We start from the raw sequence: 72,089 nt of genomic DNA on the forward strand, positions 1-72,089 counted from the left end.
GATTGATCTGGAGAATGCAACATCTCCTAAGCCCAATGAACTCCCCATTTCTGATCTTACCCATTCTCTTTAATTTCTGTCATTTACATTTATGAGCAATTCCCCCATTCCCATTTAAGATTCTGCAATTTACTTTCTGCTATTTACTTTTCCGCCATTTAATTTTCTGCAATTCTCAACTCAATTTCTGATTCGCTCAACTAGAACATTCCTCTAATTAAAGTTGCTTGATCAATCAATCCTTGTGGGATTCGACCTCACTCTATTGTGAGTTTTTACTTGACGACAAATTCGGTACACTTGTCGAAGGATATTTGTTATGAGACAAGTTTTCCGTGCATCATCTTGGTTACTCCGGTTCCCCTCTGGGGCCGAGACCAATGAACTCCATTATCACTTATGTATTTTCAATGGTAGAGTTTCTACACACCATAGATTAAGGTGTAGAGCTCTGCTGTTCCTCATGAATTAATGCAAAGTACTATTGTTTTTCTATTCAATTCAAGCTTATTCCCATTCTAAGATGTTCATTCGCACCCAATAACATGATGAATGTGATGATTATGTGACGCTCATCATCATTCTCACTTACGAATGCGTGCCTGACAAACACTTCCGTTCTACATGCAAACAAGCTAGAATGAATATCTCTTAGATATCTAATACAGAGGACCAAGTCCAAGATATTAGAGTCTTCGTGGTATAAGTTAGAACCCATGGATGGCCATTCCTGAGATCCGGAAAGTCTAAACCTTGTCTGTGGTATTCCGAGTAGGATCTGGGAAGGGATGGCTGTGACAAGCTTCAAACTCGCGAGTGCTAGGTGTAGTGACAGACGCAAAAGGATAGTAAATCTTATTCCAGTATGATCGAGAACCGACAGATGATTAGTCATGCAGTGACAGCGTATTGGATCATTTTCACAGAGAGGACGGGATGTATCCATTGACAACGGTGATGCCCAACATACAGCTTGCCATGGAAGGGAGTAGGAATGATTGGATGAAGACAGCAGGAAAGCAGAGGTTCAGGAGGAACGAAAGCATCTCTATACGCTTATATGAAATTCTCACCAATGAATTACATAAGTATCTCTATCCTAGTTTATATTTTATTTATGTTTTTATTATCAATTCACCATAACCATTTGAATCCGCTTGACTGAGATTTACAAAATGACCATAGCTTGCTTCAAGCCAACAATCTCCGTGAGATCGACCCTTACTCACGTAAGGTTTATTACTTGGACGACCCAGTGCACTTGCTGGTTAGTTGTGCGAAGTTGTGACAAAGTGTGATTCACGTTTGAGAGCACCAAGTCTTTGGCGCCATTGTTGATGATCGCAATTTCGTGCACCAACGCGCACACATGAAAAGGTGACACATACGCGTGACATGACGCGTATGCCTGACAAGAAAATGCCAGACGACGCGCACGGGTGACCCACGCGCACGTGTGACGAGCGGCACGTGACCTCATTAAAGTGAAAACACTGGGGGCAATTTCTGAGCCTCCCAGGCCCAAATCCAACTCATTTCTGAGGCTATTTGATGCAGAATTCAAGAGGGGTCAGGGGGGAGCAATTAGGTAGTGTAGGAATCATGCTTTAGGTAGTTTCTAGAGAGAGAAGCTCCATCTTCTCTCTAGAATTAGGGTAGATTTAGGGTAGATTTCTTCTAGGTTTAGTCTTTAATTCTTGTTTTCATCTTGTTTTATTTATAATTTCTTGTTCTTACATCTTTGTTCTTCTTAGTTTTCTTGTTAATTTTCCTTTTATGCCTCTTTTTATGTTCATGCACTTTTGTTAATTTTCATTTTCTTTAATGCAATTTTGAGGTATTTTATGTTTAATGTGCTTTCCCTAGTTATTATTTTTAATTTCTTGCATTGGGTAGTTGTAGAATTTACTATTCTTGCACTTTTATGATGTTTTCCTTTTATGCCTTCCAAGTGTTTGACAAAATGCTTAGTTTGACGTTAGAGTAGATTTTTGAGCATTCTTGGCTTGGAAAGAGAAATTAGGTAATCTTGAGTCATTAATACCCAACTTATGTTGGTGATCTTGAGTTGTTAGTTAATATTGTTACCATTGACTCTATTCTCTTGCTAATTCAATTAGTGAGTTAATTAGGACTTATGGATTGAGATTAACTAGTCTTATTCGACTTTCTCTCAAGTGAAGATAACATTATACCTTCTTCCTATGTTGGATATGAGTAAATAGGATTAGATCTTGTTAATCATTGTATGATAATTAAGGACTGATGTGTGGAAAATGATCCAACACAAAACTCACCGGCAAGTGTACTGGGTCGCATCAAGTAATAATAACTCACATGAGTGAGGTCGATCCCACAGGAATTGAATGATTGAGCAATTTTGGTTTAGTGGTTGATTTAGTCAAGCGAACAAGAGTTGATTTGAGTGATTTGTAATTGACAGAAGCTAAATTGCATGAATTGTAAAGGGAGAGGGGCAATTAACTCTAAATTAAAGGGCAAAGAAAGTAAAGAAGCTGAATCTTAAAGTGCAAGTAATATAAATTGCAAAAACTTAGATTGCAAGAAATGTAAATGACTGAAACTTAAAGTGTAAGAAATGTAAATTTCCTGAATTATAAAAGGAATTGGGAAATTGGGATTGCAGAAATTAAATAAGAGAAAGTAAAATGGCATTAAACAGAGAAGTGGAGTATGAATTAAAATTGCAACAGATCAACTCAGAAGAGAACAACTGCTTGAAAATTTGAACAACAAGCAAAATGTAACATCAATTGCAATGGTTCAAAAGAAATCACAGATCTCAGGGTTAGAAGAGACTAGAGAACAAGTCTAGATCTCAATCCTTTCTTGATCCAATTAAGAACACAATTGCAAAAAAAATGAAAAATGGAGATCAGTAAAGAAACTTGAATTATGCAAGAAAAGGAAACAAAGAGATCTCAAAGGTGAGGTTGAGACAGAATTTTCTCAACTCTTCACTATCAAGACTCAAGCAAGCTTTGCAGAAAAGAAAACAAGAAACCCAGCGAGGAAGAGAACTCAATTCTCCTCCCAATTCTCCAAGATCCAAAATCAAAGTTACAGAATGAAAATTTCTAAAAAAGATAAAAACATTCAAAGTAAAAGTTCCGGTCCTTTCTAAATCAAATTAACTTCTATTTATACACTTTCTTCTATTGATCATTAAGCCTTGAAATTGGGGCTTGGCCTTGATGGAATTGGATTGAAGATAGCCTCAGTTGATTGCTCTTGGACTTGAGAAGAAATCCGTTTGTAATTTGGACTTTGGAGCATTCACGTTTGAGTCAACGTTTAACGTTTGCGTGTTAGCATTATGCAGAACGGTGCTTTTCTGTCACTCACGTTTGAGTTCACGTTTGAGGTCAAACGTGAGCTCAAACATGGTTTTCTCCAGGGAAATTTTTAGCCAACGTTTGACCTCAAGTTTGAGGCAAACGTTGGCACAAACGTTTAGTCCTCCTGGTGCATTTTTTTGAGCCAACGTTTGACCTCAAGTTTGAGGCAAACGTTGGCGCAAACGTTGGCTCCTCCTGGGTTAATTTTTTGAGCCAACATTTGACCTCAAGTTTGAGGCAAACGCTGGCACAAACGTTGCTTCCTCCAGGGTTAAGTTTTGAGCTATTGTTTGACCTCAAGTTTGAGGCAAACATTGGCGCAAACGTTGCTTCCTCCAGGGTTCTTCTTAAGCCAACGTTTGACCTCAAGTTTGAGGCAAACGTTGGCACAAACGTGAGCTCTTCCTAGGGTGGTTTTGCTGCCTTCATTTCCATTGCTGCCATCCCCTTTCTTCAACCTTCCTCCAAGTCTTTTGGTCACCTGTCATCAATCAACAAATGCATCAAAGCTATGCTAAAATCATGAGACTTCTTCTCATCCTTGACATATAAGCAATTATAGCACAAAACCTCATGAAAATGCATCAAATTACTCATGGTTGATTGAATCCAAATACACATGAATTTCCACCCAAATGGCTTACTTGTAACCCAAGAAAGTGTATAAAACCTATTAAAAACAAAGGAAAAAGGCTAGTAAAACTAGGCTAAGATGCCTTGGCATCACAACACCAAACTTAAATCTTGCTTGTCCCCAAGCAAGCATCAAACATAAGAGAGAATGACATAAAACAGAGAAGTGTGCATATCCTTATTGAGCATATAGTTGAATTCAGTTCATGGGATTTTTATGCAGACAATGGTGGTTCATTTATTGTTTGCTGTTACATAAGAGATGTTTCCTCAAAGATTCACTAAGTTTGCTGCTATAAGGCTTTACTTTTGCTTGTTCCCTTGCTAACTTTTCCTTCTTTGTTTGGCTCAGAGAGCTTATTGTTTATTGAAGGCTTGGTGGCTGATAAACCACTATTTCATGGTTTATCTTGTGCTCAATTGAGTGGTTTTTACCAACTCTTTACCCACTTATTCATACTATTTGCATGGTTTTATATTTCCTTCCTGATTATGTGTTTTGATTGAAAACATGCTTCTTTGATCTTATATTTGCTTATTATTAATCCTCTCTTATTACCATTAGATGCCTTGATATGTATGTTAAGGCAGGGAAGAACTTGCATCAGTATCTCAATTTGAATTCAAACGTGGGTTTGATTCACACTCCATGTTCTGAGAAATATTTACCATCCGAAAAGAGGAAAAAACGGAGTCCTTGTCTAAAAAAATGCCTTGAGAAAGGGCAGATGTATAGAACCTTTCAACAAGATAGTACTTTTTTAACTCTCTCCAAATGGAATCTATTCCAAACATATATACCATGGTTCCTTACTTCGACAGGGTACAAATATCTAAATTTAATATTTTTAGATACTTTTTCAGACCTATTGCTGATACTAAGTTCTTGAACAAAAATCCATTTTTTGGTTTATTTCATCTATTCCATGAACGGAACAGGGGGGATACACGTTACACCACGATTTTGATTCAGAAGAGAGATCTCAAGAAATGGCAGATCTATTCACTCTATCAATAACCGAGCCAGATCTGGTGTATCATAAGGGATTTGCCTTTTCTATTGATTCCTCCGGATTGGATCAAAAACAATTCTTGAGGGGGGTATTCAACTCCAGGGATGAGTCGAAAAATAAATCTTTATTGTTTCTACCTCCTCTATTTTATGAAGAGAATGAATCTTTTTATCGAAGGCTCATAAAAAAATGGGTCCGGACCTCTTGCGGGAACGGCTATAACTTTAGATACAAAGGTCCAAACAACGCGGTTCCAGTTGCGTTGGAAAGCTAACGTCTGGGGCTTCGATTTGATATATAATATGCTATAGTTCCCCTGAAGCTAAGTGACGTGACCGCGTGATCCATGCGGCCGCGTCGCAGTGACGGAAATCCAGCGTGGCAAAATTCGAAACCAGCGAATTCTGGACTGTTTTTGACCCGGTTTGCAGCCCAGAAAACACAGATTAGAGGCTATAAAGTGGGGGAATGTATCCATACATATCACGCTTCCAGAATTCACAATTTTAGGAGTAGATGTAGTTTTTAGAGAGAGAGGTTCTCTCCTCTCTCTTAAGATTTAGAATTAGGATTCTTTTCACTTCATGATTATTTTATCTTTTGCCATCACAGGTTCAATGTTCTTTTATTTCTTTTCTCAATTTTATTTATGATTCTCTATGTTTAGATTGAGTTTCTATTTAATATATTTTGAGGTATTTCAGACTTATGATTGCTCCTTTTTATTATATAAATAATTTGAATTTTTCTCTTTTGGCTTTGGTTGAGTCATTGGTAACTCTTGAGTTATCAAACTCATTGTTGATTGAAAATTGAAATTCTTCAAGAATTACTTCGAGATCCAATAACTCTAACTTTTCCCAAGGAAAGACTGGGACTTGAGGATTCGAATTAATTTGTCCACTTAACTTACCTTCATAGTTAGAGGTTAATAAGGTGGGGGAAGAATCCAATTCTCATCACAATTGATAAGGATAACTAGGATAGGACTTCCAGTTCTTCATACTTTGCGAAGAGTTTATTTTATTATTATTATTTTATTTTATTTGTCATATAACATATTCCCACCTTACTTCCTAAACCCCAATTTACAAACTCATAACCAATAATAAGAACATACCTCCCTGCAATTCCTTGAGAAGACGACCCGAGGTTTAAATACTCGGTTATCAATTTTAAAGGGGTTTGTTACTTGTGACAATCAAAACTTTTGTAAGAAAGGTTGATTGCTTGGTTTAGTAACTATACTTACAACGAGAGTTTCTATAACCTCTAAACCATCAATCTTCTGCTCTTTCAGTGGCAAATGTTGCAGCAGCCTTTGGCTTTATTTTGCTCAACATTTCTTCACCACAAACACATGGCTCACCCTTTTCTTCCTAGGATCGTTGATGCCCAACATCTCTTTGGATAACTAAGTATTTTGTAGCTAGGTTGCTCTTTATTGTGGACTTTCAGCTTGCAATCCCAAATCAGTTGATATAAGTGGCCAAGTTTTGAAATACTCCTCAGAACTTACTTGTCCAAGCATATCCTAGTACAAAAACACCACAGGCATGTGTCCTAGGGTCCAAGCTATTGGTGCCTAGCCTTATTGTTTGTTTTCTTTGCCACTCTTGGCTCTTTCTCTTTCTTTTTCTTTCTGTTATATTTCGTTTTCAAGGGATTTCTAATGATACAAGCCTTTATAACAGCAAACTAGTTCCTTCTCGAAAGAACATATCATTATGCAGCATTTATTTTATGAGCCAAACATTAAATCAACAAATACCACCACTAACTTTCATTCTTACTTATGCAACATTGGATATTTACTTCCTAATTCAAACATTTCTCTTTTACTCAGGCACATGGGAAACAAAACAAAGTTCAAGGTAATGAAGGATGACAACTATTATGCAGATTAGTATTCTTGACAAACAATTTCACTTGCAACCAAATGAATACTTTAGTAAGACATATAGGAATTTCCAAATTAAAGTACTTCAAAGCAGCAAGGATTAAGTATCAATACAACCTATTGAGAATGTCTTCTCAGCTCTTTTTCTATCATCATTATCTCTCCTTGTTGCATTTCCTTTGGACAATGATGCAGGCTCCCTCCACCGATTGAATGTTTTCCTGCATAAGTCTCAAGAGTTGCTTGCTTCTCAAGCCCTTAAGGCAACTGGTTAGTATGCAGAGCTTATTTATGGGCTTTTGAACTTACTTTGGTGTGTGAACACCAAACTTAGTCCCTTTGCCAATGCTTCTTATGCAACAAACTAACCATATGTAAGACCCTTCTGTCTTGCTAAAGGTAATAATAACTAAAAAAACTAAAAAGTAAACAATTGGTTAATTGGTTTATCTGATTGCTCGGAGCTAGCAGCCATGTATGCAGAAAGTGAGAATGTGCTGTTAAATGAGATTTTGGTGGAACACCAAACTTAGAATCCTTCATTCTCCCTTAATTTATTTTGGTGTGTAACACCAAACTTAGCTCCTTGCAATATAGATAAGTCTAATTAACCCTTTTATTGAAATAGCTATGAAAAGTGAACTACCTCAGGTTGGGTTGCCTCCCAACAAGTACTTCTTTATTGTTACTAGCTTGACATTGACCCCCATTAGGGTGGTTGATGACTGTAATGTCTCAGCTTGTCCCCCCTCACCGTGAGCTTCCTTTTTGTTCCTTGATGCTCAATTTCAGCATGTTCAAGTGAGAGTATTTTGCAAACGGTGTAGTAGTCATTGGCTTGTTGTTTTGTTCCCAACTGTTGATAGATCAACTGTACTTTATCACCCTTGGAGAACCCCTCAGTTGGGGTCCTCTTGTTCTTCCACCCCTTCTGAGTCTTTTTCTTGCTTTTCTTTCTTCTTTTTGTTGATCTTTCTTCTTTGACAGAGGACTTTGTTTTGGGATTTTCCTTCTTAGTGGTCAACACTTCAATTTCTTCTTAAGTTCCTTCATCACTCTGCATCATCTCATTCTCTTTTCTTCTTGCTATGTTGTCTATTTCTTTCTTTGGAAAGTGATTACTGGTTGTCTTGTTGCTTCCTTCCTTCCATTGCAAGTCTTCCTTGTCAGTTTCCATGCAATTCTTCCTTTCATCAATGAGCTGTGCTTCTGAAAATACATTCAGAGTGATGCTTTCATCATGCATTCGGAGGGTTAGTTCTCCTTGCTCCAAATTTATAATGTCCCTATCTGTAGCCAAGAATGGTCTTCCAAGTATGATGGAATCACCTTCATCCTCATCTGAGTCTAAGACCACAAAGTCTGCAGGAAATATGAATTTGTCCACCTTAACTAGAAGGTTTTCAATCACACCCCTGGGACAGATCACTGACTTGTCCACTAATTCTAGAGACATTTGTATTGGCTTTACTTCCTTTATGCACAGCTTTCTCACCAGAGAGGAGGGCATCAGATTGATACTAGCCCCTAAGTCACACATTGCCTTGTTGATGATCATACTACCGATGGTACAAGGTAGAAGGAAACTTTCAGGATCTTCAAGTTTGGGTGGAAGTCCTTTTTGAATTAATGCCCTGCATTCTTTAGTGAGCAATATAGTTTCTTTCTCGTGCCAACTTCTCTTCTTATTGATGAGATCTTTCAGGAATTTTGCATATAGAGGCATTTGCTCTAATGCCTCAGCCAAAGGAATGTTTATCTCCAGCCTCTTAAAAACCTCAAGAAATTTGTGGAAGTGTTGATCCTTGGTTTCTTTGTTGAATCTTTGGGGATATGGCAGTGGAGGTGTAAAGCTTTTCTCTGATTACTGCTGTCCTTGGGTTTTGTTCCTCCTTTTCTCCCCTTGAATTGTGTAGATGGCTGTCCTTCTCTTTGAGCTTCTCTGGGACATTTTTGCTTATTGTCATGTCCCTTTTACTAGCTTCCTCTTTCTCTGTTGATTCTTTGTTACTTTCCTTAGGCTTCTTGGTTGCTTCTTTGTTGTCCACCAATGTCTTCCCACTCCTTAGCTGTATAGCTTTGCACTCCTCTTTTGGATTAGGAATGGTGTCGCTTGGTAGTGAGCTTGATGGTCTCTCAATAGCAATTTGCTTGGAAAGCTGTCCAATCTGTCTCTCCATATTCTTCATGGAAGTTTCCTGGTTCTTTGTTGTCATCTCTTGATGCTTCATCATTTTCTCCATTAACATCTCCAAATTGGTGATCCTCTGAGAGTCTTGTGAGATTGGTTGGTTGTGGGGTGTTGAGGGTTGATTGTAAGTGTTTTGATTGGTGGCTTGGTTATTGGATGGATGATGGTTAGAGTTGGGGTAAGTGTTTTGGAGTTTTCTGTATGTATTTTGGTTGTTATTCTGCTGGTTGTTGTTGTTTGTGTTTTTCCAACTGTTTTGGGTTGAATTCCATTGCCATGGCTGTTGACTCTGAGTGTGATTGTCTCCCCATTTGAGGTTGGGGTGGTTCTTCCAGTAGGGGTTGTAAGTGTCACCATAAACCTCATTGTGTCCAGAGCCTTGATTGTGCATGTAATTCACTTGTTCTTGCTGTTGATCTTCACAAGCTTCTTCACCTTGCCCCCATGTGGTTGATGGCTGACTTGTATTTACTGCTACAACTTAGAGGCTATCAATCCTCTTGGCCATTTGCTCAAATTGTTGCTGAATGTCTTGCTGCATCATTTTGTTTTGAGCTAGGATTGAGTCCACTCCTTCCAACTCCATCACTCCTTTCCTTTGTGATGGTTGGCTCTGCCTCTGGTGAGCAAAGAAATATTAGTTGTTAGCCACCATATCAATGAGATTTTGGGCCTCCTCTGCAGTTTTCATGAGTTGCAAAGAGCCTCCAGCTGAATGATCCAGAGCCTCCTGAGATTTCAATGTCAAGCCTTCATAAAAATTCTGCAATATGTCCCATTCATTGAACATTTCAGGCGGGCACTTCCTGATTAGAGCTTTGTATCTCTCCCATGCCACATAGATGGGTTCAGTATCCATCTGTGTGAATGTTTGTACTTCAGTCTTCAATCTAATAATCCTCTGAGGCGGGTAAAATTTGGCAAGGAACTTGCTCACTAGATCTTCCCAATTGTTGATGCTATCTCTCGGGAATGACTCCAACCATTGAGTAGCTTTGTCTCTGAGGGAAAATAGAAATAATAGCAACTTGTAAATGTCAAGATGTATACCATTGGTTTTGATAGTATCACAAATCCTCAGAAAGGTGGATAAGTGTTGGTTTGGATCTTCAAGTAGTCCTCCTCCATAGGAGCAGTTATTTTGAACTAAGGTGATGAGCTGTGGCTTCAGTTCAAAGTTGTTTGCATTAACATTTAGGGTAAGAATGCTACTCCCACAATGTCTAGGATTTGCAAATGTATAGGAAGCCAAAACTCTTCTCTGTGGTGGATTGTTGTTGTTGTTGGCTGCTCCTACTGGTGGATTTGTTGGGTTTGTTGAGTGTTCCTCCATGTCTTAGAATTCTTCTTCTAAGTCCTCTTCTCCAACAATGCCTTTCCCTCTTTCTGCTCTTCTTAACCTCCTGAGGGTTCTTTCGTCTTGTTCACAAAAAGTGGGTATAGCTCCCCTTGTTCCTGACATACAACTAAAACAAAAAAATCACACAAAACCAGAGAAACAGTAACACTTCAATCCATTGCTAGAGTGAAGTTTTGGTTAGCTTAGGTAAAAATTCAAACAGTTAATGTGTTAGTCAAAAATAACGAAAAAAATGCTTAATCTAGATCACCACCTTACTTAATCATTGTCAATCAAATTAATCCCCGGCAACGGTGCCAAAAACTTGATGTGTGGAAAATGATCCAACAGAAAACTCACCGGCAAGTGTACCAGGTCGCATCAAGTAATAATAACTCACGTAAGTGAGGCCGATCCCACAGGGATTGAAGGATTGAGCAATTTTGGTTTAGTGGTTGATTTAGTCAAGCGAACAAGAGTTGATTTGAGTGATTTGTAATTGACAGAAGCTAAATTGCACGAATTGTAAAGGGAGAGGGGCAATTGACTGTAAATTAAAGGGCAAAGAAAGTAAAGAAGCTGAATCTTAAAGTGCAAGTAATATAAATTGCAGAAACTTAGATTGCAAGAAATTTAAATGACTGAAACTTAAAGTGCAAGAAATGTAAATTTCTTGAATTATAAAAGGAATTGGGAAATTGGGATTGCAAAAATTAAACAAGAGAAAGTAAAATGGCATTAAACAGAGAAGTGGAGTATGAATTAAAATTGCAACAGATCAAATCAGAAGAGAACAACTGCTTGAAAATTTGAACAGCAAGCAAAATGTAACATCAATTGCAATGGTTCAAAAGAAATCACAGATCTCAAGGTTAGAAGAGACTAGAGAACAAGTCTAGATCTCAATCCTTCCTTGATCCAATTAAGAACACAATTGCAAAAAAAAATGAAAAATGGAGATCAGTAAAGAAACTTGAATTATGCAAGAAAAGGAAACAAAGAGATCTCAAGGGTGAGGTTGAGACAGAATTTCCTCAACTCTTCACTATCAAGACTCAAGCAAGCTTTGCAGAAAAGAAAATAGGAAACCCAGAGAGGAAGAGAACTCAATTCTCCTCCCAATTCTCTAAGATCCAAAATCAAAGTTACAGAATGAAAATTTCTAAAAGAGGTAAAAACGTTCAAAGAAAAAGTTCCGGTCCTTTCTAAATCAAACTAACTTCTATTTATACACTTTTTCTATTGATCATTAAGCCTTGAATTTGGGGCTTGGCCTTGATGGAATTGGATTGAAGATAGCCTCAGTTGATTGCTCTTGGACTTGAGAAGAAATCCGTTTGTAATTTGGACTTTGGAGCATTCACGTTTGAGTCAACGTTTGAGGTAAACGTTGACTCAAACGTTTGCGTGTTAGCATTATGCAGAACGGTGCTTTTCTATCACTCACGTTTGAGGTCAAACGTGAGCTCAAACATGGTTCTCTCCAGGGAAATTTTTAGCCAACGTTTGACCTCAAGTTTGAGTTAAACGTTGGCGCAAACATTTAGTCCTCCTGGTGCATTTTTTTGAGCCAATGTTTGACCTCAAGTTTGAGGCAAACGTTGGCGCAAACGTTAAGTCCTCCAGGGTTAAGTTTTGAGCCAACGTTTGACCTCAAGTTTGAGGCAAACGTTGGCACAAACGTTGGCTCCTCTTGGGTTAATTTTTTGAGCCAACGTTTGACCTCAAGTTTGAGGCAAACGTTGGCGCAAACGTTGCTTCCTCCAGGGTTAAGTTTTGAGCCAACGTTTGACCTCAAGTTTGAGGCAAACGTTGGCACAAACGTGAGCTCTTCCCAGGATGGTTTTGCTGCCTTCATTTCCATTGCTGCCATTCCCTTTCTTCAACCTTCCTCCAAGCCTTTTGGTCACCTGTCATCAATCAACAAATGCATCAAAGCTATGCTAAAATCATGAGACTTCTTCTCATCCTTGACATATAAGCAATTATAGCACAAAACCTCATGAAAATGCATCAAATTACTCATGGTTGATTGAATTTAAATACACATGAATTTCCACCCAAATGGCTTACTTGTAACCCAAGAAAGTGTATAAAACCTATTAAAAACAAAGGAAAAAGGCTAGTAAAACTAGGCTAAGATGCCTTGGCATCAATGACTAGGATAAAAAGCCTTGATTCTTTATCCTTGCCATGAATGTCTCTCTTTATTACTTGCTTTCTTTAGTTGTTTTCTTTATTTTCTTGCCATTTAATATCTTGTCCCCTTTTATCAACCCAACCCCCTTGAACTTTATAACCAATAATTAGGCATTCAATTGCAATTCCTAGGGAGAACGACCCGGGACTAATACTCTCAGTTATTTTTTATTAGGTTGGACTTGTGACAACCAAAATTAAACTTTGATTGAGCATTACTTGTCGGTTTAGAACTATACTTGCAACTAGGTTATTTCTCTTTTACCGAGAAGAAATTCTTAACCGACGATAATCCTCTTTCAAGTTTTTGGCGCCGTTGCCGGGGAATTACAATGTGTGCTTATTATTGGTTATTGTATATATGTTGATAGTGTGAATAGGTTTGCTCTTGTTTCTTTATCATTTAATATTTTTGTTTTTGTTTTTCCTTTTCACTATGAATTCTCATTCCTTTGGCTTTGAGTTTGGTTCAAACTATGTTGTAGGAAATAGAAATGAAAGCTTTAATGGAAGTATGCATCAAGGATGGAACAATCAAAGGTGGGAGGAGCCTCAAGCATATGGACAACCTTCATGGCAACAACCTCCTCCGGTTTCTTATAGCTATAATCCAACTCCTAATGCATACCAACCTAATGGATATGGTGACCCTCATTGTGGTTGTCAACCACAATCACCATATGCCTATGAACCACCTCCTCAACATAGTTTTGAACCACCATACTCACAAGCTCTTTACCACCAAACACCTCCATATGACCCTAACCCATATCCACCATACCAAAAACCATATGGGCCATACTTAGAGCCACCACTATTCCAACACCAATATTCTTAAGAACCATCAATTCCATATACATCACCTCCATACCCTTACCAAGATGAACCACTTTCCAATTATGAACCCTTTCCCCTAAACAATGAACCATCTCTTACACCACCTTCTTCAATGGATGAAGCTCTCCAAACCTTCTTGCAAGAATAACAAAGAGATATTAGCTCTTATATCCAAAGGCAAGAAGAGAAGCAAAAGGAGCTAAAGAAGCTAGAAGTCATGGTTGCTACTATGGCAGAAGCCATTAACCACATGGCCTCCCACCTAAGCTCATGCATCCCAAGTACTCCCATCGATGAATGTGGAGAATCAACCAAAGAGCATACTGAGGGAGTGAATTTGAAGCTTCAAGGTGAATAAGAGGAGCTAAAGCAAGGAGTGTAACAAGAGGAGGAAGTAGAGATAATCGGACCAAAGGAAGTGGTTGAAGATTTAGGAGATGTTGAGTGAAAAGAGGAATCTCAAGTTGAAGAGCCCTCTTCCATGGAGTTTGAAAATGATGTTAAGGAGGATAGTGCACAACCTGCAAGGCATAATATGATTGAAGAATTGGAAGAAGTGGGGCAAGCACCAAGTCCCCCTATCTATGATGATTCCGCATTAACATATGATCCTTTTGAGCTTGATGAATCTTTCCCCATTGGACTTAGAATTAATGTTGAGGTAGATTTCACTCAACCTCCTATTTATGACTTGAGTGATGGGGAAGAACTAGAGGACATTGGTGAAGAAGAAGCATACGAACTTGAGGAAGCTTGGCAAGAGGTAAAGCATTAAGCATCTTGCCAAGTGGTGGAAGCCCCCTAGAAGAGGATGGACGGGGGTAGAATGTGCTTTATCAAGGTCATTGGAAACTCCTCCACCTAAGTCGCCATCTAATCCTTCATTCGAGTGGGTAAAACTCACCACTCTTAGCTTTATTATCCCACTTGAATTTGGTTTGCTTGAAATGGATGGCCAACTTAGGGTGCTTTATGGAATGAAGCGTAAGAGAAGGATGTTTAGTGGTTGGCATTGTAAATCTAGGCTCATTATGGTTGGAAGCTCAAACTTGAGGAGCAAGGGTTGGACTAGTGCTCAATTGGATGGGTTTAGGAGAATAGTTTGGTGCCTTAGTGAGAATTCTGCTTGCTTACCATCCAGAGGGAATCACCATGATCAACTTGAAGATGGGTGTGAAAACAAGGTTTGGGATCCCGAATTACAATGTGAGGATCAACTTTGGAAGCTCCAAGCTTGTGAAGAACTCTATAAAGACTTGGTGCAATTAATTGAGAATCTTGAAGCACAATGCAAGGCCAAGCATTGGTGGAAGTTCCAAGATGAATTCAAGCACAAGCCACCTTGACGAGAGCTCCCCATAAGTCCAACTAAAGGACAATAAACAAAAGTGCTAGGTGAGAGACACGCCACCATGGTAATATCTTTTCATTTTTCTCTTTTGTAAATATTGGTAAGTTAGTTTAATTTCATGTTTAATTTGGTTTGTTGAGTTTATTTAGTAGTCTAGTGTGTTAAATAAGGTTTGATGGTGTTTTGGTAGCTATTTGAGTGTTTGGAATGCTTAGTTTGGTGCTAGAACTTGAAAAATTTTAAAAAATAGAGCACCGGCCACGCGCGTGCGTCACCCCACATGTACGAGTGACACCAGCATTTCAGCCTCTCACGCGTACACCTCGCCAACGCGTACGCGTGACACCCCTAATGCTGCACCTCCCATACAAATTCCAGAGAGTTGCGCACGTTTTGGGCTGGAATTGTGCCTCTAGCACAAAATCCACCCATGCGTACGTGTCGCCTCTCTTTGATATGACCATCACTCACGCGTACGCGTTACACCCCCTTTCACCTCAACACGCTTACGCGTCACTCCACGCGTATGCGTGGGAACTATGTTCCATCCACCTCTATTTCTTCTCTTCTTTCCATTTCCTTCCTTCTTTTCTCTTCTCTTCTTTTTTTTTTTCCTTCTTCAACCATCATCCAACACTATCAATCACCATCTCTTTTAGTTAGTTTAATTTTTGTTTAATTCTTGTTTTCATGATAAGTATTGGACTATTAAACTTATTTGCTGTCAATTGCTGCTGATTACTGATAGGATGTTATCTTAACATCAATTTTTGTTAATATTCATTGTTGGATTCTTTATGGAGGTTATATTTTGTTACTTGGTTTTTAGTTTTTCATGTTTAACATTTGTGAATACCAAGTATATTACATTGCCTTCAACGCATTTTAAATATTTTAAATTACATGTTTTGGCCAGCATGTCATTTGATTACATTATCTAGGATGAGGCAATTATGTATTATCAATGCATTTTTTATTAGGTGATGCTTGTTATGATTGACCCTTATTTACATCACCTATTTCATGCATTGAGTTTTTGGAATTGTAGAATTAGATCGAAAGCTTACCTAGTAACATATTTTTGAGCTTGGTAAAGCTTTGTGGACCATGCTTGCCATATGATTGAGTTTAATTTCTATCTTCTTTTTCCTAAGTTCCATAGAACCTATGTGTTCCACCTCTATGTCACTTAGGTGTTGCAAATAAAATTCAAAATGTGTCATTGATTGATGTGTAAGTTTCATATTCCATTTTGGTTCACTAAGTTTCCGTATATATTAATCAATGTCCATTCATTATCCAATTTACAATCGCTTAATTCTTGCTTCAATGCTTTCATGCTTCTTCACTATTTGTTTGATTGTCTTGACCTACAAGTTTTCTTTGGAGTATCTCAAGCAAACTAGAATGGGTGAAGTGCTTGCTTCTTTTGTGTAATTGTGACATAGCTCTCTAGGCTAAGGTGTGTGTTCTAAATGGAGCCCAATTTAGAATTCTCACACATTATTCTCCTTAATGTCACAAATTGAGTCACTCACTTCATTCTAGTGATTTACCTCATTCCAACGATTTATGCTTCTGTGCTTGTGCATTTACTTGTCTTATTATATCATGTTTCCTATTGCTCAGGATGATTGATCATAAGCAAAAATAGAAGCGAGAAAAAGAATGCCCAACAGCCGATTAATCCACCAGCTGAAGGTGGCAATCTAGAAAGTCGCCATGCCCCCTTGCTCATCTCTGAATGCACTGAGGACGGTGCAAACTTTTAAGTATGGGGAGGTCGTCCGACCGATCGGCGTTTTTGGGTAACAAATTTCTAATCCCAACACTTTTGCATTTCATTTTTTTAGGTCTTCTAGGATTTTTAGTTACATTTTCTTATTTTGCATATATATAATAAGCTTAGTCAAAATAATAAAATTTTCCAAGAAATTTATCTATAGGGCACCTCAATTGATTTGATTAATTTTTTTTTTAGAACTTGCTTGAATTATATACATTGTGGGACATGATTTTTGAGCTAAGAATATACAACCTTGTGAGTTTTGAGCTTAATTGTGTGGTTACATTATATAACCACTTATTTCCATTCTTGTGTGCATTATTCTCTTTCTATGATTGCAATCTTTGATTTGTTTGATTCTTTATGTCCATTATTTTGTATATGAATTCACTTATATGATTGAGGCCATTGTTTCAAATTGCTCACTTACCCAAATAGCCTACCTTTTATCTTCGATTGTCAGCCAACTTTGAGCCTATGCTAAACCCATTTGTTCTTAATTTTAGCACATTACAAGCCTTAAAGTGCAAAACAATAAATGTCCTTAATTTGGATCTTTGATTAGCTTAGGCTAGTGACAGTGTTTATCATTCAAGTTTGGGAAGTTTGGCCACATTTTGATAAACCCCAATTTTGTGGTTTATCTTATGTTGAATTTAGGGGATTTTATCAACTTTTCTCACATTTATTCAATGAAATAGTATGGTTTTGTGAATTTATCCTAATTTGTGCTTAAGAGTAAAAACATGCTTTTTAGGCCTTTAAATTGCTAATTTTAATTCACTTTAATTCTATTCAATGCCTTGATATGTTTTTTAAGTGATTTCAGGATTAGAAGGCAAAGATTGGGTTGAAGGAATGAAGAAAAAGCATGCGAAAATGGAGAATTCATAAAAAAATGAGGATTTGCTGAACTCAAGGCCACGCGTACGCGTCACCCATGCGTACGCGTGAGAAGGAGATCTGCCAGCGATGTGCACGCGTCACCCACGCGTACGTGTGAAGAAGAATTTTGCCAGTGATGCGTACGCGTGACCCATGAATACGCGTGACAAGCGGCATGTGACTTCACTATAGGCAATACGCTGGGGGCAATTTCTGAGCTCAAGGAGGCCCAAATCCAACTCATTTCTGATGCTTTTGAACCTAAGGATTGCAAGGGAATGGGGGAAGGAGTCATAGAGATTTTCATCATGTTTTAGGGTAGAATTCTAGAGAGAGAGGCTCTCTCCTCTCTCTAGATTTTAGGGTTCTTATTTTAATTCCTTTTAGATTTATGTTTTAATGTTGTTTCATTTTAGTTTTCCTTTACTTTTATTTGTTCTAGTACTTTAGTTTATCTACTTCTCTTGTTAATTTCTTATTTTGCTCTCTTTTATGTTTATGAACCCTTGTTGGATTTTAATTTTCTTTTGATGCAATTTTATGTTTCCATGCCTTTTTATGTTTATCTTCACTGCTATTGTTGATTTCTTGTTTTGTTAGTTATAGCTTTCATTAATTCTTGCATTTTGTGATGTTTACTTTTATTGCACTCTAGGTGTTTGTTAAAATTTTTTCTCTAGTTATTGAGTAGTTTTCTATATTCTTGGCCTAGGCTAAGGGAAATGGGTGACCTTGAGTCATTTGATCTCATTGAATTGGTGATTTGAGAACTCTTAGTGGTCAAATTGATACCCATTAATGCTAGCCTACTACTAAGTCAATTAGTAGCTAGGTTGGGACTTATGGGTTGATGTTGATCAAGCCTATTTGACGTACTTCGAGTGTTGAAGTAGACTTTTAACTTACTTCATGCATAGAAGTAGACTTGATGGGTTGGTCCCTCATAATTGTCAATACATGGTTTGTAGACAAGGATGGTGATCTCAATCCCCATGCTTTAGCCAAGAGTTCTTTGCTTTTCCTTTATTAGTTACTTGTCATTTACTTTCTTGCTATTTACTTTTCTTGTTAATTACCAAATCAAACCACCATTGTTCCTTCATAGCCAATAATTGATCAATTCATTGCAATTCCTTGTGAGACGACCCGAGGTTTGAATACTTCAATTTGTTTTTATTGGGGTTTGTACTTGTGACAAACAAATTAAACTTTGATTGAGTATTATTTGTTGGTTGGGAACTATACTATCAACGGAATTATTTGTGTGAAATTTCTAACCGACGATAATGCTCTTTCACGTTTGTTTACAGAGACATGACACAGAGACAGAGACATAGACAATGTGTTTGGCAGAGGACACATGGACAGAGACAATGTGTCCAGAGACACTGAATTAGTGTATTTTGTGTCCATTCTGACAGGAAGGACACAGAGACACTAACAAGGGACATAAATTATTTTTTATTTTTTTCATTATTCTTGTTAATTTTTCATAATTATATTTTTTATTATTATATTTTTCATCTCAAATTTTTTGAATGAAAAAATATGAGAATAAATTGGATTTTCATAATTTGTTCTAGTTTATCACCAAACAGAATACAAGAACACAAAATTTTGTGTCTCTGTCCATCATTATCTTGTCCTGTCCTATTCTCAGTGTCTTGTCCTATCTTGTTCTAGAAAACAAGCACAACCTTTGGGAACATTGGTTAAAGATAAAAGTATATTTTTTTATTTTTTGTTGGAAATTTTGGGAATTGGATACATGCTCATGCATTAAATGTTTAAACCATGTGCATTGATACATTTGTATATAATTCATCAAAAGAAAAATAAAAGAAAAAATGTGAAAAAAATAAAATAATAAAAAGAAAAAAAAAGAAAAAGGAACCAATAAAAAGGGGACAAAATGCCCCAAAGTGAAGTTCAATAATAATCAATGTATATGGGTTGTGATAAAAAAAGAGAATGCATGAGTGTGTGAAAAAGTGAAGAATGGGTAGTTAGGTTATCTTTGAAATTGTATAGGTTATAGGTTAGGTGAGAGCTTAGGTTAATCCAAGATTCAAATTTCAAACTCACTTGACTATATGCATCCTTACCTTGACCTAGCCCCATTACAACCCATGGATAAGTCCTCATGATATTTGTATCCATGCATTGAATAATTGTTGATTGCTAGATGAAAAACAAATCTTAGAAAGTATGATTATGGGATAATTGAGTGGATCAACCCTATACACTTGAGCGACTAGAGCAGATACACATCCGGTGAGGGTTTGATTGCTCAATTACATGTTTTCACCCATGATCATCTCTTTTCTTGCAAGTTTGTAAAATCATTTCAATAACTCAAATAAATTGTGGATTTGATCTCATTGAGATACCTTTAGCCCTTTGGTTCATACAAGCTTTCTTGGGAATTGATGAGCGGATAATTTATACGCTTTTTGGCATTGTTTTTAGGTAGTTTTTAATATGTTTTAGTCACTTTTTATTATATTTTTATTAGTTTTTAAATAAAAATCACATTTCTGGACTTTACTATGAGTTTGTGTGATTTTCTGTGATTTCAGGTATTTTCTGGCTGAAATTGAGGGAGCTGAGCAAAAATCTGATTCAGGCTGAAAAAGGACTGCAGATGCTGTTGGATTCTGACCTCCCTGCACTCGAAATAGATTTTCTGGAGCTACAGGAGTCCAAATGATGCGCTCTCAATTGCGTTGGAAAGTAGACATCTAGGGCTTTCCAGAAATATATAATAGTCTATACTTTGCTCAAGAATAAACGACGTAAGCTGGCGTTCAACGCTAGTTCCATGTTGTATTCTGGCGTTAAACGCCAGAAACAGGTTACAAGTTGGAGTTAAACGCCAGAAACAGGTTACAACCTGGCGTTTAACTTTGGAAACAGCCTAGGCACGTGTAAAGCTCAAGTCTCAGCCCCAGCACATACCAAGTGGGCCCTAGAAGTGGATTTCTGCACTATCTATCTTAGTTTACTCATTTTCTGTAAACCTAGGTTACTAGTTTAGTATTTAAACAACTTTTAGAGATTTATTTTGGATCTCATGACATTTTTAGATCTGAACTTTGTACTCCTTGACGGCATGAGTCTCTAAACTCCATTGTTGGGGGTGAGTAGCTCTGCTGTGTCTCGATGAATTAATGCAATTATTTCTTTTTTCTATTCAAACACGCTTGTTTCTATCTAAGATGTTCATTCGTACTTCAATATGATGAATGTGATGATCCGTGACACTCATCACCATTCTCAATCTATGAACGTGTGCCTGACAACCACCTCTGTTCTACCTTCGATTGAATAAGTATCTCCTGGATTCCTTAATCAGAATCTTCGTGGTATAAGCTAGAATCCATTGGCAGCATTCTTGAGAATCCGGAAAGTCTAAACCTTGTCTGTGGTATTCCGAGTAGGATTCAGGGATTGAATGACTGTGACGAGCTTCAAACTCACAAGGGTTGGGCGTAGTGACAGACGCAAAAGGATCAATGGATCCTATTCCAGCATGAGTGAGAATCGACAGATGATTAGCCGTGCGGTGACAGCACACCTGGACCATTTTCACTAAGAGGACGGATGGTAGCCATTGACAACGGTGATCCACCAACACACAGCTTGCCATAGGAGGAACCTTGCGTGCGTGAAGAAGAAGACATGGGGAAAGTAGAGATTCAGAAAACAAAGCATCTCCAAAACTCCAACATATTCTCCATTACTGCATAACAAGTATTTATTTCATGTTACTTTATTTTTCGCAATTCAAACTAATAATCATAATTAATCTCCTTACTAAGATTTACAAGGTAACCATAGATTGCTTCAAGCCAACAATCTCCGTGGGATCGACCCTTACTCACTGGTGCACGAAATTGCGATCATCAACAATGGCGCTAAAGACTTGGTGCTCTCAAACGTGAATCACACTTTGTCACAACTTCGCACAACTAACTAGCAAGTGCACTGGGTCGTCCAAGTAATAAACCTTACGTGAGTAAGGGTCGATCCCACGGAGATTGTCCGCTTGAAGCAAGCTATGGTCACTTTGTAAATCTCAGTCAGGCGGATTCAATTGGTTATAGAGAATTGATAATTAAAACATAATTAAAATATAAACTAGGATAGAGATACTTATGTAATTCATTAGTGAGAATTTCTGATAAGCGTATAAAGATGCTTTCGCTCCTCCTGAACCTCTGCTTTCCTGCTGTCTTCATCCAATCATTCCTACTCCTTTCCATGGCAAGCTTTATGTAGGGCATCACCATTGTCAATGGCTACATCCCATCCTCTCTGTGAAAATGGTCCAATGCACTGTCACTGCATGGCTAATCATCTGTCGGTTCTCGATCATACTGGAATAGGATTTACTATCCTTTTGCGTCTGTCACTACGGCCAGCACTCGCGAGTTTGAAGCTCGTCATAGCCATCCCTTCCCAGATCCTACTCGGAATACCACAGACAAGGTTTAGACTTTTCGAATCTCAAGAATGGCCGTCCATGGGTTCTAACTTATACCACAAAGATTCTAATATCTCGGACTCGGTCCTCTGTATTAGATATCTAAGAGATACTCATTCTAGCTTGTTTGCATGTAGAACGGAAGTGTTTTTTAGGCACGCGTTCATGGGTGAGAATGATGATGAGCGTCACATAATCATCACATTCATCATGTTCTTGGGTGCGAATGGATATCTTAGAGAAGGAATAAGCTTGAATTGAATAGAAAAATAGTAGTACTTTGTATTAATTCATGAGGAACAGCAGAGCTCTACACCTTAATCTATGGAGTGTAGAAACTCTACTGTTGAAAATACATAAGTGATAAGGTCCAGGCATGGCCGAATGGCCAGCCCCCTAAACGTGATCAAAGGATCAAAAGATAATCCAAAGATGTAAATACAATAGTAAAAAGTCTTATTTATACTAAACTAGTTACTAGGGTTTACAGAAATGAGTAAATGATGCAGTGTGTGCTTGGGCTGAGCATTGAGCTTTACACGTGTAGAGGCTTCTCTTGGAATTGAACGCCAGTTTGTAACCTGTTTCTGGCGTTTAACTCCACTTTGCAACCTGTTTCTGGCGTTTAACTCCAGAATGCAGCATGGAACTGGCGTTGAACGCCAGTTTGCATCGTCTAAACTCGGGCAAAGTATGGAATATTATATATTGCTAGAAAGCCCTTGATGTCTACTTTCTAACATAATTGAGATCGTGCCATTTGAAGTTTTGTAGCTCCAACCTCTGAATTCTGGAGTCCTTCTTCAACCTCTGAATCTGATTTTTGCTCAGGTCCCTCAATTTCAGCCAGAAAATACCTGAAATCACAGAAAAACACACAAACTCATAGTAAAGTCCAGAAATGTTAATTTTAATTAAAAACTAATAAAAATATACTAAAAACTAACTAAATCATACTAAAAACTATGTAAAAACAATGCCAAAAAGCGTATAAATTATCCGCTCATCACAACACCAAACTTAAATTGTTGCTTGTCCCCAAGCAACTGAAAATCAAATAGGATAAAAAGAAGAGAATATACTATAAATTCCAAAATATCAATGAAACTTAGCTCCAATCAGATGAACGGGACTTGTAGCTTTTTGCCTCTTGAATAGTTTTGGCATCTCACTTTATCTATTGAAGTTCAGAATGATTGGCATCTATAGGAACTTAGAATTCAGATAGTGTTACTGATTCTCCTAGTTCAGTATGTTGATTCTTGAACACAGCTACTTTATGAGTCTTGGCCGTGACCCTAAGCACTTTGTTTTTCAGTATTACCACCGGATACATAATGCCACAGACACATAACTGGGTGAACCTTTTCAGATTGTGACTCAGCTTTGCTAAAGTCCCCAATTAGAGGTGTCCAAGGTTCTTAAGCACACTCTTTTTTTTTGCTTTGGACCTTGACTTTAACCGCTCAGTCTCAAGTTTTCACTTGACACCTTCACGCCACAAGCACATGGTTAGGGACAGCTTGGTTTGCCTTTTGGTTTAAAGAGCTTTTGGCTTTTTCTGCTTGCTTTTTCTTTTTCTTTTTCTCTCCTTTTTTTTGCATTTTTTTCTGCAAGCTTTTGTATTCACTGCTTTTTCTTGCTTCAAAAATCATTTTTATGATTTTTCAGATTATCAACTAACATTTTTCCTTTTCATCATTCTTTCAAGAGTCAACATATTTAACATTCATAAACAACAACTTCAAAAGACATATGCACTATTCAAACATACATTCAAAAAACAAAAAGTATTGCCACCACATCAAAATAATTAAACTAGTTTCAAGGATGAATTCGAAACCATGTACTTCTTGTTCTTTTGTTTTTAGAACATTTTTCATTCAAGAGAGTTGATGGATTCATATTCATAACTTTAAGGCATAGACACTTAGACACTAATGATCATATAGTAAATACACAAACATAATTAAACATGAAGCATGGAAACCGAAAATAGAAAATAAATAGACAAGGAGATTAAGGAATGAGTCCACCTTAGTGAGGGTGGCGTCTTCCTCTTCTTGAAGAACCAATGGTGCTTTTGAGCTCTTCTATGTCTCTTCCTTGTCTTTGTTGCTCCTCCCTCATAGCTCTTTGATCTTCTCTAATTTCATGGAAGATGATGGAATGCTCTTGGTGCTCCACCCTTAGTTGTCCCATATTGGAACTTAATTCTCCTAGGAAGGTGTTGATTTGCTCCCAATAGTTTTGTGGAGGAAAGTGCATCCCCTGAGGCATCTCAGGGATTTCATGGTAAGGAATTTCCTCATACTCTTGTTGAGGTCCATGATCTCTTGTTTGCTCCATCCTTTTCTTAGTGATGGGCTTATCCTCTTCAATGAGGATGTCTCCCTCTGATGACAAGTCATCTTAGCCCATTTTAGCTAGTCTTTTTCTTTTGTTTTCATTAGAATTATGCACTTTCTTAAGCTACAAGCAAGCTAATTGAGTAGAATTTCATGTTTCCCTTGATTGAACCAACCATATGTGAATTCATGCCATTTCATGAGGTTTTAAGCTATAATTGTTGCATATTGTGGAAGATTGAATACCTCATGATTTTGAGCAAAACTTTGATTAGTTTGGTTGATCAATGATAGGTGAAGAAGGCTTGGAGAAAGGTTGAAGCAAAGAGGAATGGCTAGGAGTGAAGAGAGGACAATGGAATAAGTGAAAATTGAACCGGGTTGCATGAAGTTAGCCCCAACGTTAGCCCCCTAACTTGGAGGCTAACGTTGGGCATGTGAATCACTCTTTGGAAGTAGCCAACGTTAGCTCCAACGTTAGCCCCCTAACTTGGAGGCTAACGTTGGAACTTGAGAGTTTCTCTCTGGGCTACCAACGTTTGCGCCAACGTTAGCCCCCTAACTTGGAGGCTAACGTTGGCACTTAAATCACAATGGGGGAGTAGGCAACGTTTGCGCCAACGTTAGCCCCCCAACGTGGAGGCTAACGTTGGCGCCAATCACACCAAGCAAGGCCAACGTTAGGGTCAAAGTTAGACCCCTAACGTTGGCGCCAACGTCCATACCAGAAGGATGTGGTTTGCTGATATGAAAAGTTAGGGTCAAAGTTAGACCCCTAACTTTGACCCTAACGTTGAAGACCAACGTTGGCTAACTCCATTTCCGGTTCAATTGGTTCACTTCGGTTCTTCTTCAATCTTCAAAGAGCAATCAACCAAGGCCTCTTTCAACCCAATTCCACCAAGGACAAAGGCCCAACTCAAGGCTTGAAGATCATTTTGGAAAGTGTATAAATAGGATAGAATTCAATTTATTGAGAGAGTTTTTCTGGAGAGTTTTTCTGGAGAGTTTTTCTGGAGAGTTTTCCTTTAGAGCTTTCCTTTTTGGAATTTTCATAATAGTTTTCGGAGAGCTTTTGAACTTTAATTTTCTTTGCTTTCATTGCTTTCATTTTCATTTACAATTTTGTCTTGGATCTTGGATTGGAGAATTGAAGAAATTCTGTTTCAATCTCAATCTTGGATCTCTCTGTTTCTTTACTTTACTGTTAATTGAATTTCATTTCCGGTTACTTGATCTTCATCTCTTTTCTTTGCAATTTACAATTTCCTTGCTATTGTTCTTGTTGGATCTAGGAAGGCATTGAGATCTAGACTTGGTTTTCTAGTCTCTGGGTCCTGAGATCTGAATTTCTCATTTCTATTTCCTGTTTATTGCTTTTCCTCTTCATTTACTTTACTACTTCAAGATCCGGTTCAATCCCAATCCCCTTTTCCTCTTCTGTTTAATGCAATTCAACTTTTCTGTGTTTAAATTCTGCAAATCCACATCCCAATCCCCTTTACATTTCAAGCAATTTACATTTCTTGCACTTTAAGATTCTGCAATTTACATTTCTTGCACTTTAAGTTTCTGTTATTTAATTTCTTGTTCTTTAAGTTTCAGCAATTTACTTTCCCGCTCTCTTTGATTTCATGCAATTTACATTCTGCAAATCACAAATCACCCAACCAACACTTGATTCGCTTGACTAAATCAACCACTAAGCTAAAATTGCTCAATCCTTCAATCCCTGTGGGATCGACCTCACTCCCGTGAGTTTTTATTACTTGATACGACCCGGTGCACTTGCCGGTTAGTTTTGGGTGTTTTGGGAGAGATTTATTTTTCTCCAAAATATCTCATCAAGTTTTTGGCGCCGTTGCCGGGGATTGATTAGATTGACAATGATTAAGCGAGGTGGTAATCTAGATCAAGCACTTTTTCTTTATTTTTCATTAACTTTTGATTAACCCACTAACTGTTTGAATTTTTGCTTAAACTAAACTTCATTCTAGCAGTAGATTGAAGTGATCTTGCTGGGGTTTCTTTTGTATTGTTTGTATGTCAGGTACAGGAAGATCCGCTCCTGTGTTATCTGAAGCTGATCAGAGAACTCTTAGAAGGATAAGAAGAGCCGAAAGAGGAAAAAATATTGTTGGAGAAGAAGAATCTGAGGAAGAATACCACGAGATGGAAGGAGATACATCTAATCCAGGAGAAGGAGTTAATAATCCACCACAACAGAGGAGAGTATTGGCTTCCTATACTTTTGCAAATGCTAGACATTGTGGAAGCAGCATTCTCACCCCTAATGTCAATGCAAATAACTTTGAACTGAAGCCACAACTCATCTCATTGGTCCAGAATAACTGCTCATTTGGAGGAGGACCATTGGAGGATCCAAATCAACATCTATCTACCTTCTTGAGGATCTGTGACACTGTCAAATCCAATGGTGTGAATCCTGAAACTTACAAGCTTCTGCTGTTCCCGTTCTCATTAAGGGATAAGGCTGCACAATGGCTTGAAACTTTTCCCCAAGCAAGTATCACTAGTTGGGATGACTTGGTGACTAAATTTCTAGCCAAATTCTATCCACCCCAGAGAGTCATCAGGCTGAAAACTGAGGTGCAGACATTCACACAATTAGATGCTGAATCCTTGTATGAAGCATGGGAGAGGTACAAAGCCTTAATCAGAAAGTGCCCTCCAGAGATGTTCAATGAATGGGATGTGCTGCAAAATTTCTATGAAGGCCTGACATTGAAATCTCAGGAGGCATTAGATCATTCTGCTGGAGGTTCACTACAACTAATGAAAACTGCTGAGGAAGCTCAGAATCTTGTGGACATGGTGGCCAACAATCAATATTTCTTTGCTCATCAAAGAAGCCGCCAACCATCACAAAGAAGAGGAGTAATGGAACTAGACGGAGTGGATTCAATCCTAGCTCAAAACAAGATGATGCAGCAGCAATTTCAACAACAATTTGAGCAAATGGCTAAGAGGATTGATAGTCTCCAAGTTGCAGCGGTCAACATTAGCCAGCCATCAACCACATGGGGACAGAGTGAAGAGACTCAAGAGGAGCAACAGCAAGAACAAGTCCAGTACATGCACAACCAAAATTCTGGGCCAAATGAAGTATATGGTGACACTTACAACCCTTCTTGGAAGAACCACCCAAACCTTAGGTGGGGAGACAATCACAACCAAAATCAACAACCATGGCAGAGAAACTCAAACCAAAACACTTTAAGAAACAACCAAAACCACAACCAGCAGCAAACCAACCAAAACCCCTACAGAAAACCTCAAAACAACTACTCCAACCCCAACCATTACCAATCTAATAACCAACCCACCAACCAAAATGCCTACCATCCACCATCCACATTTCACAACCCACCACAAGCATCACCTGAATCTCAAAGACTCACCAACTTGGAAACCTTGATAGACAAAATGTGGAAACACCAAGAAATGACAACCAAGAACCATGAAGCCTCCATAAAGAGCCTAGAGAGGCAAATTGGGCAAATCTCCAAACAGATTTCTGTTGAGAAATCTTCAAGCTCACTGCCAAGTGACACAATCCCAAATCCTAAGGAAGAATGCAAGGCAATACAACTGAGGAGTGGAAGAGTCTTGGTGAAAAATGAAGAAGCAACCAAGAAGCCAAAGGAAAGTGACAAGAAACAAGCTGAAGAAGAGAAAGTCAATGACAAGAAGGAGGCAGCAAGCAAGCCAACTCAGAATCAAGTTCAAGAAAAAGAAGATCAGCCACAAAAATCAAGAAAGGGAAAGGAAGTAATTGAAGGGCCAACTAAGGACCAAATGCAGGGAAATAACTTCACTCCTCCCTTGCCATATCCTCAGAGGTTTAACAAGGAAACTAAGGACCAACAATTCCCAAAATTTCTTGAAATCTTCAAGAAGTTAGAGATCAATATTCCCTTAACTGAAGCACTTGAGCAAATGCCCCTGTACGCAAAGTTCTTGAAGGAACTTATCAACAAGAAGAGGAGTTGGCAAGTTAATGAAACTGTACTACTCACTGAGGAATGCAGAACACTAATCCAGAAGGGACTTCCTCCCAAACTTGAGGACCCTGGGAGTTTCTTTCTACCCTGCGCCATTGGCAGTATGACTATCAAGAAGGCGATGTGTGACTTGGGAGCTAGTATCAATCTGATGCCTGCCTCTCTAGTGAAAAAGTTAGGCATAAAAGAGGTAAAACCAGTACAGATGTCTCTAGAATTGGTGGACAAATCAGTGATATGCCCCAGTGGTATAATTGAGAACCTTCTAGTCAAGGTAGATAGATTCATCTTCCCTGCAGATTTTGTGATCCTGGATTCGAATCAGGATGAGGGCGACTCCATTATACTGGGAAGACCGTTCCTAGCCACTGCTAGGGCCATCATAGACATAGAGCAAGGAGAATTAACCCTCAGGATGCATAATGAAAGTATCACTCTGAGTGTACTACCAGAAACACAGAACAGTAATGAAAAGAAAGATGGTACAGAAACAGACAAGGAAAATCTGCAGTGGAGGGAGGAAATCAACAAGACAAACAACAACTGCCCTCCCAAGCAAGAGATAGATGATACAGCAGGCCAAAAAGAGAAAGAGACTGTGCAAAGTAATGAAGAAGCTCAAGGGAACATTGTAGTATTGGCAACTGAGAAAAGAAATTTCAAAAGGGAGCCTGTTTTCAAAGAACAATTAACAAAAGGAAGGAAGAAAAACAAAAACAGAATCAAGAAGGGGTGGAAGAACAAAAAATTTCCAACAGAAGGGCTCTCCAAAGGTGACAAAGTGCAGTTAGTCTATCAACAGCTGGGAACAGACCAACGTACTAACGATTACTATACTGTGAGCAAAATATTATCACTAGAACATGCTGAGATAGAGCACCAAGGAACAAAGAAGAAGCTCACGATCAGAGGGGACAAGTTGAGGCACTACAGTCATCAACCGCCATAAAAGAAAGCTTCAATGTCAAGCTAGTGACAATAAAAGAGCGCTCCATGGGAGGCAACCCATGCTTTAAGATTCTTGTCATTTTACATTCAATAAATTATGATCACTTGATGCATGAATTATTTTCTCTTTTCATGAACGTATCCATTTATTGCATGCACTGTTTTGAAACATATGCTAAGTTTGGTGTGTCTTCAAGCACACTTAACCAATATCATAAAGGATTTTGTTTCACATGCTTAAAATGTCTTGATAGAGCATATAGCCGAACACTAAGTTTGGTGTCCACATAGCTTCATGAGAATCTGAAATTCATGCATCAATAATCATACATTTGTCATTTTTCAAAACCTTATATCATTTGTCATTTTTCAAAACCTTATAAATAGAATTTTCTTTTGATGAAGGTATTAATTGTAATGAACCCTTTGACAAGAAGCAAGGTATGAAGTGCAAGCCGATTACAATGTCAATAGCCAAATCAAACTAAACTATATTGGAGAACATTTGCATCACATGGATCCGGCATTCCCAACTTTTGATGAATTTTTCAAAATGAGAAGTGAGATGGAAGTGAACAGGGCTATGAGACTTGAAGATAGAGTGGAGGAGGCTATGAACAAGGCTGGCTTTTGGCAAGATCAAGAACCACCAAACAAAGATGGTGGGAACACTAGCAGCCAAGTATATGAAAGGAGAAAGAAAAGGCATGACAAATAAAAGGTGGATTTGCTCCTTGATCATCACAACATGCATTCTATCTGTTCCAATCTGTTTTTGCATTTTTTTTGTAGTCATTTAAAAGTCTTTGCATTGTGTTGGTTATTTCAAAATAAGTAAGCTAGTTTATGTGTTGGCTTGTGTGTTCATTTTCACTTGACAAGAAGCATATGTTGTCCCCTGCATCTTTTAATTCAATAAAAGAACAATTTGAATGTGAAGAATAATAGTCTTTGTTAGTTAGAAGTGGAATAAAAGTAAGTGGTGGTGTGTGTGACTGTATAATAACTCACTTTAGTGAATAAAGAGCTAGGATATCTCCTTCTAAGTAGAGAGTGGCCTACTGTCTATGAATCTCAATTGAATTGAATTCCTTGGTTAGAAAGAAAAACAAAAAGAAAGAAAGAACAAAGAAAGCCAAAAAGTGGCAAAACAAAAGAAAAACAAAAAGAAATAAAGCTGGACACCAATAGCTTGAACTTTGAAATATATGCCTGTGATGTTTTTGTACTAGGATCTGCTTGGATTAGTAAGCTCTTAGGAGTGCCTCAACACTTGGTGACTTGGGTTAACTAACCCGGGATCATCAGCTGAAAATCCACTATCAAGAGCAACCTAACTACAAAGCATTTAGTAGCCCAAAGAGGTGCTGGGCATCAATGTTTTAAGAAGGAATGTGAGCCAAGTGTCTATGGTGAATAATGTGTCAAGTATAAAAAGAAAATGAACTTGCTACACATGACACTCAAATAAAGCTTTTGAATAAAGTAATAGCCAAGGATAAAGGAATAATGAGAGGTCATAGCAGTATGTCACTTGAAACTTGAAGGAGACTTTCTAGGCCTAGGAGTCAATAAGAAGTGAGCATTTGCATATCCACATAAAACCCCATGAACTATCAATAACACTTTGCTAGCATGAACTTCCTCTTCCATTTCATTCTTTCTAATAAATTCATTTCTTGCTTGGGGACAAGCAAGCTTTAAGTTTGGTGTTGTGATGACAAGTCATCTTAGCCCATTTTAGCTAGTCTTTTTCTTTTGTTTTCATTAGAATTATGCACTTTCTTAAGCTACAAGCAAGCTAATTGAGTAGAATTTCATGTTTCCCTTGATTGAACCAACCATATGTGAATTCATGCCATTTCATGAGGTTTTAAGCTATAATTGTTGCATATTGTGGAAGATTGAATACCTCATGATTTTGAGCAAAACTTTGATTAGTTTGGTTGATCAATGATAGGTGAAGAAGGCTTGGAGAAAGGTTGAAGCAAAGAGGAATGGCTAGGAGTGAAGAGAGGACAATGGAATAAGTGAAAATTGAACCGGGTTGCATGAAGTTAGCCCCAACGTTAGCCCCCTAACTTGGAGGCTAACGTTGGGCATGTGAATCACTCTTTGGAAGTAGCCAACGTTAGCTCCAACGTTAGCCCCCTAACTTGGAGGCTAACGTTGGAACTTGAGAGTTTCTCCCTGGGCTACCAACGTTTGCGCCAACGTTAGCCCCCTAACTTGGAGGCTAACGTTGGCACTTAAATCACAATGGGGGAGTAGGCAACGTTTGCGCCAACGTTAGCCCCCTAACGTGGAGGCTAACGTTGGCGCCAATCACACCAAGCAAGGCCAACGTTAGGGTCAAAGTTAGACCCCTAACGTTGGCGCCAACGTCCATACCAGAAGGATGTGGTTTGCTGATATGAAAAGTTAGGGTCAAAGTTAGACCCCTAACTTTGACCCTAACGTTGAAGACCAACGTTGGCTAACTCCATTTCCGGTTCAATTGGTTCACTTCGGTTCTTCTTCAATCTTCAAAGAGCAATCAACCAAGGCCTCTTTCAACCCAATTCCACCAAGGACAAAGGCCCAACTCAAGGCTTGAAGATCATTTTGGAAAGTGTATAAATAGGATAGAATTCAATTTATTGAGAGAGTTTTTCTGGAGAGTTTTTCTGGAGAGTTTTTCTGGAGAGTTTTCCTTTAGAGCTTTCCTTTTTGGAATTTTCATAATAGTTTTCGGAGAGCTTTTGAACTTTAATTTTCTTTGCTTTCATTGCTTTCATTTTCATTTACAATTTTGTCTTGGATCTTGGATTGGAGAATTGAAGAAATTCTGTTTCAATCTCAATCTTGGATCTCTCTGTTTCTTTACTTTACTGTTAATTGAATTTCATTTCCGGTTACTTGATCTTCATCTCTTTTCTTTGCAATTTACAATTTCCTTGCTATTGTTCTTGTTGGATCTAGGAAGGCATTGAGATCTAGACTTGGTTTTCTAGTCTCTGGGTCCTGAGATCTGAATTTCTCATTTCTATTTCCTGTTTATTGCTTTTCCTCTTCATTTACTTTACTACTTCAAGATCCGGTTCAATCCCAATCCCCTTTTCCTCTTCTGTTTAATGCAATTCAACTTTTCTGTGTTTAAATTCTGCAAATCCACATCCCAATCCCCTTTACATTTCAAGCAATTTACATTTCTTGCACTTTAAGATTCTGCAATTTACATTTCTTGCACTTTAAGTTTCTGTTATTTAATTTCTTGTTCTTTAAGTTTCAGCAATTTACTTTCCCGCTCTCTTTGATTTCATGCAATTTACATTCTGCAAATCACAAATCACCCAACCAACACTTGATTCGCTTGACTAAATCAACCACTAAGCTAAAATTGCTCAATCCTTCAATCCCTGTGGGATCGACCTCACTCCCGTGAGTTTTTATTACTTGATACGACCCGGTGCACTTGCCGGTTAGTTTTGGGTGTTTTGGGAGAGATTTATTTTTCTCCAAAATATCTCATCACCCTCTATGTCAATTCCAGCCGAATTGCAGAGGTGGCATATGAGGTGAGGAAAGGCTAACCTTGCCCAAGTGGAGGACTTGTCAGCCACCTTGTAAAGTTCTTGAGGTATAATCTCATGAACTTCCACCTCCTCTCCAATCATGATACTATAGATCATGATGGCCCGGTCTATAGTAACTTCAGACCGGTTACTAGTAGGAATGATTGAGCGTTGAATGAACTCTAGCCATCCCCTAGCCACTGGTTTGAGGTCATGCCTTCTTAGTTGAACCGGCTTGCCTCTTGAGTCAATTTTCCATTGAGCTCCTTCCTCACATATGTCTATAAGGACTTGGTCCAACCTTTGATCAAAGTTGACCCTTCTTGTGTAGGGGCGTGCGTTCTCTTCCATCATTGGCAAGTTGAATGCCAGCCTTACATTTTCCGGACTGAAATCTAAGTATTTCCCCCGAACCATGGTAAGCCAATGCTTTGGATTCGGGTTCACACTTTGATCATGGTTCCTAGTGATCCATGCGTTTGCATAGAACTCTTGAACCATTAGGGAGACTTGTTGAATGGGGTTGGTGAGAACTTCCCAACCTCTTCTTTGGATTTCAAGTCGGATCTCCAGATACTCATTCTTCTTGAGCTTGAAAAGAACCTTAGGGATCACTTTCTTCTTGGCCACAACTTCATAGAAGTGGTCTTGATGGACCTTTGAGATGAATCTCTCCATCTCCCATGACTCAGAGATGGAAGCAATTGCCTTCTCTTTCCTCTTTCTAGAGGTTTCTCTGGTCTTAGGTGCCATAAATGGTTATGGAAAAATAAAAAGCTATGCTTTTACCACACCAAACTTAAAATGTTTACTCGTCCCTGAGCAAAAGAAGAAAGAAAGTAGTAGAAGAAGAAGAAAATGGAGGAGATGGAGGGTGAGGTGTTTTCGGCCAAGGTGAGAAGTTGGGGTTGTGTTGTGTGAAAATGAAGAAGGAATAAGGGGTTTATATAGGAGGGGGAAGGTTAAGTTTCGGCCATTAGGGTTGGGTTTGGGAGGGAAAATATTTTGAATTTTGAAGGTAGGTGGGGTTTTTGGGGAAGGGAGGATGGATGTGAGTGGTGAAGAGGTGATGGAGAAGAGTGATTGAGTTGATTGGTGAAGGGTATTTGGGGAAGAGAGTTATGAAAAGGTGTGAAGAGAAGAGAAGAAAAAGTGGGGATCCTATGGGTCCACAGATCCTGAGAGGATCCTGTGGGGTCCACAGATCAAGTGGGGTCAAAGACTTAACATCCCTGCCCCAATTAGGCATGTAAAAGGCCCTTGCTATGCAATCCTGGCGTTTAACGCCAGACTGCTGTCTATTTTGGCGTTAAACGCCCAAATGCAGCTTATTTTTGGCGTTTAACGCCAGGTAGATGCTTGGTTCTGGTGTTAAACGCCAGCTTGGTGCTTGTTTCTGGCATTAAACGCCAGACAGATGCTTGTTTCTGGCGTTTAAACGCCAGACTGTTCTCCTCCAGGGTGTGCTATTTTTCATTCTATTTTTCATTCTGTTTTTGATTTTTTACTAGTTTTTGTGACTTCACATGATCATCAACCTAAAGAACACATAAAATAACAATGGAAAATATAATTAGATAACATTGGGTTGCCTCCCAACAAGCGCTTCTTTAATGTCAATAGCTTGACAGTAAGCTCTCATGGAGCCTCACAGATGTTCAGAGCATTGTTGGAACCTCCCAACACCAAACTTAGAGTTTGAATGTGGGGGTTCAACACCAAACTTATAGTTTGGTTGTGGCCTCCCAACACCAAACTTAGAGTTTGACTTTGGGGGCCTTGGTTGACTCTGCAGTGAGAGAAGCTTTTCATGCTTCCTCTCCATGGTTATAGAAGGAGATCCTTGAGTTTTAATCACAAGGTTGTCCTCATTCAGTTGAAGGATCAATTCTCCTCTGTCCACATCAATCACAGCTCTTGCTGTGGCTAGGAAGGGTCTTCCAAGGATGATGGATTCATCCTCATCCTTCCCAGTGTCTAGAATTATGAAATCAGCAGGGATGTAAAGGCCTTTAACCTTTACTAGCACGTCCTCTACTTGTCCATAAGCCTGTTTTCTTGAGTTGTCTGCCATCTCTAATGAGATTCTGGCAGCTTGCACCTCAAAGATTCCCAGTTTCTCCATTACAGAGAGTGGCATGAGGTTTATCCCTGACCCAAAGTCACATAGATCCTTCTCAAAGGTCATGGTGCCTATGGTACAAGGTATTAAGAACTTTCTAGGATCCTGTTTCTTCTGAGGCAATGTCAGTTGATCCAGATCACTCAGTTCATTGATGAGTAAGGGAAGTTCATCTTCCCAAGTCTCATTACCAAATAATTTGGCATTCAGCTTCATGATTGCACAAAGGTACTTGGCAACTTACCCTTCAGTGACATCCTCATTCTCTTTAGAAGAAGAATACTCATCAGAGCTCACAAATGGCATAAGGAGGTTCAAAGAAATCTCTATGGTCTCTAGATGAGCCTCATATTCCTTTGGTTCCTCAGAGGGAAACTCCTTGTTGATCACTGGACGTCCCAGGAGATCTTCCTCACTGGGATTCATGTCCTCTCCCTCCCTTGTAGGTTCGGCCATGATGGTTAAATCAATGGCCTTGCACTCTCTTTTTGGACTCTCTTCTGTATTGCTTGGGAGAGTACTAGGAGGAGTTTCAGTGACTCTTTTATTCAGCTAGCCCACTTGTGCCTCCAAATTTCTAATGGAGGACCGTGTTTCATTCATGAAACTTACAGTGGCCTTAGATAGATCAGAGACTATATTTGTTAAGCTAGATGGATTCTGCTCAGAACTCTCTGTCTGTTGCTGAGTGGATGATGGAAAAGGCTTGCTATTGCTAAACCTGTTTCCTCCATCATTATTAAATCCTTGTTGAGGCTTTTGTTGATCCTTCCATGAGAAATTTGGATGATTTCTCCATGAGGGATTATAGGTGTTTCCATAGGATTCACCCATGTAATTCACCTCTGCTATTGCAGGGTTCTCAGGATCATAAGCTTCTTCTTCAGAAGATGCCTCTTTAGTACTGTTGGATGATTCCTTCAATCCATTCAGACTCTAAGAGATCATATTGACTTGCTGAGTTAAAATTTTATTCTGAGCCAATATGGCATTTAGAGTATCAATTTCAAGAACTCCCTTCCTCTGAGGCGTCCCATTACTTACAGGATTCCTCTCAGAAGTGTACATGAATTGGTTATTTGCAACCATGTCAATGAGTTCTTGAGCTTCTGTAGGCATTTTCTTTAGGTGAATGGATCCACCTGCAGAATGGTCCAGTGACATCTTTGATAGCTCAGACAGACCATCATAGAATATATCCAGGATGGTCCATTCTGAAAGCATGTCAGAAGGACACTTTTTGGTCAGTTCCTTGTATCTCTCCCAAGCTTCATAGAGGGATTCACCTTCTTTCTGTCTGAAGGTTTGAACATCCACTCTAAGCTTGCTAAGCTTTTGAGGAGGAAAGAACTTGCTAAGAAAGCCGTGACCAGCTTATCCCAAGAGTTCAGGCTATCTTTAGGTTGAGAGTCCAACCATAATCTAGCTCTGTCTCTTACAGCAAACGGGAAAAGCATAAGCATGTAGACCTCGGGATCAACCCCATTGGTCTTAACAGTATCACAGATCTGCAAGAATTCAGTTAAGAACTGAAAAGGATCTTCGGATGGAAGTCCATGAAACTTGCAGTTCTATTGCATCAGAGAAACTAATTGAGGTTTAAGCTCAAAATTGTTTGCTCCAATGGCAGGGATTGAGATGCTTCTTCCATGTAAATTGGAATTTGGTGCAGTAAAGTCACCAAGCATCTTCCTTGCATTGTTATTATTTTCGGCCATGTCTCCTTCCTTTTCGAAAATTTCTGTCAGATTTTCTCCAGAGAGTTGAGCTTTAGCTTCCCTTAGCTTCCTCTTCAGAGTCCTTTCAGGTTCAGGATCGGCTTCAACAAGAATGTTCTTATCCTTGTTCCTGCCCATATGAAAAAGAAGAGAACACAAAAGAAAATATGAAATCCTCTATGTCACAGTATAGAGATTCCTTATGCAAGTATAAGAAGAGAAGAATGTAAGAAGGAGAAGAGGAAAAATTCGAACACAGAGAGGGGGATGGGGTTCGAATTTTTGGGTGGAGGAGAAGTGTTAGTAGATGAATAATTAAATAGAAGGAGGTGAGGAAGAGAAGAATTCGAAAATTTAAATAAATAGAATAAAAATATTTTAAAATTAAAGTTAAAATTCGAAAATTAAAATTGAAATCAAATTAAAAATTAAAATAATTAGTTAGAAAAAATGGAATTTTGAAAAAGAGGGAAGGAATTTTCGAAAATTAGAGAGAATTAGTTAGGTAGTTTTGAAAAAGATAAGAATCAATCAAAAAGTTAAGTGGTTAATTGAAAAAGATTTGAAAATCAAATTTAAAAAGATAAGAAGTTAGAAAAGATTTTGAAATTGATTTTGAAAAAGATGTGATTGAAATTTATTTTGAAAAAGATTTGACAAAGAAATTTAAAAAGATTTGATTTTGAAAATTAAAGTTGATTACTTGACTAACAAGAAACAAAAAGATTTGATTTTAAAATTTAAAGATTGAACCTTTCTTATTAGGCAAGTAACAAACTTAATATTTTTGAATCAATCACATTAATTGTTAGCATTGAATTCGAAAATCTGGAATAAAAATAAGAAAAAGATTTTGAAATTAATTTGAAATTTTCGAAAATATGAAAGAAAAATTAAAAAAGATTTTATTTTTGAAAAAGATTTGAAAAAGATAGAATTTTTAAATTGAAAATTTGATTTGACTCATAAGAAACAACTAAATTTTAAAAATTTTTTTAAAAAGTCAACTCAAATTTTCGAATTTGATGAGAAGAAAAAGGAAAATATATTTTTTTGATTTTTAAATTTTTAATGATGAAAGAGAAAAACATCAAAAAGACTCAAAACATGAAAATTATGAATCAAAATAAGAAAAATATGCAAGAACACTTTGAATGCAAAGATGAACACCAAGAACACTTTGAATGTCAAGATGAACACCAAGAACTTATTTTTGAAAAATTTTCAAGAAAAGAAAACATGCAAGACACCAAACTTAAAAATTTTTATTCTTTACACATTAATGTTTCAAGAATGCATATGAAAAACAAGAAAAGATACAAAACAAGAAAATATGAAGATCAAACAAGAAGACTGGCCAAGAACGACTTGAAGATCATGAAGAATGCAATACATGAAATTTTCGAAAATAATTTTTTTAAGAAAATTAAAAAGATGCAATTGAAACCAAACTTAAAAGTTTACACTAGACTCAAGCAAGAAACATCAAATTATTTTTGATTTTATGATTTTGTTAATTTTTTTTGGTTTTTCGAAAATTATTTTGGGAAAAATGAAAAAGAAAAAAAAATTTTAAAAGTTTTCGAAAATAAAAAGAATAAAAACAAAGACTTAAAATTAAAATAAAATTACCTAATCTGAGCAACAAGATGAACCGTCAGTTGTCCAAACTCGAACAATCCCTGGCAACGGCGCCAAAAACTTGGTGCACGAAATTGCGATCATCAACAATGGCGCCAAAGACTTGGTGCTCTTAAACATGAATCACACTTTGTCACAACTTCGCACAACTAACCAGCAAGTGCATTAGGTCGTCCAAGTAATAAACGTTACGTGAGTAAGGGTCGATCCCACGGAGATTGTCGGCTTGAAGCAAGCTATGGTCACTTTGTAAATCTCAGTCAGGCAGATTCAATTGGTTATAGAGAATTGATAATTAAAACATAATTAAAATATAAACTAGGATATAGATACTTATGTAATTCATTAGTGAGAATTTCAGATAAGCGTATAAAGATGCTTTCGTTCCTCCTGAACCTCTGCTTTTGTGCTGTCTTCATCCAATCATTCCTACTCCTTTCCATGGCAAGCTTTATGTAGGGCATCACCATTGTCAATGGCTACATCCCATCCTCTCTATGAAAATGGTCCAATGCGCTGTCACTGCATGGCTAATCATCTGTCGGTTCTCGATTATAGTGGAATAGGATTTACTATCCTTTTGCGTCTGTCACTACGCCCAACACTCGCGAGTTTGAAGCTCGTCACAGCCATCCCTTCCCAGATCCTATTCGGAATACCACAGACAAGGTTTAGACTTTCTGGATCTCAAGAATGGCCGTCCATGGGTTCTAACTTATACCACGAAGATTCTAATATCTCGGACACGGTCCTCTGTATTAGATATCTAAGAGATACTCATTCTAGCTTGTTTGCATGTAAAACGGAAGTGTTTGTCAGGCACGCGTTCATGGGTGAGAATGATGATGAGCGTCACATAATCATCACATTCATCATGTTCTTGGGTGCGAATGGATATCTTAGAGAAGGAATAAACTTGAATTGAATAGAAAAATAGTAGTACTTTGTATTAATTCATGAGGAACAGTAGAGCTCCACACCTTAATCTATGGAGTGTAGAAACTCTACCGTTGAAAATACATAAGTGATAAGGTCCAGGCATGGCCGAATGGCTAGCCCCCTAAACGTGATCAAAGGATCAAAAGATAATCCAAAGATGTAAATACAATAGTAAAAAGTCCTATTTATACTAAACTAGTTACTAGGGTTTACAGAAATCAGTAAATGATGCAGAAATACACTTCTGGGGCCCACTTGGTGTGTGCTTGGGCTGAGCATTGAGCTTTACACATGTAGAGGCTTCTCTTGGAGTTGAACGCCAGTTTGTAACCTGTTTCTGGCGTTTAACTCCACTTTGCAACCTGTTTCTGGCATTTAACTCCAGAATGCAGCATGAAACTAGCGTTGAACGCCAGTTTGCGTCATATAAACTCAGGAAAAGTATGGACTATTATATATTGCTGGAAAGCCCTAGATGTCTACTTTCCAACGCAATTGAGAGCGCGCCATTTGGACTCCTGTAGCTCCAGAAAATCCATTTCGAGTGCAGGGAAGTCAGAATCCAATAGCATCTGCAGTCCTTCTTCAACCTCTGAATCTGATTTTTGCTCAGGTCCCTCAATTTCAGCCAGAAAATACCTGAAATTATAGAAAAACACACAGACTCATAGTAAAGTCTAGAAATGTGAATTTTAATTAAAAACTAATAAAAATATACTAAAAACTAACTAAATCACACTAAAAACTATGTAAAAACAATGCCAAAAAAGCGTATAAATTATCCGCTCATCACTCACATAAGGTATTACTTGGACGACCCAGTGCACTTGCTGGTTAGTTGTGCAGCATTGTGAAAAGTGTGAATCACAATTTCGTGTACCAGGAATTGACTTATTTTAGTGAAAAGTATATGCATTCATTTAGATAGATTGCATTTAGATAGAGTGCATTTAGATAATTTGCATTGAATAAATGTTGATAACCTTTGTCTCTTTCTTGAGTTTAGCATGAGGACATGCATAGTTTAAATGTGGGTAGGTTTGATAAACCCCAATTTTGTGGTTTATCTTGTGTTGAATTTAGGGGATTTTATCAACTTATCTCACATTTATTCAATGAAATAGCAGGGTTTTGTAAATCTCCCTAAATTTGTGCTTAAGAATGAAAACATGTTTTTTAGGCCTTAAAATAGCTAAATTTAATTCACTTCAATTCCATTCAATGCCGTGATGCGTTTGTTGAGTGATTTTAGGTTTATAAGGCAAGTGTTGGATGGAATAAGTGAAGAGAAAAGCATGCAAGTGGAGAATTCATTATGAAATAAAGATTTGGAGTATTCAGAGCGACGCACACATGTGACAGACGCACACACGTGAAGAGGTGCATCGTCGAAGGCGACCCATATGCATGACATGAAGCGTACGCGTGACCAGAAAAATCCAGACGATGCGCACGCGTGATCCACGCGCACGCGTGATCCACGCGCACGCGTGATCCACGCGCACGCGTGATCCACGCGCACGCGTGATCCACGCGCACGCGTGATGAGCGGCACGTGACCTCATTAAAGTGAAAATGTTGGGGGCAATTTATGAGCCTCCCAGGCCCAAATCCAACCTATTTCTGAGGCTATTTGATGCAGAATTTAAGAGGGGTCAAGGGGGGAGAGCAATTAGGTAGTGTAGGAATCATGCTTTAGGTAGTTTCTAGAGAGAGAAGCTCCCTCTTCTCTCTAGAATTAGGGTAGATTTAGGGTAGATTTCTTCTAGGTTTAGTCTTTAATTCTTGTTTTCATCTTGTTTTCTTTATAATTTATTGTTCTTACATCTTTGTTCTTCTTAGTTTTCTTGTTAATTTTCCTTTTATACCTCTTTTTATGTTCATGCACTCTTGTTAATTTCCATTTTCTTTAATGCAATTTTGAGGTATTTTATGTTTAATGTGCTTTCCCTAGTTGTTATTGTTAATTTCTTGCATTAGGTAGTTGTAGAATTTACTATTCTTGCACTTTTATGATGCTTTCCTTTTATGCCTTCCAAGTGTTTGACAAAATGCTTGGTTAGATATTAGAGTAGATTTTTGAGCATTCTTGGCTTGGAAAGAGAAATTAGGCAATCTTGAGTCATTAATACCCAACTTATGTTGGTGATCTATAGTTGTTAGTTAATATTGTTTCCATTGACTCTATTCTCTTGCTAATTCAATTAGTGGGTTGATTAGGACTTATGGATTGAGATTAACTAGTCTTATTTGACTTTATCTCAAGATAACATTATACCTTCTTCCTATGTTGGAGATGACTAAATAGGTTTAGCTCTTGTTAATCATTGTATGATATAATTAATGACTAGGATAGAAAGCCTTGCATCTCAATCCTTGCCATGAATGTCTCTCTTTATTTCTTGCTTTCTTTAGTTGTTTTCTTTATTTTCTTGCCATTTAATTTCTTGTCCCCTTTTATCAACCCAACCCCTTTGAACTTCATAACCAATAATTAGGCACTCGATTGCAATTCCTAGGGAGAACGACCCAGTATTAATACTCTCGGTTATTTTTTATTGGGTTGGACTTGTGACAACCAAAATTAAACTTTGATTGAGCATTACTTGTCGGTTTGGAACTATACTTGCAACGAGGTTATTTCTCTTTTATCGCAAAGAAATTCTTAACCGATGATAATCCTCTTTCACACGACTTTTTGGTGGATTTAGATTCTTGAATAGAAAGAAATCCACGTCCAGAGCCAAGTAGGGAGCTCGAGAAGTTTCAAATCAGAGATGCCATTGAAAAGTTCACCAAAGATGGATTTGCAAAATTTTTTATTATTGAATTGCGACCTTTTTTCATGGGAACCATCAGACATGCCAAGGATTGATCCCTCCTATATGTCCCATCAACTTGCCATAGATCCCAATGCTAAGCCAATTTCCCAAAGACATCGAAAGTTGTTTCTAGAATGCATATTTAGGTTATAAACAGATCCCACACTGACTAGGAGAGAAAAAATAGCTTTTATAACTCCTGAAGGAATTTACTGTTATAGAATAATGTTGTTTGGTTTGAAAAATACAAGTGCTACATATCTAAGGCTCATGGCCAAAGTTTTCAAAAATTAGATTGGTTAGAACATGGAAGTGTGCACTGGTGACATGCTCATCAAAACGCAATCTAGTATTGACTTGGTAAAAGATTTGCAAGAAATTTTTGATTGTTTGAGAAAACATCAAATGAGACTTAATCCATACAAATGTGCTTTTAGTGTTCAAGGTGGCAAATTTTTGGGCTTTATGATCACCCACAGAAGAATCGAAGCAAATCCAAACGAAATGTTAGGCCATTCTCGAGATGAAGAGTCTCTGAAACCTAGAGGATATGCAACGTTTAACCGGAAGGTTCACGATGCTTTCTTGTTTCCTTGGATCTTCAATGGTGAAATCTCTCCCGTTCTTTGAATTAATGAAAAAATGTAGAAAGTTTACTTGGATAGAAGATTGTGGAAAAAGCATTTTTAAACTTCAAAGAAATTATTTTTTTTCCTCCAATTTTAACGAAACCCTTACCTGGAAAACCTTGGTATCTTTATCTATCAATAATTAATGAAGCTGTGGCATCGACCTTAATTGTTGAGGATGAGTCCCGATAGAAAAAACTAGTATAATTTGTAAGCAAGGTTCTTTAAGAAACTGAAATAAAATATAAAAAACTAGAAAAATTGGCATACGCTCTGCTGACCTTAGCTCAGAAACTGCACAACATTTTCAGAATTATGTTGTTGTCATTCAGACTGATTAGCTAGTTAAAAAAGGTTTGCAAAAATCTGATCTAGCAGGTCGGATGGTCGCTTGGGCTGTTGAACTCTCCTAATTTGACATCCGATTTAAATCTCGACAAGCCATAAAGCGCAGGTTTTAGTGGATTTTTTAGTTGAAATGACGAGTCATGAGGAAGAAGCTATGTCTGGAACTTGTATGTTGATGGAGCTTCCAATCACAAAGGTGGGGGTGCCGGCCTCATCTTGACTAAAGTCGAAGATGTTGTGATTGAGGGGTCCATTAGATGCAATTTTCCGATTTATAATAATCAAGCTGAATATGAAGGTGTTATTGCAAGAATTGAGCTGCTCTTGATGTAGGAGCTACTATGATCATTTGATACAATAATTCTCAAGTAGTAACTTCACAGATCGAGTGAACACCCAACCTGGTCCCTGTCCTTTTTCTCGATGGACATCGCAACCCTTGTCCAAAATAAAGGGACAAATCAGTCCCTGTCTCATACTTTTGTGAGATGTCGTAGTCCTTCCGTCATCTCCCCTGACTAAAACAAATGGAAATGGCCTACATGTCAGTTAACATTGATGATGTGGAGGTTAACACTCTGTTAAGTTCCACGTTGGCCATTAGGAAATGGACAGGGATTGATCTGTCCCGCTTTAGAAACCAAAAACTACATCGTTTTTGGCTCTGCACTGAAATAGAATGGTTTGAAAGTGATTCCACACAGCTAATCTCTCACTCTTCTCCCAACCCAAATACAAACCCTAGGAGACCATGATTGGAAGTGAAGAGCATTGTTCATTATCAAACTGACACCCAATTTGTTATTGTGGTTCTCGTATAATTTTGTTCATGTCAGGGACGGTGAAGAATCCAGACAGATTATTCTTTCACTGCCTATACTTCAAGGTAGTTGTATTCACTTTAGCTATTTTTTTTAAATTTCTATTCCATATATGCTTACAAATGTTAAACATTTTCGTAGACTGAAAAATGGCATTGCAACTTCTTTGCATGGTTAGATGATTATGTTTTTTCATGTGGTGAGGATGCTAACAAGGTTGTCTCAGTTAGGGCATCAAAGTAGAAATAGAATCGATTGGAAGGACATAGTTATGTGGTGGATAACAAAGTTAATGAGTTGGAGGAAAGATTAATTAGATTGGAAGATCAGTTAGAAAAGTGTAGATTGAAAATGGGTGAAAATAGATGTATTAAGTATGGGTTTAATTTGTTAGCATTTCTTGGTGGGGTTGTAATTGCGAGCTTATTCAGAGCAAGTATGTAGGATTTTGATAACTGAATTTTGTTATTTCCTAGAGTTGAGTTGGGAACAACACTTTTGATGATGAATGAAATAAGAATTATTGTGGTAAATTTGTAAAATTTGAACCGTGGCCTGTGATGAATGTGTTAAATTTCATCCTTGTATAGATAAATAATAGCAAATATGTCATAAAATAAACTTAACAAATATGGATGCTAGCTAAGCAATACATGTGTAGCAATAAGTATCTAAACTCAATAAAACATGGATGTTCATATATTGATACTAAAGGAGCAATCCAGTTGTTGAAACAACTTAACACATAATATGTCCATTCAAAATATGGGTAGCAACATGGCCCTGAGTCAGATAACCAAAGTATAGGGATCTTAACCAAAAACTTTAAACCTAAAACTAGTAGCATTAAGTAGCAAAATATAGTAGTTTTTTTTACCAAAACATGTATCTTAAAGGCTTGTAGCTAACATCCAAATTAGCAATGAAAGATGGTCCAATTTCATGTCTTCTTAGGTGGCCTAAGTCCCGGATGCCTGAAGCCGGGAGAGGGCACAAATTTGAAAAGCCTTGAAGCAGTTCTCGAGCTTGCGGTAGCCATTGTTTTGGCTGATATTGTACCATCTCCACTTGTTAGATTTGTTGGAGGAGCTATTGGGCCATAAGTAAGATTTACCGAAGTGTGAGACCTCAGAGCTGGACCTTGTCCTGGTTGAGATTTGAACCAATAGTATAGGCCTTGGTGCTGGTAGGGGTGTGGGTATGAAACTTGGCATATTGCTTGTTGGTTTAGATTGAATTGTTCTAGGTGCTGGACTGGATTGCACATACTGGGTTGGTGGAGGTGGGGGACTGACAACAAGGTTCTTCAACCTTTGGGTTGGATTAGATTGAGTTGTAAAGGCTATATCAGATGGAACTTCTTGAATGCTTCTAAAATTTGTAGCATGCTGGACCTACAAAGAATTTTTGATAATGTCTCAGAAAATTTATGAAGTTAAAGTAACTGGCTTTAAAGTTATATAGGGTAACTTTACCTCTTCTGATTGTGGGACATTCTGTGACAAAGGAATCTCCTGTGGTTGACCTTTTGGACCTACACTAGTTGTTTTTTTCTCTCCTCTTGGTAGTTTCTTCTTATTTTTCTTAGCCTTTTCCTAACAATGATCACAATAGCACCACCAAGAGTTAAATACATATAACAAAGATTATTTAGCTAGGACAAAAATAACGAAATAATATTAGGGTCAGTTGTAGCTCTAGCCACGTTAGTGGCCTCATTGCAGTTTCCCTCTCCTCCTTCCTGCTATCATATACAACAAATGAACATTACCATCATTTTTAAAGACAACTAAACCCTTGACCAAAATAAGTTAGGACATTTAAACCCCTAACCACTTAATGCTAAAGACAAATGGATCCCTATATAGTTCCAGGACAATGTACTTGCACATTGGTGGTGTTTTCAGAGACGTCAACTCCAACCTTAAGAAAGTAGTCTTTTAGAGCTTGTTTGAATACCTCCGTTGTAGGAAACATCTGTCCAACCTTAAACTCCACTTCACTATACTCAATGTCTTCATTATATGAGTCATATGATGTCCTCCCCTCATCATCACTGAAAATTAGACTGTTGAAGACCTCACTTTCATATTCATAAGGCCTATCATAGTTACTGTCATTTTCTAAATTGCTTGGGTCAATGTTGGATCCAGAACGTAGCCCACCATCTATAGGGCCACTACTTTGCTCCTTATTTGGGCCTGCATCAGTTGAATGAGTCACACTTTTATCCTTGCTCCCACCATTAGACTTTCCATCCTTCAAGATATGCTTCCTCCTCACACCAGAATACTTCCTTGAAGCCAGCTTCTTAGCAGTGTTAGGGGAGATGTCCTTGTCACTACCTTTCTTCTTGCTTTGGGTTACAACCTTTTTTGGAGTAGACTTCTTATCTATCTTCTTCTTTAGCACTCTCTTATTAGAACTACTATCAGAATCCTCCTCATAACTAGCTGGAGGTGGTTTCCATGTCTCATCCTTGGCACTCTCATATCCGTCATCAGAACTTGATGATGAATCACTCAAAACAACACTTTCAGAAGCCAAGCCATCACCTACCACCTCTGATGTATCTACAGGATAGTGAAAATAAATGTAAAACTTATCACTGTCCTTGTTCCTGAGTTTGTTCTCCCTCATCTCATTAATCTCATGATCACCCTTAATGGGATGAAGCCTAGACTCCATGTCAGGGGCCAACATGTCATACCAATACATTTCCTTATACTCAACATACCCCGACCCCTTAAATAAAACAACCAAATAAAAAATTCACATAATCCATATCCATTGGTGGGAACCTCTTTACTTTACCATTTATATAACTCATATTGATGCACAAAAATCTGTATCACTACAAATTTTTCTTGGCAAGTACACCGAATGTTGTCAAGTAAAAACTCACAATAGAGTGAGGTCGAATCCCACAGGGATTGATTGGTTGAGCAACTTTAATTAGAGGAGTGTTCTAGTTGAACTGAGCAGATTTGAATTGAGAATTGCAGAAAGTAAATTGGCAGAAAACGTAAATAACAAGAAATGTAAATGACGGAAGGTAAATTAGAGAATATAAAGTGCAGGAAGTAAATTGCAGAAACTTAAATGGGAATGGGGATGATGAGCATAAATGTAAACAGCAAAATTAAAGAGAATAGGAAAGATCAGAGATGGGGACGTTCATTGGGCTTAGGAGATGCTGCATTCTCCGGATCAAGTTCATTCTCATCTCTTCCTCAATCAATGCATTCATTGATCTCTTGGCAATCTTAGGTGATTGAATCCCATCTTGAACAATTACCCAATTCCTTGATCTAATTGCTCATGGGAAGAGATGAAGTACGATTATTGATTATACCACATGTTTTTCTAAATTAAAGCATTGGTAGGATTATATGTCACCGTATCCATCCAACCCCCAATCTAGTCCAACATGAGAAAGTATTTCTAGCATGATTTCCTCATTCCTTTTCCAAGGTTCAAAGGAAATCCAAGTATGAGCAATTTCTCTTTCGAGACAATTGCTCAATTGGATGAAGATCAAAAGCTTTTCAAGTAAATCAAGAGAAAAGAAAGAAGAAGTATGAAAACTATTATTGATCCATTGAATAACAACAGAGCTCCCTAACCCAATGAAAAGGGGTTTAGTTGTTCATAGCTCTGGGAATGGAAATTGGAAATGAAAAGTGCATTCAAAAGTAAGTTGAATTATAGAAAAAGTAAAAATACAGAGTGTTTACAATCCTGGATCCCCTAGGTGCCAATCCTCCTTTTCTAGTTCTAAACTACCCATATATATACTACTTCTTTGATCTTCAGTTCGCTCTGCAAGTCTTTGGATGTGGGCCTTTAAGCATAGTTGAAGCAGTTACAATCTTTAGTGGGCTTAGCTCAGCTTGCAGGAAGAGTTTGAGTTAGGTACTTTCACATTAGTCAGGCCGTTAGTGTGGTTAACGTCAAGTGTAAATCCTGGTTCGAAGACGTTAGTGACACTAACTTTGTCACTAACGTTCCCAAACCCTTTTGAAGTCACGTTAAGCCCACCGTTAGTGGCACTAACGTGGCCACTAACATGGCCTTTCCTAACCTTGATCACGTTAATGGTGTTAACTACACCATTAACATCAAATTCATCTCTTCCTCCACGTTAATGGCCCACGTTAGTGGTGTTAACGTGGCCATTAACGTGGGTATACTTTGGCTCGAAGACGTTAATGGTGTTAACTATGCCACTAACGTTGCAAACTTCCTCCTCTTCCACGTTAGTGCCCACGTTAGTGGCACTAACGTGGGCTTCTCTGGTCATTCCTAACATTAGTGGTATTAACTATACCACTAACGTTGCAAAGCCCCCTTTCTTCCATATTAGTGCCGACGTTAGTGGCACTAACATGGCCATTGATGGCACTCCTAACGTTAGTGGTGTTAACTATGCCACTAATGTTGGGGCTTCTTCTTTCTTCAACGTTAGTACCCACGTTAGTGGCACTAAGGGGCCACTAACGTGGGCTTGAATGACCTTCGAAGACGTTAGTGGTGCTAACTTCACCATTGACGTTGCAAGCTTTCCTCTTCTCCATGTTAATGGCCACGTTAGTGGCACAAACGTGGCTTTTTTTCTGCTTCTTGTTACCTGAAATCAATCAAACATAGTGCATCAAAGTCTTGCTCTTGATCATGAGATGATGCACCATGCATTATATCATTCAACTCTTGCATTATTCTCATGAATTTGTTTAGAATTCACAATGTTTGCTTGAATCAAGGTATGGATGCATATTCAACTAAATACTTGCTTATTTCCTAAGAAATACATGAAACTAACCTAAAACATAAAAAAATGGCTAGTAAAACTAGCCAAGATGCCCTAGCATCACATATATCCCTCACTGTCTCTCACAAACTTTTCCCTGTGATGAAACACGGGAACAACAAAATATTCAGACATTTTCAGTACAATATAATACATACATTAAAGCAGAAACTAGCATACTAATGACAAGTCATCTTAGCCTAGTTTCACTAGCCTTTTTCTTTTGTTTTCAATTGAATTGTGTACTTTCTTGAGCTACAAGTAAGCTAATTTGGGTAGATTTTCATGCTTCCTTTGATTGAATCAACCATGTATGAATTCATGCTATTTCATGAGGTTTTATGCTATAATTGTCACATATTATGATAAAATGAATATCTCATGATTTTAAGCATAGCTTTGATGTGTTTGGTTGATTAATGATAGGTGAAGAAAGCTTGGAGAAAGGTTGAAGCAAGAAGGAATAGCTAGGAGTAAAGAGAGGACAATGGAATAAGTGAAATTGAACCAGGAAGCAAAAAGCTGGACCTAAAGTTAGCCTCAAACTTTTGCACAAACTTTTGGGTGAAAAGTTAGCCCCTAACTTTTGGGCTAACGTTGGAACTTGAAAATCACTCCCTGGGCACCAAAAGTTTGCGCCAACGTTAGCCCCTAACTTTTGGGCTAACGTTGGCACATGAAAATCACCCCTGGGCACCAAAAGTTTGCGCCAACGTTAGCCCCTAACTTGGTGGCTAACGTTGGCATAAGAAAAACCTCCCTGGCCACCAAAAGTTTGCGCCAACGTTAGCCCCTAACTTTTGGGCTAACGTTGGCACATGAAAAATACAAGGGGAGGAGCAAAAGTTTGCGCCAACGTTAGCCTCTAACTTTTGGGCTAACGTTGGCGCCATAAGTACACATTAGGAGGCCAACGTTGGAGCAAAAGTTAGACCCCTAACTTTTGTCCCAACGTGGATAGTAGCAAGTTATGGTGGCTGATATGAAAAGTTGGAGCAAAAGTTAGCCCCTAACTTTTGCTCAAACTTTTACTCCAACTTTTGCAAAACTCCAACCCGGTTCATTTGGTTCACTTTGGTTCTTCTCCAAACTCCAAGAGCAATCAACCAAGGCCTCTTTCAACCCAATTCCACCAAGAGCAAAGGCCCAACTCAAGGCTTGAAGATCATTTGAAGAAAGTGTATAAAGAGGATAGAATTCAAGTTCTTCGGAGAGCTTTCCCTTTGAATTTTCATAATAGTTTTCGGAGAGCTTTGGATATTGAGTGATCTTTAATTTCTTAGTCTTGGGGAAGGAGAATTCACTTCTCTTCCTCTTAGTTTTATTGCTTTCAATTTCAATTACAATTGTCTTGGATCTTGGGTTGGAGAATTGAAGAAATTCTATTTCAATCTCATCCTTGGATCTCTCTGCTTTATTTACTGCTTGATTGAATTTAATTTCTGTTAATTGCTCTTCATCTACTTTCCTTGCAATTTACAATTCCCTTGCAATTGTTCTTGTTGGATCTAGGAAGGCATTGAGATCTAGACTCGGTTTTCTAGTCTCTGGGTCCTGAGATCTGAACTTTCAATTTCTAATTCTCTGTTTACTGTTTTCATGTTCATTTACTTTTCTGCTTCAAGATCCGATTTAACCCAAACCCTCTTCTACTTCTCTGCGTGATGCAAATTTACTTTTCCTTGTTTAATTTCTGCAAATCCAAGTCCCAATCCCCTTTACAATTCAAGTCATTTACATTTCTTGCACTTTAAGATTCCGCAATTTACATTTCTTGCATTCTAAGTTTCTGCCATTCAATTTCTTGTTCTTTAAGATTCAGCAATTTATTTCCTGTTCTCTTTAATTCCATGCAATTTAATTTCTGCAAATCACAAAACACTCAACCAAATCTTGATTCGCTTGACTAAATTAACCACTAAGCTAAAATTGCTCAATCCTTCAATCCCTGTGGGATCGACCTCACTCCCGTGAGTTTTTATTACTTGATGCGACCCGGTACACTTGCCGGTTAGATTTGTGTGTTTTGGGAGAAATTCATTTTTCCACCAAAATACTCATCAAGTTTTTGGCGCCGTTGCCGGGGATTGATTAGATTGACAATGATTAAGTGAGGTGGTGATCTAGATCAAGCATTTTTTCTTTAATTTTTGACTAACCCACTAACTGTTTGAAGTTTTGTCTCAACTGACTACACTCAATTTTCAAGAGTATCACTGTGTGTTCCGTTGTTGATTTTTATGTCGCAGTAAAAAAGAGCAGCCAGAGGGAAGGATATCATTGAAAATGAAGTTTCTGAGAAAGAAGAACATGCCAACATGAAGCCGCAAATCATTACACTAATAGAGAACAATTGTTCCTATGGTGGAAATCCATTGGAGGATCCTGAACAGCATCTATCTATTTTTCTGAGGATCTGTGATGTTGTCAATAATGATGTCTATAAGCTCTTGCTATTCCCTTTCTCACTAAAGGATGAGGCAGCACAATGGCTTGAAACTCTTCCCCAAGGAAGTATCACTAGTTGGGATGGTTTGGTTGCCAAATTTCTAGCCAAATTCTCTACATCCCAACAGAACATCAAGATGAAAGAGGGAACACATCCATTCATGCAAGGAGAGGAAGAACCATTGCTCAAAGCATGGGAAAGATACGAGAAAGCAAATGACAAAGTGGCTTTTCAAGCATTCTACGAAGGATTAACCCCAGAAACGAGAAGAGCGGTGGATCACTTCTCAGATGACTTACTCGAAGCAACAGCAACTGGTCAAGGAACTGCAAGGTTCAATGACAAGAGAACTAACAACCAACACTCCTTTGAGACACCACAGAATGCAACTTCAGAGAAAGATACGATGAATCTTGAAGGAATGAAGGCAGTCATGAATCAAAGCAAACAGCTACATCAGCAAACTCAGCAACAATTGGAGTCAATGGCTAGACAACTTGATTTTCTCCATTCCACTACAGTGAATGCACAGTTCCCACCATGGAAGCCACATTCTTATCTAAGAATGAGGGAACCTCAACATCAGGAACCAAGGAACTTCAACTACAACAACCACTTCCCAAACCTGCAATAACATCACCACACAATCTCACAGAATTCTCAAAGGATCACCAATCTAGAGAACGTAGTAGAGAGAATGATAACACATCAAGTGATGATGAACAAACACCATGAGAACTTACTCGGGGGAATTGGGAAGCAAATGGAACAATTAGCCAAAAACCCCACAGAAACGAGTGAGAAGAAAGCAAAGCCTCACTTAGAAGGACAATGGGACAAGGAGAAGGAAGCTCAGAATTTGAGTTGAGCAAGCACAGAGGATGTCAAGCTAGTGACAATAAAAGAGCGCTTGTTGGGAGGCAACCCAACCGGAGGTAACTATCTTTTCATATCTATTTCAATAAAAAGGTTAATTAGTTTTATCTAGATTGCAAGAAGCTAAGTTTGGTGTACACACCAAAACAATATAAAGGAGAATGAAGGATTCTAAGTTTGGTGTCCACCAAAACCCCATTGTAACACACATTCTCACTTTCTGCATAATGTAGGCTTCAAGCATACTGGATGAACTAGTTAGCCATTTTACTGTTTTTCTTAGTTTTCAGTTCTATCACTTTTGAAAAAGAAAAAGAAATTATCACACATGGTTAACCATTGGCAAGGTACTAAGTTTGATGTTCCCACACCAAAGTAAGTTCAAAAAGCCCGCAAATAAATCATGAAAATTAACCATTGTTTCCAAGTGCTTGGGGAACAAGCAACTTTCAATATCACTGCAGAGTATCATACAAGCTTTTGGAGATGTTTAGCATCATCAATCAAAGAGGTGAAAGATGAACATGAAGGCCAGCAATGATGATGATGAGAAGAAGGAAAGCAAGTAAACTTCAACAGGTTGTATTGTTAAGTGATTGTTTTACATCAAATATTGCTGTAATTGAAGGTTGGAGTGTATCCTTATCTGTCCTGCTTGTCTGCATAGTATAGTTTTTTTTTACCCCTGCCTGCCTGCATAGCATAGTCTTTCTGTAATTCAATAAGCAAGATGCTTGATCATTCACAACATTTTTCCCTTCAAAACTTGTTTGCACTCAATGTTCAAAAATGCATCACATGAAAGTTCTTTGAAAAGAAGGATTGAGGAATTAAACAATTTTGAGGCAAGCAAAAGATTAGGAAAAGTGGTGGTTCTAGTTGTATGATTATGTATTGAGGTTGCATGCTTGTGAACACTTGCATGGGAGCTCATAGGCGGGACATGAAGTTCAAAGAAGTATTGTGGAGATTCTCAAAAATTTATTGATCCAAGAAGCAGCAAACAAAACAAAAGAAAGAAAAGAAAATACAAAAACAAAAAGAACATGGCCCAAGGCTCTGAGCATCAATTACTAGGCAGAAAAAGAAAAAAAAAAAAAAGAAACAAAACTCAAAGAGTTGTTAGCCTAGTAAATGCTTGTGGTTGAGTTGTGTCAAGGAAAGAGGCTTGAGCAAGTAAATTCTTAGGGGTGCTTTAACACCTAATACCTTAAAACCAACTGGTTTAGGAGTATTGATTGAAAGCTTATCTAAAGAGCCGCTTTGAGACATGACACTTAGAGTCAAGGCCAAAGCAAAGAAACTATAAGCTGCTTCAAGGTGACTACATATAAAGAGATCTCCATGATACCATTTGGATGAAAATCCTAAGACCTAAGACTCCCAATATGTGAAGACTAGTGAGCACTGAAGCCCTTGCATGAGCATATGATTTAGAGTTCACCCCACTGACACTTGATCACTTCACTCACAGGACCTTACAATTTATTCTTCAATCCGTCTTAAGTGAAAGAACCTATGAGCATAATTCATTTCTTGCTTGGGGACAAGCAAGCTTTAAGTTTGGTGTTGTGATGACAAGTCATCTTAGCCTAGTTTCACTAGCCTTTTTCTTTTGTTTTCAATTGAATTGTGCACTTTCTTGAGCTACAAGTAAGCTAATTTGGGTAGATTTTCATGCTTCCTTTGATTGAATCAACCATGTATGAATTCATGCTATTTCATGAGGTTTTATGCTATAATTGTCACATATTATGATAAAATGAATATCTCATGATTTTAAGCATAGTTTTGATGTGTTTGGTTGATTAATGATAGGTGAAGAAAGCTTGGAGAAAGGTTGAAGCAAGAAGGAATAGCTAGGAGTAAAGAGAGAACAATGGAATAAGTGAAATTGAACCAGGAAGCAAAAAGCTAGACCTAAAGTTAGCCTCAAACTTTTGCACAAACTTTTGGGTGAAAAGTTAGCCCCAACGTTAGCCCCTAACTTTTGGGCTAACGTTGGAACTTGAAAATCACTCCCTGGGCACCAAAAGTTTGCGCCAACGTTAGCCCCTAACTTTTGGGCTAACGTTGGCACATGAAAATCACCCCTGGGCACCAAAAGTTTGCGCCAATGTTAGCCCCTAACTTGGTGGCTAACGTTGGCATAAGAAAAACCTCCCTGGCCACCAAAAGTTTGCGCCAACGTTAGCCCCTAACTTTTGGGCTAACGTTGGCACATGAAAAATACAAGGGGAGGAGAAAAAGTTTGCGCCAACGTTAGCCTCTAACTTTTGGGCTAATGTTGGCGCCATAAGTACACATTAGGAGGCCAACGTTGGAGCAAAAGTTAGACCCCTAACTTTTGTCCCAACGTGGATAGCAGCAAGTTATGGTGGCTGATATGAAAAGTTGGAGCAAAAGTTAGCCCCTAACTTTTGCTCAAACTTTTACTCCAACTTTTGCAAAACTTCAACCCGGTTCATTTGGTTCACTTTGGTTCTTCTCCAAACTCCAAGAGCAATCAACCAAGGCCTCTTTCAACCTAATTCCACCAAGAGCAAAGGCCCAACTCAAGGCTTGAAGATCATTTGAAGAAAGTGTATAAAGAGGATAGAATTCAAGTTCTTCGGAGAGCTTTCCCTTTGAATTTTCATAATAGTTTTCGGAGAGCTTTGGATATTGAGTGATCTTTAATTTCTTAGTCTTGGGGAAGGAGAATTCACTTCTCTTCCTCTTAGTTTTATTGCTTTCAATTTCAATTACAATTGTCTTGGATCTTGGGTTGGAGAATTGAAGAAATTCTGTTTCAATCTCATCCTTGGATCTCTCTGCTTTATTTACTGCTTGATTGAATTTAATTTCTGTTAATTGCTCTTCATCTACTTTCCTTGCAATTTACAATTCCCTTGCAATTGTTCTTGTTGGATCTAGGAAGGCATTGAGATCTAGACTCGGTTTTCTAGTCTCTGGGTCCTGAGATCTGAACTTTCAATTTCTAATTCTCTGTTTACTGTTTTCATGTTCATTTACTTTTCTGCTTCAAGATCCGATTTAACCCAAACCCTCTTCTACTTCTCTGCGTGATGCAAATTTACTTTTCCTTGTTTAATTTCTGCAAATCCAAGTCCCAATCCCCTTTACAATTCAAGTCATTTACATTTCTTGCACTTTAAGATTCCACAATTTACATTTCTTGCATTCTAAGTTTCTGCCATTCAATTTCTTGTTCTTTAAGATTCAGCAATTTATTTCCTGTTCTCTTTAATTCCATGCAATTTAATTTCTGCAAATCACAAAACACTCAACCAAATCTTGATTCTCTTGACTAAATTAACCACTAAGCTAAAATTGCTCAATCCTTCAATCCCTGTGGGATCGACCTCACTCCCGTGAGTTTTTATTACTTGATGCGACCTGGTACACTTGCCGGTTAGATTTGTGTGTTTTGGGAGAAATTCATTTTTCCACCAAAATACTCATCACATACCAATTTAATTTTGACTTTATTTCAATTTCAATTCTAAATTAGAAACCCTAATTCCATTTCTATTTACAGTGAAAATCTATCTTCCTTATCACAATATGTGCATTCCAACATTAAAGTTCTATTTACAGTACCAAAAACCAAAATAATGCTTAGATTTTTAGATATTTATTATCCCAAAGTCACATTGTTTATTATTTCTCTTCTTCTTGGACCACACACACAATGTACATGCCAAAGCATGTCAGAATTATTGAAAATGACAACACACTTTTGAAAAGGCAAGGGAAGGACCACACTAACCTAGCATGTCACAAACGCCGTGCAATCTCCGTCCAAGCTTCAACCAAGCTCTGTCAACCGCAGTATCCAACCACTGTCAACAACAATATATGGAGATCAGTCAGTAACCTTGTTAGCAATAACATGAGCTCGTCGCTCTAATTTTGAGAGGTCAACGAGCACTGCAAGGGGATGACTCTTGCTCTACTAGGGTTTTCTAGTAATTACAGGAGCAACACATGGGGCTTATATGGAAACCCCAATGTCACGTTCCCTTATTCAATCGAAACGCAACGTCTCAAAGCAAAAAACAATGTAGTTTTTGGTTTCTAAAGTGAGATAGATCGACCCCTGTCCATTTCTTAATGGCTAACGTGGAATTTAATAGAGTGTTAACCTCCACATCATCAACGTTAACTGACACGTAGATCATTTCCGTCTGTTTTGGTTAGGGGAGATGACGGAAGGACCGCGACGTCTCACAGAAGTATGAGACAGGGTCTGATTTGTCCCATTTTTTTTGGACAATGGTCGCGATGTCCATCGAGGAAAAGGACAGGGACCATATTGGGTGTTCACTCTCACAGATTAATGGGGAATACCAATCTCAGGATCTACTTCTGCAATTTATTTACAAAAAGTCCAAGATAGGATACAAGCTTTCGATATGTTCCAGATAAAACACATTCCCAAGGAACAAAATGCCCAGGCTGACGTGCTTTCTAAGCTTGCTAGTATAAAGCCAAGTGGGGAAAATAGGATGTTAATTCAAGAAATCATGCACGAACTCAATATGGCCATTGTCTAGCATATGGTGTATGTTGGTGAGGTTGGTTCTTGGATCACGCCCATAGTGTAATTCTTAGCATGGGGGCTGTTCCCTCTAATCCTAAAGAATCTTGAAAACTTAGGATACAAGCATCTCATTACACCTTGAGTTCATGGTTAACTACACAAAAAAGCTCTTCCCAACCGTTATTAAAATGTTTGGGGCCAAAACATGTGGATTATGTATTATAAGAAGTTCATGAAGGATGTTGTGATGACCATACGGGTGGAAGAGCATTAGCTCAGATGATCATAAAGGCTGGTTATTTTTTGCCAACTCTAATAAAGGATGTCATTATGTATGTTAAAAAGCATCATAAATGTCAGGTCCATACGAATTTCCATCAAGCTCTGCCTCATGAGTTGATCTCAGTAATTCCATCGAGACCATTCGCTAAATGGAGAATTGACTTGTTGGGGACTTTTCCCTTGGCCCTAGAACAGCTAGAATTCTTTATTGTTGCTGTGGATTATTTTATAAAATGGATAGAAGCAAGTCCATTGATGACAAGTCATCTTATGCTAGTTTTACAAGTATTTTTCATTGGTTTCATTAGGTTTTATGCACTTTCTTACACAATAAGTAAGTGATTGGAGTGGATTTTCAAGATTATGTTGAATCAATCAAACATCATCTATTTTACACAAAATCATAGATTTTATGCTAGAATTAATTGATTTTATAAATGATGCAAGATCTTGTGATTTTAGTGAGACTTTGATGTATTTGTTTGGTTGATGATAGGTAAAAAGATAAAGGAAAAGAAGCAGAAAGCACAAATTAAGCCCAAACAGAGGAAAGAAGATTTTTGGGGCACACTTTGAAGTTTGAGCACGCTTTGGACCTTAGGCCACGCTTTTAAAAGCATGGCCCATGACAGTAAAGCGTTGCGTTCAAAAGGGAGCAAAGGTCAGCGCTCAAAATTGCAAACGGAGCGCTCAATGAAGCCAAGACGCACCAAATGGTGCAGCATTCCAAGAAGGAGCAAAGTATCTCCATACGCTTATCTAAAATTCTCACCAATGAATTACATAATTATTTCTATCTTATTTTATATTTTAATTATATTTTAAATATCAAAATCCCATAACCATTTGAATCTGCCTGACTGAGATTTACAAGATGACCATATCTTGCTTCAAACCGACAATCTCCGTGGGATCGACCCTTACTCACGTAAGGTTTATTACTTGGATGACCCAGTGCACTTGCGAGTTAGTTGTGCGGAGTTGTGAAAAAGAATTAAGATTATGAACGTGCGTACCAAGTTTTTGGCGCCGTTACTGGGGAATGAACAATCACGATTTCGTGCACCAAGTTTTGGCGCCATTGCCGGGGATTGTTCGAGTTTGGACAACTGACGGTTCATCTTGTTGCTCAGATTAGGTAATTTTATTCTAATTTTAAGCTTTTTGTTTTTGTTATTTTTATTTTCGAAAAATTTTCAAAAAAAAATTTAAATTATTCTATGTTCTTCAGAATTTTTAAGAATGAATTCTAGAGTTTCATGATGATCTATTGGATCCTGGCTGGCTAGTAAGCCATGCTAATCTTTTGGGCCGAGGTTTCAACTATCCTTAGAAGAGCTTCTTTGTCTTTCTCAGCAAATTAGCTGTTGTATGTAATGATCTGCTAAAGCTTCGCTGGCCATTGGCCATGTCTAGTATTTTGGACCGGAGCTTTCACTGAAAGCTTGGCTGGCTAGTAAGCCATGTCTAATTCCTGGACCGAAGCTTTAGACTAACATTGCATGATTTCTGGAATTCTTATTAAAAATTTTGAAATCCTTATTTTTCTTTTTCAAATTAATTTTCGAAAAATACCAAAAAAAAATTTAATAAAATCATAAAAACCAAAAATATTTTATGTTTCTTGTTTGAATCTACTGTCAATTTTTAAGTTTGGTGTAAATTGCATCCTTTTAATTTCCTGAAAATTTTCAAAAACTCATGCATGATGTTCTTCATGATCTTCAAAGTGTTCTTGATGATTGTCTTTGTTTGATCTTTAGTTTTTCTTGTTTTGTGTCTTTTCTTATTTTTCATATGCATTTTCAATTTGTTAGTGCCTAAACATTGTTAATTTCTAAGTTTGGTGTCTTGCATGTTTCTCTTTTCTTAAAAGTTTTCAAAAATAAATTTCTTGGTGTTCATCTTGACATTCAAAGTGTTCTTGGTGTTCATCTTGACATTGAAAGTGTTCTTGCATGCATTGTGTGTTTTGATTCATAATTTTCATGTTTGGAGTCTTTTTGTTGTTCTTCTCTTTCTTCATTAAAATTTCAAAAATAAAAAATATCTTTCCCTTATTTCATTCATAATTTTCGAAAATTTGGTTTGATTTAGTCAAAAGTTTTAAAAATCTAGTTGTTTCTTATGAGTCAAGTCAAATTTTCAATTTAAAAATCCTATCTTTTCAAAACTTTTTCAAAAATCAAATCTTTTTCATCTTTCTTTTATGATTTTCGAAAATTTTAAAAATGATTTTCAAATTCTTTTTCTTAATTTCATTTCATAATTTCAAAATCTTTACTAACAATTAATGTGATTGATTCAAAAATTTTAAAGTTTGTTACTTTCCTATTAAGAAAGGTTCAATCTTTAAATTTTAGAATCATATCCTTTAGTTTCTTGTTAGTCAAGTAATCAACTTTAATTTTCAAAATCAAATCTTTTTAATTTCTTTTTCAAATCTTTTTCAAAATTATTTTCAATCATATCTTTTTCAAAATCAATTTCAAAATCTTTTCTAACTTCTTATCTTTTCAAAATTGATTTTCAAATCTTTTTCAATTAACTACTTGACTTTTTGTTTGCTTTACTATTTCCTATCTTTTTCAAAACCACCTAACTAATTTTCTCTATCTAAATTTCGAAAACTCCTCCCCTCTTTTTCAAAATTCCTTTTTAATTAACTAATTATTTTAAATTTTAATTTTAATTTTATTTCCTCTCTTAAAATTTGAAAACTAACTAATATTTAAAATAAAAACAAAAATATTTTTATTTTTTATTTAATTTTTGAATTCTCCCCCCTCTCATGTCTTTCTATTTATTTATTCATCTACTAACACTTCTCTTCTACTCAAAATTCGAACCCCCTCTTCCTCTCTATGTTCAAATTTTTCTCTTCTCCTTCTTCTATTCTTCTCTTCTTCTACTCACATAAAGGAATCTCTATAGTATGACATAGAGGATTCCTCTTCTTTTCTATTCTCTTCTTTTTCATATGAGCAGGAACAGGGATAAAGACATTCTTATTGAAGCTAATGCTGAACCTGAAAGGACTCTTAAGAGAAAACTAAGAGAAGCTAAAGCACAACCCTCTAGAGAGAACCTGACAGGAATTTTCGAAAAAGAAGGAGACATGGCCGAACCAAATAACAATGCCAACAATGCAAGGAAGATGCTTGGTGACTTCATTGCACCCTCTGCTAACTTCTATGGAAGAAGCATCTCAATTCCTGCAATTAGAGCAAACAACTTTGAGCTTAAGCCTCAATTAGTTTCTCTAATGCAACAGAATTGCAAGTTTCATGGACTTCCAATGGAAGATCGTCATCAGTTCTTAGCTGAATTCTTGTAAATTTGTGACACTGTCAAGACCAATGGAGTTTATCCCGAGGTCTACAGGCTTATGCTTTTCCCTTTTGCTGTAAGAGACAGAGCTAGAACATGGTTGGATTCACAACCTAAGGAAAGCCTGAACTCTTGGGAAAAGCTGGTCAGTGCTTTCCTGGCCAAATTCTTTCCTCCTCAAAAGATGAGCAAGCTTAGAGTGGAAATCCAAACCTTCAGACAGAAGAAAGGGGAATCCCTCTATGAAGCTTGGGAAAGATATAAGCAATTGATCAAAAAGTGTCCTACCGACATGCTTCCAGAATGGAGCATCATATGTATATTCTATGATGGTCTGTCTGAGTTGTCAAAAATGTCATTGGACCATTCTGTAGGAGGATCTCTTCATCTGAAAACCCCTGCAGAAGATCAGGAACTCATTGAAATGGTTGCAAATAACCAGTTCATGTACACCTCTGAGAGGAATCCTGTGAACAATGGAACGCCTCAAAAGAAGGGAGTTCTTGAAATTGATACTCTGAATGCCATATTGGCTCAGAATAAAATATTGACTCAGCAAGTCAATATGATTTCTCAGAGTCTGAATAGATTGCAAGTTGCATCCAATAGTACTAAAGAAGCATCTTCTGAAGAAGAAGCTTATGATCCTGAGAATCCTGCAATGGCAGAGGTGAATTATATGGGAGAATCCTATGGAAATACCTATAATCCTTCATGGAGAAATCATCCTAATCTCTCATGGAAGGATCAACAGAAGCCTCAATAAGGCTTCAACAATAATGGTGGAAGAAATAGGTTTAGAAATAGCAAGCCTTTTCCATCATCTTCTCAGCAACAGACAGAGAATTCTGAACGGAGCCATTCTGGCCTGGCAACTATAGTCTCTGATCTATCTAAGACCACACTAAGTTTCATGAATGAAACAAGATCCTCCATTAGAAATTTGGAGGCATAGGTGGGTCAGTTGAGTAAGAAGATTACTGAAACTCCTCCCAGTACTCTCCCAAACAATACAAAAGAAAATCCCAAGAGAGAGTGCAAGGCCATAACCATGACCAACATGGCCGAACCTGGAGAGAGTGAAGAGGACGTGAGTCCCAGTGAGAAAAGCCTCATGGGACGTCCCCTAGACAGAAAGGAGTTTCCCTTTGAAGAACCAAAGGAATCTGAGGCTCATACAGAGACCATAAAGATTCCATTGAACTTTCTTCTGCCATTCATGAGCTCTGATGAATATTCTTCCTCTGAAGAGGATGAAGATACCATTGAAGAGCATATTGCTAAATATCTGGGAGCAATCATGAAGCTGAATACCAAGTTATTTGGTACTGAGACTTGGGAAGATGAACCCCCCTTGTTTACCAATGAACTGAGTACATTAATGAGGCAGACATTACCTCAGAAGAAACTAGATTCCGAAAAATTCTTCATACCTTGTACCATAGGCACCATGACCTTTGAGAAGGCTCTATGTGACCTGGGTCAGGGATAAACCTCATGCAACTCTCTGTAATAGGGAAACTGGGAATCTTTGAGGTACAAGCTGCAAGAATCTCACTAGAGATGGCAGACAAATCCATGAAGCAGGCTTATGGACTAGTAGAGAACGTGCTTGTGAAGGTTGAAAGCCTTTACATCCCTGCTGATTTTATAATCCTAGACACTGGAAAGGATGAGGATGAATCCATCATCCTTGGCAGACCCTTCCTAGCCACAGCAAAAGCTGTTATTGATGTTGACAGAGGAGAGTTAGTCCTTCAGTTGAATGAGGACTACCTTGTATTCAAGACTCAAGATTCTCCTTCTGTAACCATGGAGAGGAAGCATGAAAAGCTTCTCTCAATACAGAGTCAAACAAAACCCCCACATTCAAACTCTAAGTTTGGTGTTGGGAGGCCCCAACCAAGCTCTAAGTTTGGTGTTGAGAGGCCACAATACTGCTCTGATTATCTATGAGGCTCCATGAGAGCTTACTATCAAGCTATTGACATTAAAGAAGCGCTTGTTGGGAGGCAACCCAATGTTATTTATTTATATCTATTTATTTTCTATTGTTATTTTATGTTTTCTTTAGGTTGATGATCATGTGAAGTCACAAAAAAAACTGAAAAATCAAAAATAGAATAAAAAACAGCATTAAAAACAGCTCACCCTGGAGAAAAAGCTTACTGGTGTTTAAACGCCAGTAAGAAGCAGCAGACTGGCATTTAACACCAGAAAGAAGTATCAAGCTGGCGTTAAACGCCAGAAACAAGCACCAAACTGGCGTTTAACGCTAGAACAGAGCATCTACTTGGTGTTTAACGCCATAAATGGGAGAAAAGCTGGCTGATGATTGGATTCTTGACGGTTTAGAATTTCTCAAATGAAATCTCGTCGAAGTATAGTTTCTAAACCAAGCAATGATCCTTTCATACAAAAAGTTGTTTGTCACTAAAACAAACCCCTAAATTTATAAACCGAAGTATTCGAACCTCGGGTCGTTCTCCCTAGGAATTGTAATGAAGTGGTTTGTTATTGGTTGTGAGTTATTTTGGGGTTTTAAGATTTTGTACAAGAAATATAAATGGCAAAGAAAATAAACTAACAACTAACAAAGCTCTTGGAAATATATGAGAATTAGAAATCCTATCCTAGTTATCCTCCTCAATTGTGATGAGAATTGTTCATTGCTCCCACTTAGTTAACCTCTAACCATGGAGGAAAGTCAAGTGGATGAATCAATTTGATTCCTCAAGATCTAATCAACTCCTAAAGGAAAGACTAGCTTTAGAGGCATTCAAATCAATTAGCAATCTCTAATTATCAATCAACAAAGGAATTAGATAACTCAAGAGTCACTAATCACTCTACCTAGGCCAAGAGGAACAAAATCTATATAAAAATCCAACCAAGCATTTCATCAAAAACTCGGAAGGCACAAAAGAAAAGTATAGCAAATCACAACAAGAATGAATTCTAACTACAATTGAATACAAAGAATTAACAACAACAATCAAGGAAATCACAATTATCATGAATTACCTCAAATTGCATTATTGAAAGGGAATAAAAGAAACAACAATCTATCCAAAACAAAGTGAAGAATCACAAGAATTAAAGTACATAACTAGAGAGAGGAAGATGAGAAGATTAAGAATTGGCAAAGGAGAATTGAATTAAGGCATGAATTAAACCTAGATCTAAGAAGAGAGATTAACCTAGACCTAATCCTAATTCTAGAGAGAAGTGAGAGCTTCTCTCTCTAAAACTATTCTAAACTAAAGCTATGACTAACTTCTAATCTAATTGTCCCTCCCCTTTAATCCTTGATCCTTTTATTCCTTTCTATCAGCAATTGGCGCCAAAAAATGGGTTCAGAAACCCCTCAAAATCGCCAGGCACGTGTTGCCTTAATGAAGTCATGTGCAGACATCGACGCGTGCGCGCACGGTACGCGTGCGCGTCCCTGGCTGATTCCGTAATGTGTGCGCGAGCGCCTTGTGCGCGTGCGCGTGCTTGGCTGACTTTGCTTCTTTGACTTTTTGTGCTTCTCTCCACTTGCATGCTTCCTTCCTTGCTTCCTTTGATCCATGCCTGGCCTATTTCAATCCTGGAATTACTAGCAAACACATCAAGGCATCTTATGGAATCAAGGAGAAATCAAAATTCATCAAAATAAGGCCTAAAAAGCATGTTTTTACACTTAAGCACAAATACGGGAGAGATAACAAAACCATGCTAATTCATAGGTTAAATGCGAGAAAAGGTCATCAAAATACTCTAAATTCAATACAAGATAAACCCTAAAAATGGGGTTTATCACTGGCGTTAAACGCCAGAAACAAGCAGCAACCTGGCATTTAATGCCAGAAGTGAATTCTAAGGGCGTTTTACACGCCTAAATGGAGCAGGGATGTTAAGTCCTTGACCCCTCAGGATCTGTGGACCCCACATGATCCCCACCTACCCCACCTCTTCTTCTCTCCTATTCACACCCTTTCATAACACTCTTCCCCAAATACCCCTCAACACTACATCATTTTCACACATTACAAACACTTCTTTCCCCCTTGGCCGAATACACACTTCTCTTCCATCTCCTCCATTTTCTTCTTCTTCTACTATTTTCTTTCTTCTTTTGCTCGAGAACGAGCAAACATTTTAAGTTTGGTGTGGTAAAAGCGTTGCTTTTTGTTTTTCCATAACCATTAATGGCACCTAAGGCCAGAGAAACCTCAAGAAAGAGGAAAGGGAAGGCAATTGCTTCCACCTCTGAGTCATGGGAGATGGAGAGATTCATCTCAAAGGTCCATCAAGACCACTTCTATGAAGTTGTGGCCAAGAAGAAGTTGATTCTTGAGGTCCCTTTCAAGCTCAAAAAGAGTGAGTATCCGGAGATCCGACATGAGATTAGAAGAAGAGGATGGGAAGTTCGCCCCAATCCTATTCAACAAGTCGGAATCTTAATGGTTCAAGAGTTCTATGCAAACGCATGGATCACTAGGAACCATGATCAAAGTATGAACCCAAACCCAAAGAATTGGCTTACAATGGTTCAGGGGAAATACTTAGATTTCAGTCCGGAAAATGTAAGGTTGGCGTTCAATTTCACCGCTTAACTATACATACCTCCGCACCACCGTCTAATTATACATACCTCCACATCACCCATTAACCTTAAACCTAATTGAAATGAATAAGTAAATTATGAAAAGTGTATGTTGAATGGGCTTTATACCAAACTGCTAATGCGAAAGTGCCCGCCTAACGGATAGCTTGAGATTGCTAATGCGGGAATGTTCGCCTAACTGATAGCACTGTTCCTTACTGTGATACACATTGAAATGTTATTAGAATGAGGCCTAATTGACACGGGTAACCATGATGTCAAGATGTCTAATTGACACAGTAAAGGGACCATACTCGGGGTTCACTCTGAGTAACGTCGGGTTGCGAGTAGACAACTGACGCATGAGCTCATGGCCTGCGCTAGGAACAGGCATGCATCATCTTGTTTGCGCATATGAACTTCTTGTGAATTATTTACTGCCATTTCTTTCTTGTTCATGTTACTTACTCGTTATAGATATGTTTGTGCCTTGAGTCTCTGTGTTTGTTCTTTTTCTGTTTCGCGACAACTTAGAGATAAAGACCCTAGGTTCCCCTTTTTCCTTACTGAGAACTCTAGGTTCTCACCCTTCTTTCTTTCTTTTCCCCCTCCCCAGACGGGTCCGGCAGAGGAGCCCTGTGAGTTTCGTTCTAACTGCTGAGCTATGAGGATCTGACGCGCGGCGGAGTCTTCATATGGAGCACGTTTTGGACCTCTTTCTTGCACAATGTTCGGAGATCACTCCAGAGTTAGTCGCAGTGGATCTTTCGCTCCTGTTTGATGATCTTAGTATCACTTTACCCTCACTTTTGTAGTACTTTTAGAGGGGTAGGACGTCTTAGTAGTTCGGTTCCAGCTTAGGAAACCCGTGTGAGGGTTGGGACTGATTTCTTCTTTTGTATCTGTACATATAACTTGGTGTGATACTCGGCTTTGATGGATGACACGTATCCTTGAACTTAACTCATGTGTATATTATATATATGTTTATATATGTTATTTTCTGTTGCCTTGTGTTTTCTTACACGACAACTCTGAAGAAACTAACCTTGCGAGCAACTAAACGCTATTCCACGAGTAGTAATCTGTTCACGATTAAACCGATAAAGGCTTTTATTGATATTAATTTATAAAAATCTGAGTCTAGAGCTTAGTAGGCTGCACGACGAGTAACACCTGGACATTTGGCATTGGTCATGACGTGTCAAAAGTTGGGGTGTTACAATTTGTCACTTCTGCAATTCAGCTGGAATTGACATAGAGGGAGACATCCTTATTGATGAGGACAAGCCCATCACTAAGAAAAGGATGGAGCAAACAAGAGAGCCCACTCATGCACCTCAACAAGAGCATGAGGAGATTCCTCATCATGAAATCCCTGAGATGCCTCAAGGGATGCACTTTCCTCCACAAAACTATTGGGAGCAAATCAACACCTCCCTAGGAGAATTAAGTTCCAACATGGGACAACTAAGGGTGGAGCACCAAGAGCACTCCATCATTCTCCATGAGATCAGAGAAGATCAAAGAGCCCTGAGGGAGGAGCAACAAAGGCAAGGAAGAGACATAGAGGAGCTCAAGAACACCATTGGTTCTTTAAATGGAAGAAGATGCCACCCTCACTAAGGTGGACCCGTTCCTTAATCTCCCTATCTATTTAATTTTTCTGTTTTTCGATTTTTGAACTTTATGTTTTGTTTATGTTTGTGTCTTTACTATATGATTATTAGTATTTAAGTGTCTATGTCTTAAAGTTATGAATGTCCTATGAATCCATCACCTCTCTTAAATGAAAAATGTTTTAATTACAAAAGAACAAGAAGTACATGGATTTCGAATTCATCCTTGAGATTAGTTTAATTATTTTGATGTGGTGACAATACTTTTTGTTTTCTGAATGAATGATTGAACAGTGCATATGTCTTTTGAATTTGTTGTTTATGAATGTTAAAATTTTTTGCTCTTGAAAGAATGATGAAAAAGGAGAAATATTATTGATAATCTGAAAAATAAAAAAAAATTGATTCTTGAAGCAAGAAAAAGCAGTGAATAAAAAGCTTGCCAAAAAAAATGTATGCGAAAAAAAAAAAGAAAATGAAAAAGCAAGCAGAAAAAGCCAAGAGCTCTTTAAACCAAAAGGCAAGAGCAAAAAGCCAGTAGCCCTTAAAACCAAAAGGCATGGGTAAAATAAAAAGGATCCAAGGCTTTGAGCATTAATAGATAGGAGGGCCCAAAGGAATAAAATCCTGGCCTAAGCGGCTAAACCAAGCTGTCCCTAACCATGTGCTTGTGGCGTGAAGGTGTCAAGTTAAAAGCTTGAGACTGAGCGGTTAAAGTCGTGATCCAAAGCAAAAAGAGTGTGCTTAAGAACCCTGGACACCTCTAATTGGGGACTCTAGCAAAGCTGAGTCACAATCTGAAAAGGTTCACCCAATTATGTGTCTGTGGCATTTATGTATCCGGTGGTAATACTGAAAAACAAAGTGCTTAGGGCCACGGCCAAGACTCATAAAGTAGCTGTGTTCAAGAATCAACATACTGAACTAGGAGAATCAATAACACCATCTAAATTATGAGTTCCTATAGATGCCAATCATTCTGAACTTCAAGGGATAAAGTGAGATGCCAAAACTGTTCAGAGGCAGAAAGCTACTAGTCCCGCTCATCTAATTGGAGCTAAGTTTCATTGATATTTTGGAAATTATAGTATATTCTCTTATTTTTATCCTATTTGATTTTCAGTTGCTTGGGGACAAGCAACAATTTAAGTTTGGTGTTGTGATGAGCGGATAATTTATACACTTTTTGGTATTATTTTTACATAGTTTTTAGTATGTTTTAGTTAGTTTTTAGTATATTTTTATTAGTTTTTAAATAAAAATCACATTTCTTGACTTTACTATGAGTTTGTATGTTTTTCTGTGATTTCAGGTAATTTCTGGCAGAAATTGAGGGACTTGAGCAAAAATCTGATTCAGAGGCTGAAGAAGGACTGTAGATGCTGTTGGATTCTGACCTCCCTGCACTCGAAATAGATTTTCTGGAGCTACGAAAATCAAATTGGCTCGCTTTAAATTGTGTTAGAAAGTAGACATCCAGGGCTTTTCAGCAATATATAATAGTCTATACTTTTCCCGAGTTTTGACGACGCAAACTGGCGTTCAAACGCCAACTTCCTGCCCTATTCTGGAGTTAAACGCCAGAAATAGGTTGCAAATCAGAGTTAAACATCAGAAACAGGCTATAACCTGGCGTTTAACTCCAAAAAGAGTCTCTACACATGAAAGCTCAATGCTCAGCCCAAGCACATACCAAGTGGGCCCAGAAGTGGATTTCTACATCATTTACTTATCTTATGTAACCCTAGCTACTAATTTAGTATAAAAACTACTTTTAGTGATTTATTTTACATCTCTGGTTAGTATTTTGAATAATTTTATGTTCAGAGATCACGTTTAGGGGCTGGCCATTCGGCCATGCCTGGACCTTCATCACTTATGTATTTTCAACGGTAGAGTTTCTACACACCATAGATTAAGGTGTGGAGCTCTGCTGCTCCTCATGAATTAATGCAAAGTACTATTGTTTTTCTCTTCAATTCAAGCTTATTCCTATTCTAAGATATTTGCTTGCACTTCAACATGATGAATATGATGATCCGTGACACTCATCACTATTCTCAACCTAAGAACACGTGCCTGACAACCACTTCCGTTCTACCTTAGATCGAGCGTGTATCTCTTAGCCTCCATTCCGAAAGATCGGAGTCTTCATGGTATAAGCTAGAATTATTGGCGGCCATTCCTGAGATCCGAAAAGTCTAAACCTTGTCTGTGGTATTCCGAGTAGGATCTGGGAAGGGATGACTGTGACGAGTTTCAAACTCGCGAGTGTTGGGCATAGTGACAGACGCAAAAGGATCACTGGATCCTATTCCAACAAGATCGAGAACCGACAGATGATTAGACGTGCGGTGACAGCGCATTTGGACCATTTTCACTGAGAGGACGGGAAGTATCTATTGACAACAGTGATGCCCAACATACAGCTTGCCATGGAAAGGAGTATGAATGATTGAATGAAGGCAGTAGGAAAGCAGAGATTCAGAAGGAGCAAAGCATCTCCATATGCTTATCTGAAATTCTCACCAATGAATTACATAAGTATTTCTATCTTATTTTATAATTTAATTATATTTTAAATATCAAAATCCCATAACCATTTGAATCTGCCTGACTGAGATTTACATGATGACCATAGCTTGCTTCAAACCGACAATCTTCGTGGGATCGACCCTTACTCACGTAAGGTTTATTACTTGGACGACCCAGTGCACTTGCTGGTTAGTTGTGCGTAGTTGTGAAAAAGAATTAAGATTATGAACGTGTGTACCAAGTTTTTGGCGCCGTTACTAGGGAATGAACAATCACGATTTTGTGCACCAAGTTTTTGGCACCGTTGCCGAGGATTGTTCGAGTTTGGACAACTGACAGTTCATCTTGTTGCTCAGATCAGGTAATTTTATTTTAATTTTAAGCTTTTTGTTTTTGTTATTTTTATTTTCGAAAAATTTTCAAAAAAAAAATTAAATTATTCTATGTTCTTCAAAAATTTTAAGAATGAATTCTAGAGTTTCATGATGATCTGTTAAATCCTGGCAGGCTAGTAAGTGATGATTAGAATTTTGAGTGGTTTAGAATTCGCAATAGATTCTCGTTGCAATATAGTTTCTAAACCAACAATAGTCCTTTCATACAAAAATTTTTGTTTGTCACTAGTACAAACCCCTAAATTTATAAACCGAGGTATTGAACCTCGGGTCGTTCTCCCTAGGAATTGCAACAAAGTGTCTTGTTATTGGTTATGGAGCTATGTTTGGGGTTTTTGAGATATTAGACATGAAAAGTAAATGGCAATGAAAATAAACTAACAACTAGAAAGCTCTTGGCAAGGATGTGAGAATTAGAAGTCCTATCCTAGTTATCCTCCTCAATTATGACTACAATTGTCCATTGCTACCACTTAGTTAACCTCTAACTATGAAGGAAAGTCAATTGGATGAATCAACTTGATTCCACAAGTCCTAGCCAACTCCCAAGGGAAAGACTAGCTTTAGTGGTATCCAAATCAATTAGCAACTTCTAATTATCAATCAACAAGGAAATTAGATAACTCAAGCATCACTAATTACTCTACCATAGCCAAGAGGAACAAAATCTACACTAAAATCCAACCAAGCATTTTATCAAATACTTTTAAGGCATAAAAGTAAAGCAAAGTAAAATTACAAGGAAAGTAAAGCTACACTACTCAATTGCAAGGAAATTAACAACAACAATTCAATTGAACAATAAAAGAACATGAATCATAAATTGTATTAAAGAAAAATGGAAGAAACAAAAGTGCATCAAAGAGAAATAGAAGAACAAAAGTGCACCAACATAAAAGTAGAGAATTACATGAATTAAATGCTAAACTAGAGAGAGGAAAGGTAGAAGAAGAAGAAAGCATGAATTGAAACCTAGATCTAAATTATTGAACTAAACCTAATCCTAATTCTAATCCTAGAGAGAAGTGAGAGCTTCTCTCTCTCTAAAACTAAAGAACTAAACTAGCCTAATGTGTTGTGTATTGTCCTCCTTCCCCCTTCATTCCTTGGTCTTTTTTAGTCTCTTTCCCACCAAAAGCTCAGCTCCAAATGGGGCTGGAAACCCTCCGAAATCGCCAGGCACATTTTCCTCTTTAAAAATCACGTGTTGGCATCGGCGCGTGCGCGCACAGTGCGCGCGCGCCCCTGGGGAATTTCGCGCTCTGCGCGTAAGCGCCTAGTGCGCGTGCGCGCCCATGGGATTTTCCATACTTTTGGCTTTTTATGATTTCTCCATGTTGTATGCTTTCTTTTCACTCCTTTGATCTCTTCCTAGCCCTTTTCAACCTAAAATCACTAGCAAACACATCAAGGCATCTAGTGGAATCAAAGGCAAATCAAAATTATCAAATTAAAGGTCTAAAAAGCATATTTTCACATCTAGGCACAAGTATGGAGACAATCACAAAACCATGCTATTTCATTGGATAAATGTGAGGAAAGGTTATCAAAATTCTCTAAATGCAACTCAAGATAAACCCTACAAAGGGGGTTTATCAACCTCCCCACACTTAAACCAAGCATGTCCTCATGCTTAACCAAGAATGAAGCAAAGGGTATGACATTTATTCAATGCAATTAAACTACCTATATGAAATGATCCAAATGAATGCAACTAATTATATGAATGCTAATGCTTGGTCAAAACAAATCAAATTCTAAAAGAATACATGTAAGCACAAAGGGCTCAAACAATGGAAGTTGAATCCAACCCACAATTGTATTGAATTATCATAGGAATTTACAAACCTTCATGAACATAGAAGATAGTGGTGAAAACATGTAATTGAGCATTGATAAACCACTATTTTATGGTTTATCTTGTGCTTAATTGAATGGATTTTATCAACTCTTTACCCACTTATTCATACTATTTGCATGGTTTTACAATCCCTTCCAGATTTTGTGCTATGATTGAAAACATGCTTCTTTGGCCTTAAGTTCCATATGTTTAAATCCTCTCTTATTATTATTAGATGCCTTGATATGTGTGTTAAGTGATTTCAGAGATTACAGGACAGGAATGGCTCAGAGGATGGAAAGGAAGCATGCAAAAGTGAAAGGAATACAAGAAGTTGGAGAAATTGCTAAGGTGTCCAGCCTGACCTCTTCGCACTCAAACGGCTATAACTTTAGCTACAGAGGTCCAAATGACGCGGTTCTAGTTGCGTTGGAAAGCTAACGTCTGGGGCTTCGATTTGATATATAATATGCCATAGTTGCCCTGACGCTAGGTGACGCAGTCGCGTGATCCATGCGGACGCATCGCAGTGACGAAAAATCAGCGTGTTTGAATTCGCAACCAGCGAATTCTGGACTATTTCTGACCCAGTTTGCGGCCTAGAAAACACAAATTAGAGGCTATAAAGTGGAAAAATGCATCCATTCATAATGATAAGCTTTTATATTCACAATTTTAGGAGTAGATGTAGTTTTAAGAGAGAGAGGTTCTCTCCTCTCTCTTAGGATTTAGTTTTAGGATTTAGGATTATTTCTTCTTCATCACAGGTTCAATGTTCCTTTTATTTATTTTTCTAATTTAATTTATGAACTCTTCCATGTTACATTTGATATCTTTATTAGTGCTAATTGAGGTATTTCAGAATTACAATTGCTCTCTTTAATTTATGTATTCAAATTATTTTCATTCAAGTAGATTCTCT

General features: G+C 37.9%; 2 non-coding genes across 2 annotated transcripts; one reads left to right on the forward strand and one right to left on the reverse strand.

Moving 5' to 3' along the window:
- The first annotated feature begins 36,194 nt into the window (after positions 1-36,194).
- LOC148548311 (small nucleolar RNA R71) lies at positions 36,195-36,302 on the forward strand. Its single transcript, XR_015898728.1, has one exon. It is a non-coding gene; the product is annotated as a small nucleolar RNA R71 (small nucleolar RNA).
- A 24,075-nt stretch (positions 36,303-60,377) lies between these two features.
- On the reverse strand, positions 60,378-60,485 carry LOC148548312 (small nucleolar RNA R71). The gene has a single exon (XR_015897642.1). It is a non-coding gene; the product is annotated as a small nucleolar RNA R71 (small nucleolar RNA).
- Between the last annotated feature and the right edge of the window lie 11,604 nt (positions 60,486-72,089).

This window comes from Arachis ipaensis, chromosome B8 (genome assembly GCF_059453495.1).
Source record: "Arachis ipaensis isolate K30076 ecotype BB chromosome B8, ASM5945349v1, whole genome shotgun sequence".
NCBI lineage: Eukaryota > Viridiplantae > Streptophyta > Magnoliopsida > Fabales > Fabaceae > Arachis > Arachis ipaensis.